This window comes from Gossypium hirsutum, chromosome D10, assembly GCF_007990345.1.
Source record: "Gossypium hirsutum isolate 1008001.06 chromosome D10, Gossypium_hirsutum_v2.1, whole genome shotgun sequence".
In the NCBI taxonomy this organism is placed as follows: domain Eukaryota; kingdom Viridiplantae; phylum Streptophyta; class Magnoliopsida; order Malvales; family Malvaceae; genus Gossypium; species Gossypium hirsutum.
Genome location: NC_053446.1, coordinates 38,233,186 through 38,305,274, shown reverse-complemented (window position 1 = coordinate 38,305,274; position 72,089 = coordinate 38,233,186). Strand labels below are relative to the sequence as shown.

At 34.3% G+C, this 72,089-nt stretch overlaps 2 protein-coding genes across 10 annotated transcripts in view; one reads left to right on the top strand and one right to left on the bottom strand.

Moving 5' to 3' along the window:
- Positions 1–9,106, bottom strand: part of LOC121222251 (sugar transporter ERD6-like 16) — a 16,634-nt gene extending 7,528 nt beyond the window's left edge. The window contains exons 1-4 of one of the 7 annotated variants that reach the window (XM_041102467.1): positions 8,125–9,079; positions 7,933–8,035; positions 7,803–7,844; positions 7,684–7,717 (exon numbers count right to left, since the gene is read on the bottom strand). In XM_041102467.1, the coding sequence (XP_040958401.1) occupies positions 7,684–7,717; positions 7,803–7,844; positions 7,933–8,035; positions 8,125–8,191 (246 nt within the window). In that variant the 5' untranslated portion in view covers positions 8,192–9,079. Of the gene's footprint in view, positions 1–5,414; positions 5,567–5,834 lie in introns of those variants that run through there. The other 6 variants (XM_041102468.1, XR_005919489.1, XR_005919488.1 and 3 more) reach the window with 6 other exon arrangements.
- A 25,781-nt stretch (positions 9,107–34,887) lies between these two features.
- Positions 34,888–44,174, top strand: LOC107915022 (DUF21 domain-containing protein At4g14240). 3 transcript variants are annotated; one of them, XR_005919484.1, is made up of 14 exons: positions 34,900–35,237; positions 35,350–35,426; positions 36,268–36,351; positions 36,437–36,550; positions 39,978–40,061; positions 40,213–40,284; positions 40,543–40,610; positions 41,018–41,105; positions 41,234–41,307; positions 41,399–41,759; positions 42,261–42,339; positions 42,499–42,545; positions 42,637–42,718; positions 43,670–43,765. XR_005919484.1 is itself a non-coding variant. In XM_041102465.1 (13 exons), the coding sequence occupies exons 1-13, from the start codon at positions 34,991–34,993 to the stop codon at positions 43,709–43,711; spliced, it is 1,440 nt and encodes a 479-aa protein (XP_040958399.1). In that variant the 5' UTR covers positions 34,888–34,990; the 3' UTR covers positions 43,712–44,174. The 3 variants fall into 3 exon arrangements, 2 of the variants coding, with proteins under 2 accessions (XP_040958399.1, XP_040958400.1); XM_041102465.1 differs by lacking the exon at positions 42,261–42,339 and having other exon boundaries at positions 34,888–35,237; positions 43,670–44,174; XM_041102466.1 differs by lacking the exons at positions 36,437–36,550; positions 42,261–42,339 and having other exon boundaries at positions 43,670–44,174.
- The last annotated feature ends 27,915 nt before the right edge of the window (positions 44,175–72,089 follow it).

Genomic DNA, 72,089 nt, shown 5'->3' with positions numbered 1-72,089 from the left:
ACCATTCGACTGGATAAATTCCTTTCACATTGCTGGAAGCTCTTTCACATGCCATGGCTGTTCGGTTTAGAGTGTTCACACACAATGAGCTGCTCCTATTCTCATTTTCACACCACAAGGCCATTGAGCTATCCTAAGCAGCTTAATTACTCTTATGTATATTTAGCTGAACCATGCAACACATTTAAAACACATTCAAGCTAGTTGTTGTCCAATTAATTACATCTCAATTTCAACATGGTCCACTCATGTTTCCAGCTTAATTAAGCCATCTACAAGCAGCCATTGACGTTCTCCATGCATGGGAAGCTTCAAGGAACCTTCCTCCAAAATTCTGGAATTTTCAAGTTATTTTTTTAGCTTTTAAGATGCCTATTCGGATGCACATGTAATGCCTATAAATTCAGGTTGAAATCACATTGTAAAGGACTTTTGAAACCTTAATGAATTACTGTCAATTTGGTGAGAAAATTCTTCTCTCAAAATTCGTCCAAAGACTTTGTTGTCTTATCTAACTAGTTAGTAGCGTCAACCCGTGTTTTTGTTCGACCGAACTTATCACGATATCATGTGGCATTAGAAACAAATTATTCCGAGGTTTCTATTGACTTTAGATAGTGGGTCGAGGTTTCCTATTCTTCTTTCAAAAACAACTTAAGGACCTATAACATTCGGGTCAACCTTCAAACGAAGTGTTGGTTCAATCTTGTTCTTAAGTACCCGTTTAAAACCCAATCACCAAGCATCCATTTTCCTTCATAACCGAGCCATCTAAATTCGATTAGCCTTCTTCTTTAAAAACTTATCCTTGTCACCCTAAAACTTCACTTAGCCTAATTCCAACACCTTTCCAAACCTGAACGATACTTCCTTATATCAACGATCGGGCAATCATACAACTCGAGCTAACCTACGGTGTCGAGATCGTATCGGAGGAGGACTCAACTGAGCATAACACTTTGGTCTCTTCTATTAAAAATGCAAGCTCCCTTGCTACTGATGGTGACGTAGCCCTTGCTGCTGGTAATGACGATGTGGGTCAGGGAGCTGAAAGGGAAATTGATGTACTTTAGCTTTCTAATGTTCTGTACATCCTTTATTGATTGAAATGAAAATTTATTTCTATTACTATAATGTTGTTATCTTTCGTCTATTTTTTATATCCTTTACACCACTTTATTGTTATCGTAAAAACCTTAGATAACTTTGCAAAAATCTTTAGCTGGGAATGTTAATCCGCGAGCTATTTTATACTTCAGAAAAATCTTGCATAGATAATAAATTGAGGATGTGAATTCGCAAGCTGTTTCATACTTAAGAAAATTTTGAAATATAACACAGCTAGGGATGTTACTCCGTGAGTTGTTTTATATTGAAGAAAATTTTGAAAGATAACATAGTTGGGGATGTTACTTCGCGAGCTATTTTATACTTAAGGAATTTTTAAAAGATAACACAACTAGTAATGTTACTCCGGGAGCTATTTTATACTTAAGAAAATTTTGAAAGATAACATAGTTGGGGATGTTACTCCGCGAGCTATTTTATACTTAAGAAAATTTTGAAAGGTAGCATAGCTGGGATTTTTTAATTCTCACTAATTGTGTTAGAGGCTGCGGCTCTTATTCTGTGAACCTTAATACTACAACTAAGAGCTTCACTCTCACTAACTATGTTGGAGGTTGCGGCTCTTCTCCTACGAGCCTAAATATGACAGTTGGGAGCTTTGCTCTTGCTAACTAAGTTGAAGGTTGTGGTTTTTCGCCTGCAAGCCTTCATATAACAGTTGGGAGCTTTACTCTCGTTAACTGTGTTGAAGATTGCGGCTCTTCACTTGTAAGCCTTAATATGACAGCTAGGATTTGCTAACTCTGATGGAGGCTACGATTCTTCGCCTGCTAGCATTAATATGAAACAAATCTTATTTGGAAAATTTTTCATTCATAGGATAAGGAGTTATACATAGTATTTTTTTGAAATGCCAGGTATTCAAAGTTCGCGATACAACTGTGATCTCCATCCTTGCTAGATTATATACTCCATAACCTATTTTCTCTATCACTTTGTATGGCACTTCCTAATTTGGGGCGAGTAGACTAGCCTAGGTATTTCTTAAGACAAGATCGCCCACTTGAAACTATTTGTTTCTGACTTTGGAATTATAATAGCGAGCTACCTGTTGGGCGTGCAATGCATTTTGACTTCAGTTGTTTCCTTGAGTTTGTCAATCAAATCGAGGTTAAGCTTGAGAGCCTCCGATTAACTTCCTCCTCGAAGTGCTGCATTCTGTGTAACCTCAAACCAACTTCTGTAGGGATTACCGCTTCTATACCATAGACAAGAGAGAACGTTGTTTCTCCTGTCGTAGTGTGGGGCGTAGTTTGTAGGGCTCATAAAATTCTAGGCAGTTCTTCCAACCAAGCGCTCTTAGCTTCACCAACTTTTTTCTTGAGGGCTGTTAGAATTTTTTTTGTTCATCGCTTCTACTTGCCCATTGGTCTGTGGCATTTTTACTGAGCTTTGAGCTAGAGCTATTTAGAGGTCAGTATATAATTTTTTGAATTTTCCCTGAAACTATGTGTCGTTCTCCATGATGATCATGCGAGGTATCCCAAACCTATAGGCAAATAATTTCCAAAAGAAAGAATCCATCTACTTTTCTATGATGGTTACCAAAGCTTCAGTTTCAATCCACTTGGTGAAGTAGTCTACAGTCACTACTATGAAATTCTTTTATGCTGTAGCTATAAGGAACGGGCCAAGGATATCAATCCCCCAAGTTGCAAATGGCTAAAAACCTAACATGACTTGAAGGGGCTCCGCTGGTTGTTGCTGGACTTTGGCAGTTCTCAAGCAAGAATCACACGTGCGAACTAATTGGTGGGCATCTTCCAGAACTATAGGCCAGTAGTACCCTTGTCTAAAGATTTTCTATGCGAGCAATCTACCTCCTAAGTGATCACCACAAATTCCTTCGTAGATCTCTCATAATGTACTCTACTTCAGGTGGCGATAAGTACCGCAATAGTGGATACAAAAACCCTTTTCTATATAGTACACCCTCCAAAAGGGTATATCTATTAATCATAGGATAAAACACATTATTTTAATTCATCATGCAATGAGCTCACATTGTTCAAATATTCAATTCATATATTGGGAGTTTAGCAAATATTAACAATTTGTAATATTGGCAGACCTCGTAGCATTACGTCGTAGTTTTAAGAGCTCTTTCCTATCTCGGTTGTCTTGTTTGCCTTAGAGTGTGTGGATTATTGGTGTCATCCAGGTCTCCTCCTGAGTCATGCAGATTACTTGGGGTGCGTCATAGCTCGGAGTTTCCCTATGCTCGAGCAGGATTTTTCCTCTTTGGTCAATGATGGCAGAGGATGCTAATTTTGACAAAGCGTCCGCATGTGTGTTGTCCTTTCTTGGGAGCTATTTAATTTAAGCTTTGTTGAATCCAGCAAGCAGTTGAGTCACCATTGTATGATTTTTTTAGCACTGCTTCATTTATGTTGTATTCACCATTCATCTACTTTTGCCACCAATTGTGAATCTGTATGGATAATTAGATCCTTTGCTCCTAGTTGTCGTGCTAACTGCAATGCTGACACCAATGCTTCATACTCAATGATGTTATTTGATGTTTTGAATCCTAACAACAATCTGTACTGCCACTTGTTGCCACTGGGGTCGATTATGAGTGCTCCTGCCCTTGATCCTGTTTTGGCTGCGAAGCCATCAACGTAAACTAGCCAACTTTTTGGTTTCTTAGTTGCATGTGTACTTTCTGGGGAGGGGTTAGTTATTAAACAGTGTACAACAAATGAAAAACCAATTTTAGTATAAAATGTGGAACACGTGGTGCCTCATCATAAAATATAACTTATTGAATCATTAGCATGTCATGCTTTGTCTTAAATATAGCAGATCAAGTTGTTAACATTCATCAAAGTTCATGTAGCGTAAATTTTTTACAAGATATATATTATCTAGTATTTCAAATCATTGACAATTCTTTCAAAGGAACACTCCATTATGAAATCAGCCAGCACTTGTCCCTTTATTGCAATTTACGGGGCAAAGTCAATCTCATATTCGGTGAGCTTAATACTTCACTTCGTTAGCCTTCCTGAAGTATCTGCTTTGGATAGTACTTCTTTCATAGGTTGATTGGTGACCACAGCAACTAGATGGGCTTGGAAGTATGGTTGTAATTTGTGAGCTACAATAATCAAAGCATAGATGCAGTTTTCTATTTTTGAGTACTTCAATTCACCATTTTGGAGTACCTTGCTGACATAGTATACTAGGAACTAATGAACAACCTCTGACTTAACTAGTACTACTACAACTGTCTCTTCTGAGGTAGCCAAGTATATATAGAGTGTTTCTCCTACCTGAGGCGATTTCAATAGTAAAGGGGAGGTGAGGTATAGCTTTAGATCCTCGAAGCTTGATTGACACTCTTCTATCCATGAGAATGAGGCTTTTAAAGCTTTGAAGAACAGGAGGCACTTGTTTGCCATCCTCTAAATGAATTTGTTCAGTGCTACTACTCTTCCCGTGAGACATTGTATATCTTTTATTGTTCATGGAGGGGAGATTTCCATGATTGCTTGGATTTTCTCTGGGTTTACCTCAATTTCTCTTTCTAAAATCATAAAACCTAAAAACCTGCCGGCTCCTACCCCAAACGCACAATTCTCTGGATTTAGTTTCATGCCGTGAGCTCTTAGGATTACGAATGTCTCTGATAGGCTTCGCACGTGCTCGTCCATTGAGGTACTTTTCACTAACCACTACACCAAAACAGGCCTTTAGAGGCACTTTTTTAGGCCTTTAGCGACACTTTTTAGCGCCGCAAAAAACACCGCTATTGAATGCGTAGCTAACTTTTGCGGCGTTTTTAGAAATAAAAAAATGCCGCTAAAGACCATGATCTTTAGCGGCGTTTTTTCACAAACGCCGCTATAGACCATGACCTTTAGCAGCGCTTCTCCCACAAACGCCGCTATAGGTCATGACTTTTAGCGGTGATTTTCTCACAAATGCCACTATAGAGCAGATATTTAGCGACACTTTTTCGTACAAACGCCGCTATAAAATAGGCCTTTAATGACGCTTTTAACACAAACGCCACTAAAAACATATCTTTTAAAAAAATATTTTTTTTAAATAATATTTATTTTTATGATAAATATTATATTATGTTTTAAGGATAAATAAAAATTATTATTTAAATTAAATTTTCTACTAAAATTTTAACTTTAAAACTAAATATAAATATAAATTTATGAATTTAAATTTAGAATTTAAAATAATAAATTAATAACACAATTAAAATCCAAAAGTTAGAACACTTAAGTAAAAATAAAAATTTAGAATCAAAACTAAAATAAATAATACATATGCAAGGTAATAAAATATACAATGCATTTTCTTAATCAAGTAAATCTTGGTAATAAAAGATATAATACATTTACTTAATCAAGGAAATCTTGTAATGAACTCAAAAAAAATAAGCCTTAGAGAAAATTTTGAGCATGGCTTCGAATTTGAACTGCAATGAAAATAAGAGTAACTTAATCTGTTCAAACCATAGTGAACATGGCAAAGATAAGTAAATCAGTTCAACTTTTTTAGATTGTTTTATAATGTTATAGTAAATTATTAACAAATACATCTAAAAAAGAATAATATCTCAACTTTTTAAGATTGTTTGTGGAATAAAAAATGTACACTACTAATATATCTACTCATTTAAGTTAATATAGGTGGAAAGTATTCATCAATATAAATTTAAAATATTAGAACATATCATGCTTAAATTCCAATTAAACCCTTAAGCCTATATTCTTAAATTCCAATTACCATCAACAATTGCAGAATCTCCTAATTAGCTTCTTTGTAGAATATTTGAACATGATATTCCATAGTCAGAATACATACATCAACAGCTTAAATCAAAGTATTAGAACATATCATGCTTAAAGATAATAATTAGATTTATCTAAAATCAAGCCTGATTTAACTAGTACTAAGTAAACCTATTTCAAGTTTTTTTTTTTCTGGGCAGCCCAACAACATCTAGATTCAATGATCAGATAATCTAAATTTATCTAATCAATAATTTTTTTTTAAAATTAGTTAAAAGTTTAAAATCATGGTTAAAAACCCGATAGATAAACAGGTATGGCAAGAGAAACAAAGCAGGGACTTTTATAGTAATGCACCTATTAGCTGAATCAAAGAAGCAAAAACAGAAGAGAAAGCCGAAGTGAATCCTCAAAAAGTTTGAAAATAATGAAGTCCCTTCAGTGCCAAGCTTCTTAGATTTTCTGATAGCTGCATGGCAGCTTTATAGTCTCTAGCACTTAGCAATTCCTCAATTTGATTCAACATAGAGGAGTAAGATGCAAGTGGCTTGAAAGGCTTGAAAAATAGTGAATGTGATTGCTTTATTTCTAAGTTTGTCAAGGAAAATAGTTACAGAATGCCAATCCATAATCCAGTACTACCTTCCACATTTTAACACAGAATCAAACAGAATATCCAATAATTGAAAAAAAAACATGTAGATAAGAAGTAATAAGATTTCGGTTGACCAAAATCAGGTAAATGTTTAAAAAAGTTACAAAGGGTATTTCTAAGTGAAAACATGAAACACAACATTCTGGTCAACAAATCTATGTTCAAACTTCATGAGGAACAAAACTTAAAAATAGACAATGATCTTATTTTGTAATATAAAATCTTTTCAAGGAATTATGGAAAACAAATTAAGTACCATACTGCATTGAACTAAAACTAGTTTATGAAAAGGATACGTGATTTGCGCAGAAACTAGTTTATGAAAGGTGTCAACAGATAAAGCATGCTCATATCAATGTAATCTAATTGGAATAGAAATAAACAAGGTATGATTGGAAGCAAAGAAGCGGTATCCAAAATTACTAGTAGAGGTATTTAATGTTAAAAAAGGAACAGTTTGATGAGTTCTTTTTTTCACATTTTAAGCTTCTTTCTTTTCTTTTAGAACAATTTCATAATTTATAAAGAAATTTGCCTTCCACAGAATTTTAAGCAGACCAGTAGCGAAGTCTTCAAACTCGTGGGGATATGTAGCCCAAGTGCTGTGCGACAAAGCACCACAAAAGGAAAAAGCAAAAACAACATACAGTGGCAGAAAAACACAAATAACCACACAATGAATGACGACAGACTCTACTAAATTTAACTTGCAAAAATATGAACTTCAATTAAATTCTTTGCTTTTAAGAGATTAGTGTGTCGTTAAGCTAGTTATGAAGCTTGCTAAGGAATATGATTTTGAGGAGATTAAGGTTAACAGTTCAGTAATTATTGATGCTGAGAAAGCTAAAGTCGCCATGTTGACAACAAAAAAGTTTGCAGAAGCTTCAATCATTCTTAGTTCCGTGCCTATAAATTTCGTATTTATTAAGGTGCCTTAAAAATTTTGCATTGATTATATATAATAATATTATAATTTTCCTCAAAATATATACAAATAATATTATTTGTGCATGTTATTTGATGAGCAATGCAAAATAGATTTGTAACAGATGGATTCATAATTTAAAAGGGGGGAAAACAATAATTTAAAAATGAAATCAACAAAACCAAGAATTAATAAAGACATGGAAGAAGCTAGTTCACCTTAAAAACACCTTGGGGTGTTTGAGAAATGCGTCTAATATAAAATAAAAAGAAAGATCAAAGCAGTTTCAACACATAAAAATAAGACAGATAAAAGGCAGAAAAAGAGGAATGTGGACCTGTTCCGCCATGGCTGAGGATTGAAAGGACTACCCGATACTCTGCAAAGACACAGCACAAAAACCCAGCAAGACAGATCAAATTTTAAAGCAAATTGCTGATGGTATTTCAAACTGAAGAATGACTAACTGATGCTTGTATTTCCTCCAGTGTTCGTCCTTTAGTCTCGGCACCATTATTGCTAATAGGATGAAATTTGCACAGCAAAAGGCTGAAAATATAAAGAATGTCCCTGAAACAATGCCAAAAGAAATGCAGTCATTTGTAAGATAAAAGAAGCTTGAGAAATATTATGACAAAATTGAACAAGGCATGAATCACCTGTTGAGCTCCATTCACATAGGAAGTTAAAGTAGTATGCAACAACCCAACCAATGAAACTGCCCATAAAATTACATATGCTTCCTGCTAAACCTTTTACATTTATTGGAAATAACTGTGACGCGAGCAATTATTGTTCAATATGTTGTTGGAATAGATGAACGAAAAATGAAACAAAGGCAAAACAATTTGCGGACCTTTGATAATAACAACAAAGGTATTCATGCGCCAACTATGGTAGATTTCGTGTACACCGATTTATTTTTATTTATAAATATACCGATTATATTTATTTATAAGGCAAACAGAAACGAGCTAAAAGGAAAATTATATTTATTTATACCGATTTAAACTTATAGACTATAATATTTTGATTTGCATACAGATAAGCATCCATAGTGCAGTTCAGATTCGACTAAATTGAGCAAAGTTCAAGAAATTTCAGACCCTAAAAAGTGAAAGTAAGAAGGAAAAAAAAGATAGATGAGTACTTGAAACGATTCTTCTTTATTTTTCAACTTTCGTACTTGAAATATTCAGAGTCACGTAGCAAGCAATCTTCTCATTACGCCTGATTCCAAAAAATCTCACAGTGTACCTAGCTGCAAAATCAGAAGAGGTTTAGCGGCAAAATCAAGCGATCCGGAGAAGGAAAACAAGATGACTCTTTAGCTTCAAAAACAAAAACACCGGAATTGTTTTGATTTTCGAGATTTTGACGAAAAGATAAACATGGAATAATCGTCGGTCGGGAAATCTTTCAAGAAAATTTGGATTTTCCTCAAAAATACACCGACCAGATAAACAAGAGAAAAACAAAGACGGTGGTTGAGAAGAAGAGGAGCTTAAAGTAGCAAAACTAGGGAACGATAATGATGAAGACGTGGTGGCGGATAGAAACACCTAAAGGATGTTTTGAGGATACAAATTTTAGGGGAAAGAATTAGGGGTTTTAGGGGGAAATTTAGGGAAAAAAGGCACAATTTTTTTAAAGTGAAATGATTTTGTGGCGTTTTTCTAAATAAACGTCGTTACTGCTCAACTTTTGCGACGTTTTCTAAAAAATCGTTGTAAAAAATTATTTCATTTTAAATAAAATGATACCGTTTTGCTCTACTAAAAATTTTAACTATTTTTTTTATTTATCAATGTTTTTTTTTAAATCTAATATTTAGATATATAAAATGGTTTAGATTAAATATTTTTAAATATAAAAGCATTAATTGATTATATTAAATTTCATTATTTAACAAATCTCAAGTAAACCTTAAATCCTGAACCATTTAATATATATATATAAAGTTTACTTATTATCTCTTAAATAATTTAAACTATAATCATAATTTTAATATATTAAAATTAAAATTATCTCTTTTACAATTATATAATAAGTTATTTAATATATAAATTAAAAAAACTAATTAATTTAAACCCTAAACCCTTAACCTTTATCCCCTAAACCCTAAATCATAAAACATAAACACCTAACCCCTAAATCCTAAACCCTTAAACCCCTAAACTTTAAACTCCAACCCTTAAACCGTAAACTATAAACAATAATCCCTAAACCCATAATCCCTAAACCCATAATCCCTGAACTATAATGATAATTAATTCAATATTTTAAAATTAATACTATCTCTTTTACGATTATATAAGATATTTTTAATATATAAATATCAAACACGTCATAGACACTTAAAACTTTGAGATAGTTATACTATTTTTTATTTCACTTATAGGAATCTCATATACTCAAGCACTGCAAGTCTTTTGTGAATTAACCAATGCTTATGAAGATCTACTACTTACGGTTATCAATGTCAGCTGGAATCAAAAATATTAACAAGAATCAGACATAGATAGCAAAATTAATCAAGCACTTTCAAGGGACATCATTCTAGTAGTTCTTTAAAGAAATGAATTTCAATCCAAAATTCAGCAGTTCTGTAACTAGCATAGCAGACAGATGGAAAAATAATATTTATTTTAGAGATCAGTCTACCTCTTAAGTGGAATAACTTTCTGTAAACTTTAACCTTGTGAACTTTTTTATTAATATATTTCTTCTAATACTTCTTAGAGATAATCACAGTCAAGAGATTCAACCATTAAGATTCAATGGATGGTTAATATAAGACCAAACAAAGACAATGCATCTAATTTAATAAGCTAAGCAGTGCTCATGAACAAAGCAAAGAAGAATTATATTCACCTCAAAAATTTCCACGTGGAAGTATGAATTAATTTAATTTATCGCTGCTTTTGCAGGGGCTGTCAAAGCTCTTTGAACGACCAAAATAGCATTATAAACATTATCTGCTTGCATACACTTTGCACAGTTTCTTACCATAGGAACACCAACCTTTACTTCTGCAGGAAAGAAAACATAAATCTAGAGACAGAAATACCATCAGTACATCAACATTGAAGTTATAAAATTATTTGTAAAAAAAAAGGAAAGAAAAGGGAGTTGCTCTATATTTCTAATATTAGAGTTAAAAGCAATGACCCGTTCTAACTATGCAATCTTTTACAACAGAAAGTGCAAACTCATGCAGATTGTTTAAAGAATTCTAAACATTTCAAAAATTTCAAATATGGGCTTCTGATTTATAAACTGATGATTCTGAAATAACTGCACAGCTTGCTAATTTGATATGCTTATTACATTGTATAAGAAATTATTTAATATGTAAATTAAAAAACACTCAGTAATGTACCCAAAAACCTTAAAAATTATTTTAAATAATAGTATTTTAAATAATGTACCCAAAAAACTTAAAAATATTTTTTGTAGCACTTTTTCAAAAACGCCACTAAAGGCCTGAGCATTAGCGGAGCTTTTTAAAAAACGCCGCTAAAGACCCGAGCACTAGCGGCGCTTTTCTAAAAACGCCGCTAAAGACCTGAGCATTAGCGGCGCTTTTTCAAAAACGCCGCTAAAGACCCGAGCATTAGCGGCGCTTTTTCAAAAATGCCGCTAAAAGACCCGAGCATTAGCGGCGCTTCTTCAAAAACTCCGCTAAAGACCCGAGCATTAGCGGCGCTTCTTCAAAAATGCCGCTAAAGACCAGAGCATTAGAGGCGCTTCTTCAAAAACGCCGCTAAAGCCCCGAGCATTAGCGGCGCTTCTTTAAAAACGCCGCTAACGCCCCGAAAACTCAAAAACGACATCGTTGTGCTCAGGTTTTTTGCGGCACTTTTTGGAAAACGCCGCTAATGCTCATTTTTAGCGGCGTTTTCCTAAAAACACTGCTAATACTGGATCTTTAGCGGTGTTTTTTCTAAAGCGCCGCTAATGCTTGATTTTTAGCGGCGTTTTTTATCCAAACGCCACTAAAAACGCCGCTAAAAGCCTGTTTTGGTGTAGTGAACATGTCATTAACTTAGACCTCTAGGTCGCGGCCTATCTTGTAACATCCCAAAAATCAGAGGTTAGTAGAATCGAGTTTATGAATCGAGAGAAAGTAGTCATGCCTTAATTTTTTAGATTATCTATGCATTTTTAGGAAATAAAAGAGGTATTGGTTTTTTGGGTAAGTGTTAGTGAAACGTTCCTTGAAACCCAAGTTCAAATCCCTTCTCTCTCACCATTTTTATTATTTTGCTAATTTTGCCTCAAACCCTAGTATGTGACACGCATTGTTTTTAAAATAAATATTACAAAATTATTTGAAAAATAAAGAAATAGCCTAGTGGTTAATTGATAAATGGAAAAACATGAAAATTAAATTGAGGTCCCAAGTTCGAATCATTTCCCTTGTGAAACAATTAAATTTTGCAAAATCCCTTATTTTTTTTAATGTGTATGCCATCCATACCGTTGAACCCTAAGCATAAATATAACTTTTTATTGTATTTTTCAGCCTTTAATTCAATTTTTCCCTACCCTAGTTGTTCATCCTCTTCCTTTTCTCTTCAATTTTCTTTCTTTCTCCCATTATTGTCATCGCCTACACCTCCTATTTTACCATCTCTTTCTTCTTCTTTTTGTTTCAAGATTGTGCACCATCTCCTTTACTCTATTGCTTCCATTTAACCTCATCTAAATCAACCCCAAATCTAAAATCTTAAACCCCAAGATTGATCTCGAACATTGCCAAGAAAGTGCATTGTCGTTTCTCTCAACTAGCTTGGTTAAGATCTCTTTTCTCTTCAATTTCTTGATTAATCTTGTTAATTAAAAACCAAAATTTCTAGATCTAGAATTTGAGGGATTTTAAATGATTTCAAAAGTATTTTGACGATTGGTTGGAACCCATAAATGGGTGTTTAAGGGCTAGTTAAGAGATGAATTGATGGAATTTATAATGGTTTTTTACTTAGGTTTGTTTTAAGGTTTATTAAGGAAAATTGGAAGATTCGCTAGTGTGTTGTGAGAAAGCAAAAAATAAGGTGTCGGCCTCATAAAATTGTTTAAAAATATTAAATATCATGTTATATTTGATAAATTAGCTTACTGATTTGGTTGGCTTAATAGCCAAATTATTGATTTTGTGAGTGGCTGAACCAAGTATGTTTCGAGCCTTAAAAGATTGACATGTTGGCAAAATTGCTAGTTTAATGGTATGAATGTTTGTTTGAGTTTGTAATTGCATATTTGAGTTATGAGATATGAGAATGTTTGACTGAATGATATAATGTGTTGAGATATTAAGATTATGTATGATTTAAATGCATGAGATATTTGTTATATTGTGTACTAAAAAGGGTGTTATTTATGCACAATGAAAATCCATAAAGTATGTGAAATTGAACGATATTGATTGATACCAGCACAATGGTAATTTGAAAGATTGGAACACTATTTCCATTTACTGAAAGTATGTGATTATTGAGGATATAATGAGCATGTCAAATAAACGTGAAAAGTATTGAGATATGATTATGTATGAGATTGTGTGACATATTGCATATGCATTGAGTTGGGGTTCTGTGGTTGACGAAGGAGTTCCATGGAGTACCGACGGCATATTAAGTCTGCATTATTCATAGTCAATGCATTACACCTGGAGTATCGAGGGGAATGGCGATTTATCGTATTTTTACTAGTAGCTTATCTACATTTTTACTGGCAGAATTTTCTGCATATTGTTATCGGTGGTTTTAACCACAACGGGCTTAAGCTCATAATGTTTTGGAGTTGGGATGACGGGTTCCTGGGAACTCTTGGTTTGTAGCGAATGGTATGGGTAGGAACATTTTTGCATTGCATCATGCTTACGACATATTTGAATGTTATTGATTTATGATATGTGTTATATTGTGTTGTATTGAATGGTATCGAAATTAATGATTATTACTCGAATGAATGATGTCCTGTTCTCATACACCTTTTGACATCAATTTGATAGTGATTATGTAATTATATGAAATTCCTATAATGGTTATGTTTCCTTCTGTTAAAGCCAATATGTTTCATTGTATTTGATATTTATGTTTGTTTAAATAATTGTTCGACTCACACTGATCTTTTCATAAGCTCACCCTCAATAGTATTTAACTTTTCAGGTAAACCTCGAAATTAGGACCAGACTCGACATTCGAAGAATCACCTTAGACCTCAAACTATTTTTAATAAGTATTAATCAGTCTCTATTAGTTTTGGTTTGTAACTATCAACAATACTATTAAGCTACTTCAAAGTACAACTACGGTTTTCTCTTAAATAAGTTTATTTAAAGTTTTCAAAAGTAACGTAAGTTAGCTGAGCCGTTTCAGTGGCTAATGTAGCCTTCTCAAGATAGCCATAATGTCTAAGCTGGGTTAGGGAGGTTACATATCTGGTCATTGAATATCTTATTTACCAACCTTTGATAGGTCACGCTCGTGTTCTTAAGATTGAAGGGCATAACTTGGTAGTAAAACAATCCCTCTTCTATGATAAAGGCTACTTTTTCTAGATCATCTCGTTCCAACAGGGTCTAATTGTAATCCGAGAAGGCATCCATAATGTAATAGCCCGTTTTTAGTGAAATCAAAATAATGGTTTTGGGACAATAAATATGATGTGAAAATATTTATTTTATTATTTTAACATCTATGGTGTGTTAGTAGTGTCGTATAAAAATTTCGTTAAGAAATTTTTATGTTTGCATGTTTAATTAAGTAAACAAGACTAAATCGTAAAAGGTGCAAAAGTAGAGTTCTAGTAGTAAAGGTATCAAATAGCTATGAAACTTTAAAATAAGAGGACTTAGATGGTAAATAGACCATTTCTATAGTTAGTGGATATTCATGGATTGGTTTTGTTGAAATTATGAATGTTTTTAAAGGTTAAAAGTGTAAAAAGGTAATTAATGATAAAATTAAATAAGGAAAAGATATCATATTCTCCAAAGTGTTTCTTCTTCAACTGAATTTGCAAAGGGGGAGTAGCTAGGGTTCGCCATTATATTTTGCTTGTATGGTATGTGTTTTGATTCCGATTTTAATGATTTTTATGTTTTTGGGATTGTTATAGCTTAATCTAGCTAGCCCATTTGCAAGACTGTTAAAGGATTAGGGTTTTTCCATGAACATGTTTGCTTGATACTTGAAGTTTAATGAAAGATTATGAGTCCTTGTTGTTAAATAAACAACTTTTGTAAAGTGATTTTTGTTGAAAATATCATTTAGGGACTTTTTTGTAAAAGTGTAAAATTTTATGGTTAAATTATGAAATGATGATTTGTATGAGTTGATATGGGCTCATAATAAATTCAGCTAGCATGAATTAGGGATGAGATTGCTTATATTTCAATTTACAAGTTTAAGGACTAAATTGTAAAAAGGTTAAAATGTTAGGGGTAAAATTATAATTATGCATAAATGTGGATTATGGATTGAATTGAATGTTTGAGATTGATTGAAATACTTAATTGAATATAAATTTTTATTTAGATCAAGATAAATCTTAATCGGATCTAAACCGAGGAAATGCGAAAATCACGAATTAGCTCGATCGTACTTTTACGCGATAGTTGTCGATGTATGTAATTAATTGCTTCCACTTAATTATTTCCCTAAATTTCACATACGTGCCCCTGTTTGTACTTCGGTACCCTTGAATTGCACATGCGTGCCCCTGTTTGTACTTTGGTACCCCTGAATAGCACATACGTGCCCCTGTTTACATTCTGGTAACTTCAAATCAAGTAATTATGAGTTGTACTAAATTTTTGTTAAGTTAAAAGATATACTATATTCTTACTAAGCGCTATAAGCTTATATGTTTTTGTGTATTATTTTGTAGATTGTTATTGTTGACTTTTGGACGGACTATCCATTGATGTTGGTAGTTCTTGTTCTCTTTAGGGTCATGGCATGTATATGTAGCTATATAGGTTGTTATGGTACATTTTGACAAAATACTAAACTATGTTGTTAGGCACTTTACTAAAGTTGTAAATAGGTATCTTTTTGGGTACTATTAGAATGGTATGAAGTATAAACTTGTGGTTTGTTTTAGCTTGTTGATGAATGAATTTGTTATGCTAGAAATGGTCTCAATAGTTGTATGTTTTAATATGATATGGAACTAGATATGTATGTTGGAAGTAAGGTTAATTATGCATATGTTTTGGTAAGTTGGTTTGATTGTGATTGAGGTTCCTTATAAGTCATATTGGTTCAATGGATTTTGGATCTTTTAAATTAGTTAAATTGTAACAGCCCGATATTAGGCCTAGTCAGAACACTGGTTTTGGGACCAAAAATTCGATGAGGAAAAATTATTTTTATTATATTTTTATGGTCTAAAATTTCACAGAATAATTTCGTAAAAATTTCGTTCAAAAATTTCGACGTTTGGGCACTCAATTAAGCCAAAAGACTAAATTGTAAAAAGTGTAAAAGTTGAGTTCTACATGTTAGAAGTGTCCAATTGTTATGAAATTTTAAATTGGAGGTCCTTAAATGGTAATTAGACCATTGGTTAACTTGTTGGATAAAAATGGACAAGAGATAATTGAAATAGGATATTTTTAAGTAGGGGGCATTTTGGTCATTTAGTAATTAAAAGAATTAAAAAGGCCAAAATAGCCAAAAATTTGTCCATCTTCTCCATGATGAATGAAAATAGCAAGGGGGAAGCCATGGTTAGGGTTTTCAAGCTTCCAAGCTCCATAGTAAGTGATTCCAACCCCGTTTTTAATGTTCTTTACGTTTTTGAAGTCCCGGTAGCTTAATTTATCTTATTCTAGCAATAATTTAACCTAGGGTTTATATTTGGAAAAATACCCATAGGTGAAATGTGTTTATTTTGATGTTTTATGGTAGAATATGAAGCTTGAAATTGTGTTAAACAATTTTTGCTAAGCGGTTTTCAGTGAAAAGTGAAACGGCATAATCGGTAAAAATTATTATTGTTTATAAGTGCATGTTAGACCAAGAATTTGATGTTTCTATAGAAGGGAAAAATGTTCAGCATGTTATAAAACATAAGAAAAAGGAATAAATTTTAATTTTCGAGCCTAGGGGCAAAAATGTAATTTTTCCAAAATGTGATTTTTTGGACTGGATTGAATACTGTGGATGTTATATAAGCTAAATATGTTATTATAAATCGAGAAAGACGAGAAATTGACATTGATTGGTAAAAAAAGTGAGAAAAAGTGAAAATTTCGGTTGAACCTTTGGAATGAAAGAGATACGAGTGAAGTTGCTAGGTCACATGTGTAGTACTATGTACAGGCTACTACGTGTAGCAAAATGATAGGTCGCATGTGTAGTACTATGTGCAGGCTACTATGCGTACCAGATAGCTTCGATCACGTGTGTAGTACTATGTGCAGGCTACTACGTGTATCGGATGAAAATCGTCACATGTGTAGTACTATGCGTAGGCTACTATGTGAACCGGGTATCATTTATTATAAGGTGGTTGCTATGTGTTGATTCCACCGTGTATCTATTATTATTCCGAAGTGTTCATCGAGAAATTGACTAAGTGTAATTGAGTGATGAATATATATGTGGAATTGAATTGAAGATTGACTTGAAATTGGAAATGAGAAATTGGATTGCTTTGAATATAGTGATAAATTGAATGAATTGTATATGAATTGAAATGAACTATTGGAATGGGATGTGAAAAATTCAATGGAATTGAGATAGTGAAAAAGTGAAATTATGAAAGAATATATTTTACAACAAAACAATTTAGATAGCAACAGTTGTGTGACTTTGAAAAATCACCAAAAATTGTGAAAATTGAATTAGAGAGTGAATGAGATATGAAATGAAAGCTTAATGAGTCTATTTTTACATAAAAGAAACAGAGCAAGCAAAAGAGTTATATATTTTGATATATTTGAATTTTAGTGAGGTAGGATCAGATTGATTTTGGAATCCCCTATTCTGAATTTGGAAAATAATTAAAAATTGTAAAAAAGTTATGAGTTATAATTTATATTCTTAAAATTCTTAATGATTCTATTTTCAAAGGAAATAAACATAAATATCATCCAAATTCTGTACAATGAGATAATTATTTTTAGTGAAGAGAGGTCAGAGATGTTGAGCAGTGAAACAGGGGTGACTTTAAAGAATAAACTGTACTAATTGGCCAAGTAAAAAATTCTGAAAATTTTATGTTAAGAATATATGTGAGTCTAGTTTTGGGGAAAATTAACGGATCTTAATTTTGAGCTCTGTAGCTCTGGATAAAAATGATTTAGTGACTCTGACTCAAATAGACAGCTTTGAATTTAAATATAAGTGAATAGTGAAATTATGTATAATGCTATTTGAGCATGTTATATACATAAAGGATGTGGGATGGAGAGGAGGAGGAGGACAATAAAGTATATGAATGAATTGTGTATAATTGGTTATTTGCGTGATTATAATCGATAAACGTTGAAATAGGAGTGATGTTTATATTGGTGCATTACTGGTCATGGTAAGCTCATGAGAGAAAATAAAGTTTCATAGCATATGTGTGTGGTATATTTGGCATGAAGCAATGTCATGAGTGACTCATGAATTAACTCATGTTGGTAAGTTGATGCATAATTATAGTATTCAAATATATACATATTTGTAATATTTTGCTATGTGATTCGAAAAAAGGGTAATAAATAGCATAATGAAAATTCAGCCATGGTGCTAGTTTATGTTAAAGGAGTGTTTTATGGAATATCTTAAGTAATGGAATGTTATAAATTTTGAGGTTAATTTGCTAGTCAAATAAATGACAAATGAATTGATTGTGTATTCGTAATTTTGACGTATGCTTGGTATATGAAACGTAATAATATATGCTTGCATAAACTTTAAGTATTCGAATGACATGGATTTGATGGTGATAAGAATCGAATATTGAATTCATGAAGCACAGGTGATGTATTATTGTTGTGTGATAGCTTGGTTCGAGAAATTGATTAGGTAAATGGTAAGTGGAAGCATTTATGGATTTAGAAGAAAATTTGGAATGAACATGAAATTTAGCTGAATTAAATGATTTCATCAATTAAACATTGTGTATACCAGAATGTGTTAGTGAATTACATATTAGTAAATTAACATTCGAAGTTCGGTAAGTGATATATGAAATTAACATGAAAAGATTTATGATTGTTATTAATATTGATTCTGACATAAAGTGGATTCTTCAATATTGGATTGATTTAACGAATATATTGAGCATATGAATGGGTATGTATTGGGCCTTGTATACCCTAATTACTGACTTAAAGATAATAATTTGAAAGTTTTTAATTTAGATGAAATTTTATAACTCGGTTTAATATGTTTATAAGTGTATTTATTCTGGTAATGCCTCGTACCCTATTCCAATGTTGAATACGGGTAAGAGGTGTTACAATGTGACATCACCAAATTCGGCCCTAATGTTTAGGCTGGGTTTGGGGTGTTACATAAACTAAGCATGTTTTGGTAGGTTTTTGGTGCATTGATCATATGTGTTATGGCTTATGGGTATTTGTTTCGAAAGGGTGAAAGAAATAGGTTGATTTGGCCAATTTCTTGTCCACACGACCAAAGACACAGGCGTGTGTCTCAGCCATGTATGACACACGGCCATGTGACACGGCCGTGTGTCCTCTGTAGGGTTTTTAAGGCATTCAAGTCAGGTAGTTATATGGCCTAGAACACAGCCTAGCACATGGGCGTGTAAGGCCATTTCAGAAGTTACACGGCCTAGCACACGGGCATGTGGCTTGGCCATGTGACCCAACTCAAAGAGCTACACGGGCACGGACACAGGCTGGGACATGGTCGTGTGTCTCTACTTTGAATGTTACATGGCCTAAGACACGGGTGTGTGTCTCAGCCGTGAGTCACACGGCCGTGTGACCCTTGCAACTTGAATTTTTCTAACTTTTTCCTTAAGGTTTCATATGTTTCTGATTTAATCCTAAATCGTTTCTAAAGTGTTTCTAAGGCCTCAATGGCTCGAACAAGGGATGATATGCATGTGTTTGAATGGAGTATGCTATGATTTATGAAATGCTTGAAAATGAATGATATTAAGTTACATTTTTATGATAATGCTCCGTAACCCTATTCTGGCAACGGATACAGGTTTGGGGTGTTACACATAAAGCTCATGAACTTGTGGCCCGCTGAAGCATCAAGCAATCGATTGACTGAGGGTAGGGAAAACTGTCTTTGGGACATGGCTTATTGAGGTTGGTGAAGTCGATACACATCCTCCATTTACCGTTCACTTTCTTCACCATTACCACATTTGAGACCCAATCTGGGTATTCTACCTCCCGAATGAATCCTGCCAATAATAGCTTGGCAACCTCTTGTCTCACTACTTCTACCACTAGAGGCACGAACTTTCTTCTCTTTTACTTTACTGGCTTTACCTTTGGGAGAATGTTTAGCTTGTACGCAATCACTTGGGGGTTTATGCCCGGCATGTTTGCTGTGACGAGGCAAAAATATCTACATTTTTCCTCAAACATCTGGCCAGTATGTTCTTCTTTTCCACTTTTAATGCTGAATAAATTTTGACAGTTCTCTTTTCGTTATCGCAAAATAGTTGCAAGGTCTTAGTATGCTCTGCAGCTTCGGGTTTTTTGCTCCTATGCTCATCTCTTATGTCTAGACTATCCAAATCTAGAGCCTAAGTTGCTAAATCTAGCTTTTGTGAACTCTACCCTTCAGCCACAGGTTCTCTCGCTTGCTTGATAGATAACATGTGACATTGCCTCACAGTGCGCTGATTAGACCATAGAAACCCAACCCTAGTCTTTGTCCGAAACTTAATTTTTATATAGAATATTGTGATTACCATCCTTGCCATCCTCATTATCGGTCTTCTGAAAATGGCATTGTATGGCATCAGGTGGTCCACCACATAGAACTGAACGTACTCTGTGGTGTGTGCTCGCCATCCCTCAAGGTGATTGGCAAGGTGATTGAGCCTTTAACCTCGGCTGGGTGGTTTGCAAAACTGTACAACAGACCAGCTTTGGACAATGCTTGTTCTTTTAATCCCATTTTTTGGTATGCTTCCCAAGATAGCACTTCCACTACACTTTTGTTGTTAACAAGTATTCTTTTGACCTCAAAATCGGCGACTGTTACTAAGACCACCATCGGGCCATTCCCCTCTTTGTTGCGCACCAACTCTTCATCGTCGCCACCAAACTTAGTACTCCACTTTTCCTGTCGGCGTAGCCTCTTAAGAGCACTAATGTAAACCCCTAACCCGTCTCCGTTGACAGATTAGGATTACTAAGTATTACTAAACAATCAGGAACATTTGAATATTGTATCATTCAATATTATAATCACATCATAAAATATTCAAACACAAGCATACTGTCCCTAAATCGAGCCCTCAAGGCCCTAAAAATAACCTAGAAACAATTTGGGACCAATTTGAAATAGTTTGGAAAGTTTAGGAAAAAGATGTAAAATTTGCAAAATAGGGGTCACACGGCCGTGTAACAATCGAACTAGGGACACACAGTAGTGTCCTAGACCATGTTCTCACCGGTGTAACTCTTTGAGTAGGTCACACGGTCGTGTCACACGCCCGTGTGCCAGGCCGTGTAACTCACTGACTTGCACCCTAAAGAAATCACCAGATGACACACGACCGTGTGCCTCACACGATCATGTTCCTCACACGGCTGAATCACATGCCTGTGTCTCAGGCTGTGTGGACCCAAAATGAACCTTAAACAATAAGTTTACCATTTCAAGCTTACTTGGACTCTAAGTAACCCATTTACCAGCCAAAAGACCTATTCAAAATGACATTAAACAAGCTAAAAACATGCTAAATCAACTATCCTAAGTGCGTAGCCAATGTATCCGCAATGATACCACAAGTATATTAAATTTCATAACAAAAAGAACTATCATTCAAAGTATGTTAAATCACACTATTAAATCACACCATCTAACATTCAATCAATATGCCTAACATAGGCACCTCAATCACAACATTCTATTAACACATATAATATATTTGCACTAAAACATCTTCCTTAGTTCACCAATCATATTAGGTTAACTACTTGCACTTAAGATCATACTTTAACATTTACAAACCAAACCCATAGTAATGACATGCAATCCTATTACATGCCATATAATCCGAAATGAACATTCCAAAAACTACTGAAAATGAAAAGATAGTGTGACTTGAGTGCCAATCCGATCGTCCAACCTTCAAAGTATCTACAAGAACAGAAAATAACACAAGTAAGCTCATTGAAGCTTAGTAAGTTCGATGTGCTAATACAATAAATCTTACCAAAGTAAGTACAACAAATAACTCAATAATATTACAACCATATGTGTCATCCACAATCTCAACCAGGTAAATTGCAAAATTCAATTGAAAGCTCAAATACATGTCATAACCATCAAAATCACTAATCAAGTTACATTACAGAGATGTACAATCTAATGAATGAATTACGGATATGAGTACATCGATATTCCAATTGAAACACACCAGATACTCACAAGATTTAATCCACCTGATAACATGCCAAATGTTCATAAGAGCCAGTCCACCCGATAACATACCAATGGCTCCGAAGAGCTAGTCCAACCAAAAACACACCAAAACAGGGAGTATAACACGGGAGTTTGAAACAAATGCTGAACCTCGGTCTTGTAACACCCCTTACCTGTATTCCTTAACGGAACAGAGTATGAGGTATTCCTAATTTTATTTTTAAAATTTCGACAGCATTTCTGCTTATTTTTACATACAACCCCCTGCAAGTTTTCAATCACACTTTCAAACAAATCCAATAATCCAACCAAAAACAGTTGTATGATCATACTCAATTTGTCTAATAATAAATATCAACATTTTAAACCGAAACATACTATATATTTGTTTACGCCATAATACATAAAGTCGTCTATACATGCCATGTTTCCAAAATATGAGTTGCAAAATACCCAAGCGTTGATGATAGTGTAGATGATTATCTGACTCCGCCCAAGTTCTGAGTTGATTGATGTCACTATAATCACGGGGAAAATAAAAACAAGTAAGCATACAGCTTAGTAAGTAAACATATGACAGATAAATGAATTTCTCACAAGGTTACACCATAGTATAATTTTAATCACAAATAAATTTCATTGTTTGTTCAATTTCCAGCAAGTTGTTTTTCTGCATCATAGTAACTAATTTATTTTTATCTGGAGCTACAGGACTCCAAATTGAATTCCATGAATTTTCCCCGAAACTAGACTCATGTACCTTTCCACCATAAAATTTTCAGAATTTTTGGTTTAGCCAATTAGTACAGTTTATTCTTTAAATTTTCCCTTGTTTCACTGCCTGACAACTCTAACCTCCCTTTACTAAAATTTACTTAAATCCTTGTAAAAAATTCAAACAATGTTATCATTTATTTATATTAAAAATAGACTCATTAAGGAATCCAGACATATAAATTTCAAGCCATAATTATTTTTATACAATTTTTGGTGATTTTCCAAAGTTGGAACAGGGGATTCCGAAATCAATCCAGCCCTGTCTCAAATAAATCCAAATATCCCCAAATATACAACTCTTTTGCTTCTTTTGTTTCTTTCATATGGAAATAGACTCACTCAGCTTTAATTTCATATATTATTCAACCTCCAATTCATTTTCCACCATTTATGGTAATTTTTCAAAGTTGCCCAACTGCTGTTGTTCGAAACAGGTTTGTATTTAAATTGTTTCTTTTGTACTTTTGATATTTCCTCCCATCTTATACATGGGTTGATTAAGTATCAAACCCAATATTCCTCCCATAACCTTGTCCACCATAAGTATAAATATTCACCTTCCCAATTTACTCGTTGAACACTCGGAATGTTAACTGTTATCGGTGGATTCAACACTTAGCAACTACTAATGAGTCGGGGAATCAGCACTTAGCAACCCCTTTCACATTTAAGATACGGTGGGTTCAGCACTTAGCAACCACCAATAATTCGGGGAATCAGCACTTAGCAACCTCTCGGGGGAATCAGCACTTAGCAACCCCCTTCACATTTAAGATACGGTGGAATCAGCACTTAGCAACCACCAATGAGTCGGGGAATCATCACTTAGCAACCCCTTGGGGGAATCAGCACTTAGCAACTCCCTTCACATTTAAGATACGGTGGAATCAGCACTTAGCAACCACCAATGAATAGGGGAATCAGCACTTAGCAACCCCTCGGGAGAATCAGCACTTAGCAACCCCCTTTTTATTCACTGTAATCCGGCCTATTTCGAGTGTTCAACCGGAAACCGTGTTTTTCAACACTTTACCACCTTTCCCCACTTAGCCACTTTTTTTTTTGAATCTTTGCCAAATATTTATTCTATGTTCAAATAAATCTCAACACATATCAAATAATATCAAAATAATGCATTATTTCACATGTTTACTTACCTCAGTGCAAAATATCGTAATTTTGCAATTTACTCCACTACTTTCTCTTTTCGCCGTTTAAGGTATTCTTCTCGTCTTTCTTGATCTATAATAACAAATTTAACTCATTTAATGTTCACATTTATTAAAATAATCCTCCATCCAACTTTTTGAAAAATTACAATTTTGCCCCCAAACTTTTGCATATTTACATTTTCATCCCTAAGCTCGGAAATTAAACTTCATCTCTTATTCTTATGTTTTATGACATGTTGAACATTTTTCCCTTCTATGACAACATCAAATTCTTACTCTAACACACACTTTTGAACATTAGGTATTTTTACCGATTTTGTCTATTTACCTGTTTTCGTTTAAAATCGCTTAGCAAAAGTTGTTTAACATAATTTCTAGCTTCATATTCCACCATAAAACAGCAAAATAAACACATTTCACCTATGGGTATTTTTCCAAATATGAACCCTAGCACGAATTATTGCTAGAATAAGCTAAATTAAGCTACTAGGACTCCAAAAACGTAAAGAACATTAAAAGCGTGGCTTGGGATCACTTACTATGGAGCTTGGAAGCTTGAAAACCCTAAATATGGCTTCCCCCTTGCTGATTTCGTTCACCATGAAGAAGATGAGCATATTTTGCCATCTTTTTCCCATTTAATTCTATTTAATTACCAAATGACTAAAATGTCCTTACTTAAAAAAATCTATTTCACTAATTCTATGCCCTTTTTGTCCATCAACTAACTAATGGTCTAATTACCACATAAAGACCTCCAATTTATTTCATAACAATTAGATACCTCTAAGATGTAGAACTCAACTTTTACACTTTTTACAATTTAGTCCTTTTGACTAAATTGAGTGCCCAAACGTCGAAATTTTCGAACGAAATTTTTACAAAAATTTTTCGTGAAATTGTAGACCATGAAAATATAATAATAACCATATTTTCCCTCGTCGGATTTGTGGTCCCGAAACCACTGTTCCGACTAGGCCCAGAGTCGGGCTGTTACAATTCTCCCCCCTTAGGGATTTTCGTCCCCAAAAATCTTACCAGAAAAGAGGTTTGGGTACTGTTTCCTCATAACTTCTTCCGGTTCCCACGTAGCCTCTTCCATTCCATGTTTTTGCCACAACTCTTTCACTAAGGCTACACTTTTATTCCTTAACTTTTTGACTTCTCGAGCCAGAATCTTTATTGGTTCCTCCTCATAAGTCATATCCGGTCGAACTTCAATCTCTGTAGGAGAAACTATATGTGAAGGATCCGAACGATAACATCGCAACATCGATACATGAAATACATTAAGTATCCTTTCCAACTCTGCCGGTAAAGCTAACCGATAAGCTACAGGTCCAATTCTTTCAATAACTTCATACGGTCCAATAAATCGTGGACTCAATTTGCCTTTACGCCCAAATCTCAGAATCTTGTTCCATGGAGATACTTTCAAGAACACTTTATCACCCACTTGAAACTCAATTTCTTTCCTCTTTAAATCCGCATATGACTTTTGCCGATCTGAAGCAGCTTTTAAACAGTCACAGATTATTTTCACTTTTTCTTCAGTTTCTTTCACCAAATCAACTCCATGAATTTGGTTTTCACCGAGTTTAGTCCAATATAAAGGAGTTCTACATTTACGCCCATATAATGCTTCATACGGTGCCATTCGTATACTTGACTGATAGCTGTTGTTATAAGCAAATTCAACCAATGGTAGATATTGTTCCCAACTGCCTTCAAATTCTAAAATACAACACCGGAGCATGTCTTCAAGAACTTGAATTACTCTTTTTGATTGCCCGTTAGTTTGCGGATGGAACGCAGTACTAAAGTTCAATTTCGTACCCAAGGCTTCCTGAAATTTTATCCAAAACCTCGATGTAAACCTCGAATCTCTATCCGATATAATAGATTTAGGCACCCCATGTAATCTCACTATTTCAGCAACATATAACTCCGCCAACCTGTCCAGTGAGTAATCAATGCGTACTGGAATGAAATGGGCTGGCTTTGTCAGTCTATCAACAATTACCCAAATAGCATCTTTCTTCTTTGGAGTTAAAGGCAATCCTGTCACAAAATCCATCGTGATACTGTCCCACTTCCACTCAGGGATCATTACCAGCTAAAGTAAACCCGATGGTACTTGATGCTCAGCTTTCACTTGTTGACAAATTAAACACTTTGATACAAATTCCGAGATATCCTTTTTCATGCCCGGCCACCAATACAATTTCTTCAAATCATTATACATTTTCACACTACCTGGGTGAACTGACAAATCACCACTATGTGCCTCACATAAAATGGTCTGAATTAACTCATCATTTCTCGGTATACATACTCTATCCCGGAACATCAGGCAATCATCTGAACCAATTTGAAAATCTGAGTCAACACCTACTTCACATTGAGCTCTCCTGGCTTGCAATTTACTGTCATTCTTTTGAGCTTCCTGAATTTGTTGAAGAAATAACGGTCTAGCTCTCATTTCAGCCAAAATTGAACCATCATCCGATAAAGTTAATCTCGTACTCATAGCTCTCAAAGCAAATAAAGATTTTCTGCTCAAGGCATCAGCAACCACATTAGCTTTCCCGGGGTGATAATCAATCACTAATTCATAGTCTTTAATTAGTTCGAGCCATCTTCGTTGCCGCAAATTCAAGTCTTTTTAGCTCATTAAATACTTCAAGCTCTTATGATCAGTGAAGATTCGACACTTTTCACCATACAAATAATGACGCCAAATTTTTAAAGCAAAAACAATAGCATCCAATTCTAAATCATGCGTTGGATAATTCTTCTCATGCGGTTTCAGCTGTCTTGAAGCATAAGCTATTACTTTGCCCTCTTGCATTAACACACACCCAAGACCATTCAACGATGCATCACTGTAAATTACAAACTCCTTCCCTGACTCAGGTTGCACCAACACTGGCGCCTCAGTCAACAATGCCTTCAATTTCTCGAAACTTTGCTGACATTTATCGGTCCATTCAAACTTGACATTCTTCTGTAGTAACTTAGTCATAGGAGAAGCAATCATCGAGAATCCCTTGACAAAGCATCTATAATACCCGGCTAAGCCCAGAAAGCTTCTAACTTCGGATACATATTTTGGTGGTTCCCAATCAACAATTACTAAAATTTTGCTTGGATCAACCCGAATACCTTCACTTGAAACTATATGTCCCAAGAATCCAACCTCACGAAGCCAAAACTCACTTTTGCTGAATTTAGCATACAATTTCTTTTCTCTTAGAATCTGCAACACAGTCCTCAAATGTTCTGCATGCTCGGATTCATCCCGTGAATAAATTAAAATATCATCTATGAACACGACCACAAATTTATCCAGATACGGCCGAAAAATTCGGTTCATTAAATCCATAAAAATAGCCGGAGCATTAGTCAACCCAAAAGGCATTACCAGAAATTCATAGTGTCCATACCTCGTTCTAAAAGCGGTTTTTTGCACATCGGACTCTTTAACTCTCAACTGATAGTAACCAGACCTCAGATCGATCTTTGAAAACACAGTTGCCCCTTTTAATTGGTCAAACAAATCATCAATTCTCGGCAAAGGATACTTGTTCTTTATAGTCACTTTGTTGAGCTGACGATAGTCAATACAAAGTCTCATAGAGCCGTCATTCTTTTTCACGAATAGCACAGGAGCACCCCAAGGAGAAAAACTTGGCCTCACAAATTCTTTATCTGTCAATTCTTGTAGCTGAGCTTTTAATTCTTTCAATTTAGTCGGAGTCATCCGATACAGAGCAATAGAAATCGGTGTAGTATCCGGTAACAAGTCAATAGCAAACTCAACTTCTCTAATCGGAGGTAACCCAAGCAGCTCCTCTGGAAATACGTCTGGAAATTCACAAACTACCGGCACTGATTCAAGCTTCGACCCAGTTATACCAGTATTCAACACATAAGCAATATAGGCTTCACATCCTTTTCTCAAGTATTTCTGAGCAGACATGTGCGAAATCACCATAGGCAATTTATTCGACTCCTCTGCTTCAACCCGGAGAATTTCACCATTTTCACATTTTAGTTCTAGAATTTTCTATCTACAATTTACCTTGGCATCATGCAATATCAACCAATCCATCCCCAAAATAACATCAAACTCATCAAATGGTAACAACATCAAATTAGCCAGAAAACAGTGACCTCGAATCATCAAAGGACAATTCTTGCAAATCTTATCGACTAAGACATACTTGCCTAAAGGATTTGATACTTTAACTGCAAATTCAGTATTTTCAACGGGCAATTTCTTACTAGATACCAAATTTACACATACATATGAATGAGTAGAACCAGGGTCAATCAAAGCAACAACATCAATATCATGAAGAGAAAATGTACCAGTAATCACGTCGGGAGATGATGCATCCTCACGAGCACGTATGGCATAAGTTCTGGCAGGCGCTCTAGTTTCTGATCTCCCAGCTGTATCTTTTACTACACTTTTACCACTAGCTTTGCTTCCAACATTCCTCGGTGGTCTACCTCTACCAACAATATCACCCGATCCAGCTCTTTGTAATCTTTCTTTCTCTATTCTCTCAGGGCAATCTTTTATATAGTGCTCTTGAGAACCACATCTGAAGCAAGCTCGTTTAAATCCCCAACACTCACCAGCATGTCGCCTGCCACACTGTTGACACTCAGGTCTGGTATTCCCCACACTGCCCGCACTGGCCACTGAGGTAGCTTGAGTTTTAGCTCCACAATATGATTTCCCTCGATCTCTACGTGAATACCCAGATGAACCAGTTGGTCGTGGATCCATCCCTTTAAACTTCTTCGGTTTAGATTGAAAGGTCCTGCTCATTGACCTTTTTCTTACATCTCGAGCTTCCATCTCCGCTCTTCTCTTTTCGTTACTCAGTTCTTCAGCCTTACAGGCTCGATCAACCAATACTACAAATTCTTTTAACTCTAAAACCCCAACATGCAATCTGATATCTTCGTTTTACCCCTCTTCGAATCTTTTACACATAATAGCCTCTGTGGGCACACATTCCTGGGCATATTTGCTGAGCCTAACAAACTCCCGTTCATATTCTGCCACTGACCTTCGGCCCTGTTTCAATTCGAGAAACTCCTTGCGTTTCTGATCAATAAACCGTTGGCTTATATATTTTTTCCTGAATTCCTCCTAGAAGAAGTCCCAAGTAACTCTTTCTTTCGAAACCACCGATATTAATGTTTTCCACCAACGGTATGCTGAATCCTTCAGTAAAGACACAACACATTTCAAACATTCCTTAGGAGTACAGGATAATTCATCAAATACTCGGATAGTATTTTCAAGCCAAAACTCTGCTTTTTCCGGATCATCATCAACATTAGCCCTAAAATCTTCAGCCCCATGCTTTCGAATTCTATCAACTGGTGGTTTACTTGATCTTACCAACCCAACACTTTGTGGAGCTACGGGGACCGGTTGAGGAATAGGAGGGGGTGGAGGAGGTGGAGGAGGTGGAACATTCAGATTTGCACGAACATATTCTGTATACCAATCACTCATCATCCGAAGGAAGGCTTCCCGAGCCTCATCCTGGCTATGTGTCTCATGTCTACTCTCTTCATGCGCGGTCCCTTGTGCGGAAGCCGGCACGTTACTTTCAACATCATCTGCCATACTTCGGTCAGGATCCATTTACTATATAAAACAAAATTTTAAATTGTTAGAAATCATCACACTATCACAATATATTTATGGCATGTATAGGCTAACTTTCACACATATTTTATTTGTCCGAGAACCGACTAAACCGTAGCTCTGATACCACTAAAATGTAACACCCCTTACCCGTATTCCTTAACGAAACAGAGTATGAGGTATTACTAATTTTATTTTTTTTTTAAAAATTTCGACAGCATTTCTGCTTATTTTTACATACAACCCCCTGCAAGTTTTCAATCACACTTTCAAACAAATCCAATAATCCAACCAAAAACAGTTGTATGATCATACTCAATTTGTCTAATAATAACCATCAACATTTTAAACCGAAACACACTATATATTTGTTTACGCCATAATACATAAAGTCGTCTATACATGCCATGTTTCTAAAATATGAGTTGCAAAATACCCAAACGTTGATGATAGTGTAGATGATTATTTGACTCCGCCCAAGTTTCTAGTTGATTGATGTCACTATAATCAAGGGGAAAATAAAAACGAGTAAACATACAGCTTAGTAAGTAAACATATGACAGATAAATGAATTTCTCACAAGGTTACACCATAGTATAATTTTAATCACAAATAAATTTCATTGTTTGTTCAATTTCCAACTAATTGTTTTTCTGCATCATAGTAACTAATTTAAATTTATCTGGAGCTACAGGACTCCAAATTGAATTCCATGAATTTTCCCAGAAACTAGACTCACGTACCTTTCCACCATAAAATTTTCAGAATTTTTGGTTTAGCCAATTAGTACAGTTTATTCTTTAAATTTTCCCTTATTTCACTGCCTGACAACTCTAACCTCCCTTTACTAAAATTTACTTAACTCTCAGTACAAATTTCAAACAATGTTATCATTTATTTATATTAAAAATAGACTCATTAAGGAATCCAGACATATAAATTTCAAGCCATAATTATTTTTATACAATTTTTGGTGATTTTCCAAAGTTGGAACAGGGGATTCCGAAATCAATCCAGCCCTATCTCAAATAAATCCAAATATCCCCAAATATACAACTCTTTTGCTTCTTTTGTTTCTTTCATATGGAAATAGACTTACTCAGATTTAATTTCATATATTATTCAACCTCCAATTCATTTTCCACCATTTATGGTAATTTTTCAAAGTTGCCCAACTGCTGTTGTTCGAAACAGGTTTGTATTTAAATTGTTTCTTTTGTACTTTTGATATTTCCTCCCATCTTATACATGGGTTGATTAAGTATCAAACCCAATATTCCTCCCATAACCTTGTCCACCATAAGTATAAATATTCACCTTCCCAATTTACTCGTTGAACACTCGGAATGTTAACCATTATCGGTGGATTCAACACTTAGCAACTACTAATGAGTCGGGGAATCAGCACTTAGCAACCCCTTTCACATTTAAGATACGGTGGGTTCAGCACTTAGCAACCACCAATAATTCGGGAAATCAGCACTTAGCAACCCCTCGGGGGAATCAGCATTTAGCAACCCCCTTCACATTTAAGATACGGTGGAATCAGCACTTAGCAACCACCAATGAATAGGGGAATCAGCACTTAGCAACCCCTCGGGGGGAATCAACACTTAGCAACCCCCTTTTTATTCAATGTAATCTGGCCTATTCCGAGTGTTCAACCGAAAACCGTGTTTTTCAACACTTTACCACATTTCCCCACTTAGCCACTTTTTTTTTGAATCTTTGCTAAATATTTATTCTATGTTCAAATAAATCTCAACACATATCAAATAATATCAAAATAATGCATTATTTCACATGTTTACTTACCTCAGTGCAAAATATCATAATTTTGCAATTTACTCCACTACTTTCTCTTTTCCTCGTTTAAGGTATTCTTCTCGTCTTTCTTGATCTATAATAACAAATTTAACTCATTTAATATTCACATTTATTAAAATAATCCTCCATCCAAATTTTTGAAAAATTACAATTTTGCCCCCAAACTTTTGCATATTTACATTTTCATCCCTAAGCTCGGAAATTAAACTTCATCTCTTATTCTTATGTTTTATGACATCCTGAACATTTTCCCCTTCTATGACAACATCAAATTCTCACTCTAACACACACTTTTGAACATTAGGTATTTTTACCGATTATGTCTATTTACCTGTTTTCGTTTAAAACCGCTTAGCAAAAGTTGTTTAACATAATTTCTAGCTTCATATTCCATCATAAAACAGCAAAATAAACACATTTCACCTATGAGTATTTTTCCAAATATGAACCCTAGCACGAATTATTGCTAGAATAAGCTAAATTAAGCTACCGGGACTCCAAAAACGTAAAGAACATTAAAAACGTGGCTTGGGATCACTTACTATGGAGCTTGGAAGCTTGAAAACCCTAACTATGGCTTCCCCTTGCTGATTTCGTTCACCATGAAGAAGATGAGCATATTTTGCCATCTTTTTCCCATTTAATTCTATTTAATTACCAAATGATTAAAATGCCCTTACTTAAAAAAATCTATTTCACTAATTCTATGCCCATTTTTGTCCATCAACTAACTAATGGTCTAATTACCACATAAAGACCTCCAATTTAAAATTTCATAACAATTAGATACCTCTAAGATGTAGAACTCAACTTTTGCACTTTTTACAATTTAGTCCTTTTGACTAAATTGAGTGCCCAAACGTCGAAATTTTCGAACGAAATTTTTACAAAAATTTTTCATGAAATTGTAGACCATGAAAATATAATAATAACCATATTTTCCCTCGTTAGATTTGTGGTCCCAAAACCACTGTTCCGACTAGGCCCAGAGTCGGGCTGTTACAGATCTACTCGGGAAGAAATATATATATCACTTCCCAACAATCTCCACTCCAATCCCCCATAACACACCATATCTCGATTGTACTCTATCTTGCGTTCAATCCGATCCAAGTATTGAATTTCAACAACTTCTCTCAAATAACTTTACATCATTTATAATCAAATATATCTATTATATCATATTATATCATCAAACATTTCATATAGATGTTAAATTATAAACTGTACTACAATTTTTTCTTTTCCATAAGTATCAACTGGGTTTGGATCTAAAATGTAAAATTTCTCAATTATTAGCTTATTTTTCACCTTCCAATTAACTTTACATTTTATACCTTTTATTTTTCAAATTTATATAATTACCCCTAACTTTTATAACTTTTACAATTTAGTCCCTTAACCTGAAAATCATCAAATTAACCATTTTTATGAAGTCAACATTTCAACCGAATATATTAGGCCCTTAAAAAATCCCTACTAAACATCAAATTCACTATCAAACCCTAGTTGCTCCATGAACTGTTCCTCTTGAGTAGCCATCTATTCTTTCATGAACTTTACTTGCTCCTAGAGGGCCAGGAACTGCTGGGTGTGCCTCTAGGTTGAGAGGGAATGGTGGCCTCTGGCCGGTAGAGAGGTTCAAATCCAAAGGAATGGAAAATCCCTGGTAAATTGCACTGTCAAAGTTTTTCTGTCTATCAGCAAACCATATGACAAACAAGTCTGTTTCGTCGTTTGGGCAGCAGAACCTAACGCTCCAGCCTATCCTAATAATGAGTTAATAGGGGGATTTTCATTCAAGTGAGCCATTTGTTTCCAGAAATGAAAAAACTTAATCAAACTCGAAAAATCTAATGATCGGAAGTTTGTCCACACTCACTACACCAATTGTTGAGTAATACTGTTTTTGTGTCTTATTGATAGGAATGTTAGGGTATTTATACAGGCGGGGTTACATGTACTATTACAGCTCAAAGCATGGCCCCACTACTTTGTCTTGATTCTATTACCTCTGGTACTAACATTCTTTGCAAACTCTAAGCCTACTAGACACATGTCTATGAAGTACATGGTTCTTTCTGTTTTTGGGACTTATATCCTGAGCGGGCTCTGTACTTGTTGGACACGTGTTTGGGTGACCTGCGGGCACGCGGTCCTTTTTTACACACTCCTTGGGTACTTGCGAACTGAGGCCGTGACCCTCATTGGATTCCTGTGAGCTCGATCTGCGACCCGTGCTCGCATACCACTTTAGTAAGCTGTATCTGCGAGCTCTCCTTACGAGCTATGTCTGTGAACTCGCCTCGTTGTCTTCTTGTGATTATCCTTATGCTTAGTCTTCGAGTTGGATCTATTCAGTGCCTGGGTTGGAAACCCGAATCCTTTCCAGGGCTCAGGGCATGGTTACTGATGTATAATAGACTTGTTCATGGTCCGACCCGCCCAAAAAGTGGGGGGTTTGGACAACAAAAATATAGGCCCAAAAAATAGGCTTTGACAATAAATAAGGCCCTTTTTAAAATGGGCCAAGCCTCGGGTAATTTTTTTGGCCTGAGCCTGGTCCGGCTTGGCTCGAATTTACAAAAAAAACTGTTGTTGTTTTTTTACTGTTTTGACATTGTTTTTTTTATTGTTTTGCTATTATTTCGCTATTATATTGTTACTATTTTGTTGTCATTGTTTGGATATTGTATAACTCTTGTTTTATTATTAATTTTGCTACTATTTTAAAGATATTGGTTTGCTAAGTTGCAGTTATCTTAGTAATATTTAAATATGTTTTTTTTCCAATTTGTTAAGAAACATTTATTTTAATGTTTTTAGTGTATTTGATATATTATATTTTTGAAATTTATTTTATATAAAAAATTAACATAAAAATTTTTAATATGGGTGAGCCGAGCCAAACTCAAGTTTTAACATTTTTATTTGGACTGGACTTGGGCAAAATTTTAAACTCATTTTTCGGACCGAACTTAGAAAAGAAACCTAAATTTTTTACTTGGCCCAACCCCACCCATGGACAACTCTACTACTAATGTACCAAATACTTTCCTTTTATTAATGTGTTTTATATTTTTTTATTAAAAATAAATTTTGTTTCTATGCCCTAAATATATATTTTTAACTTCCCAAATAAAAAAAAGAATATATATTTTGTTAAAAATAAAAACATAAAATATTTTAAAAGAAACGAAGTCTTATTTTCTACTTTTGAGCAAAACCATCTGAAGATCACGGCGACAATTTTCTGCCACGTTTAGTTGGCTACCTAAAATCATTATTGTCGTTTCGGTGCACACGTGCTCGCGAGGACACCGTAGCAAAACCTTAAGACCCATCACGTGTCCTCACTCAATTCACGGACTTGCTTGGTCAGTATATTACACAGGCCTCAAAAGGAGCAGAAGAAAGCAACCTTTGTCTCTCATTTCTCTTTCTTGGACTCCTGTAATTTAAAGTTGAAAAAGCAACGATGCATCCGATAAATGCGGTTTTGGCGGCGAGGATGCTATTTAACACGGCGGCCTCGGTCAGTGAATCCGTCGGAGAAGGGATTCCGTTCGGATCTCCATGGTGGTTTATCTACGCCGGGATTTCTTGTTTTTTAGTACTTTTCGCAGGGATGATGTCGGGTCTCACCCTCGGACTGATGTCGCTTGGTCTCGTCGAACTCGAAATTCTTCAACGGAGCGGCACTTCCACCGAGAAAAAACAAGCGGGTAGATTTTTTTTTTGGTTCTGATTTGGAATAGTTGTGAAGGAATGATTGAAATTCGATTACTATTTAGTGTGAAACTTGGTCTGTTTTTTAAAATATCTTTGGGTTTTTAGCTGCTATTTTGCCGGTAGTTCAAAAACAGCATCAGCTTTTGGTGACTTTGCTTCTTTGCAATGCTGCTGCTATGGAGGTAAAAGCTTATTTAACAACTTTTTCGGTTCAATTTGATATGAATTTGAGTGAAACTATCGTGATTGTTTATGTGTTTTTTGATCCCATAGAAAATTGCACAAGGACCGTTCAAAGTTTTTGAATAAGCAATGTTTGATTGGAATTACATTTGCTAGAAAACTGATTTTCCGATGAATTTCTGAGATAGCAAACTGAAGTTTTCAGTTGATTAGTGAGGTCCTAGTAATATGGCTTGTTGATAATACTGTTTCTTACATTCAAGTTTGTTGGAACTTTGCATCTGGGAATGACTGCCGAACCCATCACCATGTACTTTTTTGCCTTTATCTTATTATAAGAATGAAGTTTTGATTCTGTTAAGTAGGCAATTCAGCTCTAATTACAAAGAAGTATTTAACCTAGAGTTATTAGCTGATTTCTTCCCTAAGCCTTTTGTATATCATATTGAGTAAGATTTTAGGTAGTTCCCCATTATCAGTTAACTAGCTGTGGAAGTTCAGACGGTGTCATTTAACTGATTCACAGCATGTCCGCAAGTAGTTTGTTAGAAACTTTAAATTGCTTTATCTATGCTTGCTGTGGGGGTTGAGGCTATCTAATGAGCATAACGTAGTTGCTTTGTGACCATTTAATATTACTTGAAATTTTCTATGTATTGCATAATCGGAGGATGTTTTAAAATTGTTGCTTTATTTATGCTTGCTGTGGGGGTTGAGGCTATCTAATGGGCATAATAAAGTTGCTTTGTGACTTGAAATTTTCTTTGCATTACATATTTGGAGAATGTTTGAAAGAAGGTTGGCTTTCTTTGACTTGCATGATATATTTATTACTTGCAGGCCCTCCCTATATACTTGGATAAGCTTTTCAATCAATATGTGGCTATCATACTTTCTGTGACTTTTGTTCTAGCCTTTGGTGAGGTAGGTTGTTCAGCTTTTGTATTATTTAAGCTTGACTTTCAACCTTTGAATCCTTGACCAAAAAGAGTTTCGTTTTACTTTTTAGGTTATTCCACAAGCAATATGCACTAGATATGGACTTGCTGTAGGTGCAAACCTTGCAGGTCTTGTGTGGATTTTAATGATTATTTGCTATCCAATAGCTTATCCCATTGGAAAGGTAAGTTCAAAGGCCATTACATGAGGTGCACTCTTTTAATCCCCATATTGGGAAAAGTCCTGTTGATTCTTGAAACTTTCATAAAAGTCCTAATTTATGCTAGATGCTATGGGCAATGGAGTAGATTTTGTGAACCTTTTAGTAGTTAGTCTTGTCTGTTTACTCAATAAGACGGTTTTATGAGTAGTTGAACTATGTTTGCTAGATTCGAGTATTATGTTGTTGCTAATTGGCCGATGGCCTGTAGAACATATCCGTGGGACTTAGAGCCAGTTTCTCATTGCTTATGAAAAGTTGGATTTAAAGTTTATGTTGTTTAGTATTGCTCTCCAAAAGTGCTTTTGAAAAATAAAATGTTTATTTTAGACATGATGTTGTGAAGTAAAAATATGCATTTAAATAATGTTCAAATTTGTTAATATTGTGATATTTTAGTAAGAATATAAAAAAAAAAATCTATTGTAACTCATTATTAATATTTTAATATATGAAATATAAATTTTAAATATTTGCAAGCAATTAATATTAATTATTCCTAAAATTTAATTTGATATATAATCTACATTTTAAATATTATTAAAATACAAACATTTTAAATCTAAATATATAATGTTATATATTTGGAATAAATTTCAATAGGAAAATAATTATATACACAATACAAATATTAAATAAAATATATTGGATTATAAATAAGGGTTAAAAATGTCATTTGGCTCCAAAAGTACTTTTCCCAAAAGCAAAAGCTAAAATCACTGCACGTGCTTTTGGGTTTAAAAGCACTTTTGGTTTCAAAAGTTGTTTTTTTAACATCGCTTATGGCTCTAAAAGCACTTTTGAAAAGCAATGAGAAACAAAGCCTTTTTAAACTATAGAAAGTTGGTGGAAATCCTCTTTCTTAGCTTCTTGGGGCATTGAAGTCAGGGATTCTTTGGTAATTTGGGGTAAAATGGCTTTACATAATCATGTGTAGATAATTTGACGAATAGTGGTAAAATGGCTTTACACATCTTTTAGGAGTCGTTTTTTAACCAATATCACTCGAGACGCGAATAAGTTGGTGCTATCCGAACAATTCTAGAAGCCTTCATTTCAGCCACTACCGTCACAATTGCATCCTTTTGAATTAAGGGTTATCTATAAAGTTTAATCTTGAACGTCTTGAACTCATCATAAGAGGAATCTTATGATTAGTAAACCTCTTAGGGGGCAAACCTTAGGGGTGTTAAAGAGTATTGAGTATTGTCATAGCAATGTCTTCAAATATGCAGGGAGAGCATCAATCAAGGCCTTATCATTTTGAGAAGGCAACCTTTCGTGACACTCATTAGTCAACAGCATGGGATAAGCGTGCATACTTGCTAGCTGCTTGGCATTAACTAAGTCCACAGTTTCATCGTTGAGGCTATGAAATGTTACCCACTGTCAGCTGCAGAAAACTGCATGATCAGCTTATGGAAATCCCAAATAATAGGTCCTAGATTTCTTAACCGTTGCCCACCATGGACTACATCACATCTATTGAGAGATATCACACCAATATTAGTTAGTTGTACCACTCAAGCCTCCCATTGAACCTCCTTGCATAAGTCTCAAACATGCGTAAACTCTTCATTTGCCATAGACACATCAACCCCATGAATAGGCACAGTTTTAACACCTGTCCTTTTCACAAGTGTCTGGCCTATGAAGTTATGTGTTTTACCAAATCGAGGGTCTTCTCTTATGTATCATAAGATCTTCGAGGGAGATTTTCCAGCAAATGACAAGTGCCCAAGATACGAACTGGTTTGGAAATTTCTGGCTTAAGTCCATTTGCTTGGCACTTGTCCTTCAACAGAAGACCCTGGATTTGAAGCCTGGGATGAACAGGTTCCATTATAATGTCTTGGCTTTGGAATTCAATGATTCCAGAAATTGACATCATGATGTTCCTGAACATGACTAAGGATATTTGGGATGCAATTCATTTGACCTATTCAAAGGCTAGCAATGCTTCAAGAAATTTTTTAGCTGAAGACCAAAATATCAGCGACCAAACAAGGAGCATGTTCCATCATGGAATATGCTCATTTGCTACAAGGACTATGGCAGGAACTGCATCAGCTCCTGCAATGCATCCAGATGAAGTGTGTTGAAGATGCTGCCATTTTGAAAAGATTCATAGAGAAGGAGCACATCTATGAATTCCTGACGGGCTTGAACATTGAATTTGACCTTGTAAGGGTGCAGATTTTAGGAAATGAGGATCTGCTACCCTTAAATGAAGTTATCTCAATTATAAGAGTGGAGGAAGGATGAAGAGGTCTTACGTTGGAGGACTAGGGAAGTGATGGTTCAGCCTTAATCTAGAAGGCCAATGGAAACAAGGAGCTGCAACAATAGACTGGATCCAAGATTATTAACTAGGATTCATTGTTCTGCACTTGCTGGAAGAACTGCCACACCAGAGACAAGTGCTGGAAATTATACAACAAACCACAAAGTTTTAAAGAAGGAAAGCAGGCATGTGTGGCCAATGGTAGTTAGGAGAACCGTGAAAATGCAACCAAAGCAAACTGTTGATTGGCCGTTGACTGATCGTTGACTGGTGTTGATCAACCATTGATTGTTGACTGTTTTAATATATATATTTTTAAATACTAGAATTTCCTTTTTCCTTTTTTTGAATTATCTATATTTTATATAATGTTTTATTTTTTTATTTTATATAATTAATATATTATAATTTTTAAAAAAATTTAATTTCATGAATTTTTATATATTTTTTGAATTTTTATTTTTTTGAGTTTATATATATTTGTGTTTTTTATGTATTGTATAATGTCTTTATAAATTTTTTTATTTTTAAATAATTTATATATTTTAAAAATTGAACTTTTTGAACTTAATAAATTTGTATATTTTTTTTGAATTTTTTTATATATTTTAGATATTATATATATTTTTTGAATTTTGAGTAGTTTTTTAATGGATACCTTGACTTCAAATGCCATGTATAAAGGAATGGCATGGGGCACGTTCTCAATGATTGGTGGTGCCACTTGTTTTTATTTTATTTTTAAATATTGTTAACTTTTTTGACCAAAGGCTATAGTGGAATGATAGTTCGATATTGTTCTATTTCTTAACGGTAAAGGTATAGCATAAAAAAGTAAAAAATAGAAGGAATAAAATAGAACTTCAATCAGGCGGGCTTTTTTGTGCTTATCACCTTACCAAAAAGACTGCCTAGGTGCAATAAGCATGTGCCTGATCAAATGCACCTTGCTGAAAGGGTTTGAGGCACTTTTGTGTGTGACACTAAGGTGCAATGCCTGGGCACATGCCTATACAACACTAGTGCCTATACAGTTTTGTCTTCTCATTTGGTGGTTTAACAGACCATTAGAACGGATAAAGCACTGAAGTTATATATGTTTTCCAGGTTCTGGATTGGGTACTGGGGCATAATGAAGCGCTATTTAGGCGGGCTCAACTAAAAGCCCTTGTCTCCATCCATAGCCAGGAGGTAAATCAATTTGATGTCACTGCACATTACATAGTAACCCCTTAGCAGAAGTTTGCTAATTTTTGAAGAATCTTATAAATAGCAGAAGATAACCATTACATTCATTTCTTTTTCTCACTATGAAGATTTCTTTCTTGATTTAACTTTTTAGGCTGGAAAAGGAGGTGAGCTCACACATGATGAAACAACAATTATTAGTGGAGCACTAGATTTGACTGAAAAGGTATGCATCACAATAAAAGTAACTTTATTGATAGCTTTTAGTCTTCTTCTACAAAGATGATATGGTTGAGGACTGCTACTGTAGTAATGGTCACTTTCTGTGCAGAAGTGGAATATTATAAATTAACATAAGATTTAGATTTTGCATACTCATTTCTTTCTGTCATGTGACTTTACTAGGATCGGTATTGAAACAATTTCTTCATTTTCCTTGGTGTCTTAAACTAATTTTTCCTGTTCTGTTATGATAAATGGACAGACTGCTGAGGAGGCTATGACACCTATAGAATCAACTTTCTCTTTAGATGTCAATTCAAAGTTGGACTGGTAATATTTCTCCTCAATTCATATTGTAGTTTGATATAAGGATTAATACTTTAATCATCTTAAGTGCTAAAGTTTGTACTTTTACAACTAATTCCCTCTTCCAGATCTTTCATAAAAAGAGATAAATATGTTAAAACTTTCTTCTGCTTTTCCTATACTTTCTAAGTGAATGAGCAATTTATAACTATTTATTAACTGATGCCTATTGATTAACGTGTCTATATAATTAGTTTCTATCATAATGCTTTTATATGTGTCAATGAAGTCTAGCAATATAACTGCTGCATCTATTCCTTTTTTGTTGTATCCTTAATCTTAGTTGAAACTTGAAATGCTAAAAGAATTAATGTAATAAGTTTCTCATTTATCTCTCTCTCTGATCTTTAATCTTGAATGAATTACTCCAGGGAGGCAATGGGTAAGATCCTCGCTCGTGGTCATAGCCGAGTCCCTGTCTACTCAGGGAATCCCAAAAATATTATTGGACTTCTGCTGGTATGTGTTTATCTTAAAACTTTAATGAAGTCTCATGGCAGTCGTGCATTCGGGTCTAAAGCTTTGCTGATCTTGTCGGTGATTTTGCTTATTCTGCATTTGAAATCCTTTCTGGAAATTGGAATAAGGTGAAAAGCCTTCTCACTGTACGCCCTGAAACTGAAACACCTGTCAGTGCTGTTTCCATCCGAAGAATTCCAAGGTTTCTGAATTATTGATAAACATGGTTATGATTTCTGTATAAGCTTAAAATATCCTGCTAGTTTAGAGTTCATGCATGGGATGTTTGACAGGGTTCCAGCTGATATGCCTCTCTATGATATTCTGAATGAGTTTCAAAAGGGCAGCAGTCATATGGCAGCTGTTGTGAAGGCTAAAGGAAAAAATAAGAACCTTCCTCCGACTGTTGACGGACTGAAGTCTGAAGAAAACAAAGTGTCCAGTGCAGATACCCAGCTGACTACTCCTCTGCTATCCAAGCTGGATGAGAAGCCAGAGAGCATTGTAGTTGACGTTGGTAAGTTGTCAAGGCCTACCAATACAAGCAGGCTAGATGCTGTAACATATGGATTGTCTGTCACATCAGAGGACATTGAAGATGGTGAAGTGATTGGTATTATCACCTTAGAAGATGTTTTCGAAGAATTATTGCAGGTAAATTACAGTAAAACCTCAATAAATGAATGATCAATATATTAGTAATCTTGTTTAATCAATAAAATCCCAGTCTTCAACCAATGTATTAAAATAACTAATTGCTAAATGCATATCATAATAATTTTTAATAATTCTTGAGGCCTAAGAAATAAATTCATAATCCTGAAAAAAAGAGAATACATATATGAGGTTACCATAAAGAAGTTTTTTCTTAACAGCTACTTTTAATTCTTCTTCCTTTTCCCCCTTAAAATATTCATGTAAAGTTTGTATTTTCTTTGTACCTAAACCAAACCAAACCAAACTTCGTCCTTAAGTTTTTGCATTGCACACACAATACTCTATGCATTCTTTTGATTATAACACAATAGTTTTTTAAGGTGACTTGCTTGAAATATTTCTTCTGAAGAAACAGTTAGTAAAAACACTGTTGTCCTTTGGATTTTATTGTTTTCAATGGGCATATTCATGACCTTCTCAATAATTTTTCATTTGTAGGTGATTCCACTACTATATCTAGTGTTGTTTATTCATATGTCGTCTATCTAAAAGAAGATGATAACATAAAGTGTATATGGTAAATTCCTTATCAATTAATAAATATTAATTTACAGTAAATGAATAATTTATTCATTCATCCATAATAAAGTAAATTCTTTGAAATAAATCTTTTCTTAGTCTGAACCGTATCATCTTTAACGGGTTTAGTATTGCTACTGATTTGTTACTAACGCAGGAGGAGATAGTGGATGAAACCGATGAATATGTTGACGTGCATAAAAGGTATTGGACTGTTAGAACTTCAATATTCATTCAATTATCTTCTAAAAGAATATGAAAAATAAGAATGGATTCCATATCATCTATTTTGTAGAATCCGTGTTGCTGCAGCTGCAGCTGCTTCATCAGTGGCACGTGCACCATCAAGTAGGAGGCTAACTGGTCAGAAGGGAGTGGTAAGGAAATGTTACTTTTAGCATTTTCTTCCTTTTTTTTCGTCTGTCACGGATGGATCTGCTTAATCTGTTCAGAGTCACTTGCATCTTCAAAAGATTTGAAACTACTTGTGAAACATCAAAAGCTTTTGAACTTAATAGAAAAAGAAAAAGAAGGTTTCGGATTTATTTATAAAATAACAAAGCATTAATGTTTTCCTTTGCGTGCTCTGACTAAAAAAAAAAAGAAAATATAAATGAAAGACTTTTTTAAATAAAAAAATTAATAGCTTATAAGTACAGAGAAAACACATCGTAAGGTACTACGAAAGTTGTATACTGCTTCATAATCACTAGCTTCTCTAGCTTTAATGGTTAGTATTGAAATATGCACAATTTTTTTAGAGATGGACAAGATTTAGAGCTTAAAATTTTGTCCAAATTCTTTTAGGTTTTGCTTGGTAGAGTAGAAAAAAATTGGAAGGATGAAAAATTAAGGGGTAGAAAACTAAAATGATGGAGAATATAAATTTTCTTTCCATAGGTGTGCTTGGTAGGAAAGATGGAAAAATATAAAGAAGTATTTTCTTCCCCTCCATTGCTTGGTAGAGTTGAAAAATGAAAGAAAATAAAATAAAACATTTGAAAAATGTATAATTTTGATCTAGCATACACATCTGTCCTATTTTCTTTCCTCTCATTTTTCTTCCCTATCAAGCACACTCAAAATGTACTTTCTTCACTTATCTACTTTCTCCACCCTTCATTCCACTTTTTCACTCAATCTAGCACACCCTTAGTGCACTTTTATAAGGTGGTATTAGGTTCAGTGGGAGATGATCATCACACCACAGATAAGGACTAGTACAAAAACTGCATCTCCAAGTAATTTTAATTCTATAAGACTACCTAATGAGTTCTCCAAGTTGGAGTTTGAGTATTGGTGTTTCTTCCGTTTATAATTTCATCCAGGGGGTCCAAAGCAAAGGTCAAGCCACGAAGAAACCTGCCTAGGATGGTTCACTCCTCTACTAGGTTTCAAGGTACACCTGCTGAGAGAAAAAGAGATGAAACAAGTATATAATTGTTTGGATTAATGCCAGCGATGAGGGGTGGGTTCATTGACATGATTCCTTTGTGTCTTGATGATTTTTTGCCCTTGTGCATAATGGCTTTCTCTCTCTATATATAAGGAAAAATGTGATTAAAACTTCCAAACATACTATATTTTTCATTTTGGGTCAAGAAATATGGAATTGAACCATGATTTTGTGGGGATAGATTTGATTCAAGTTTTTGGTGTAACTTTCCTCTTGAAAGAAACGATTAGTTAACTAGCCTACAGCTGGGGAATGGAAACTAGATTAAATCGGGAAAACCCCATTGAAGCAGCTTTGTTATAATCTTTGTATTTCAATTCGTGAACTGCTTCTTCAAGCCATAAAATTATCTATTTGAATTTTCTGCTTTGCCTGAACTTCAAAGATAAGATCAAGTTGATGGCAGTGGTGAAACATATTTAACTGTTTTCAGGACTTGTGTTCTTCGGTGTCAACTATAGTCCTTGGGAAAGATTATTAACTCTACCAATCTCCAATATTCTAAGGGTCAGATCGGAATGGGTTGAGGTCAGGGTTATATGTGGAATTCTTACAACTCTTGTTTGTTTAAGCTCAGTCTGGCTTGAAATATAAATTTCAAATTGATTTAATTTTTTTTTTAAAGACGTTATTTTAATTTAAAATTTAATAACTTGAATTTTATAAATTTATATGTGGAATTCACTTCATCTTATAAATTTAATATTTATATTATATAAATTACATAAAAATAAAAATGAAATAAAATATAAAATTAGCGAACAGGTTGGATTGTATTGAGCCTGGGTATTGAATATTAAAATTAAAGGTTGATTCATATTTTAAATTTACTTAATTTTGTTTATTTAAATGTACTTTTGGGTTTAACGTTATTATATTAAATCCTTATTAATATTAGGTGAGATTTCAAGTTTGAGCAAGTAATTCAGTCTTTGATCATGTCCGTTATCTCTAAGAGTACAGTGCGCATATATATATATATCTATATATATAATGGGTGCTTTGAATTTTATGTACTTTTGAGGGTGATTGTTCGAATCGCTCATGTTAAATCTGAAGAGCTGCACAGTTAAAGAAAGCCTCGGGAGGAATTCTTGAGTCAGGGAAGCAAAATATGATTCAATCACCGTACATTTTTCATGGGATCTGATATATATAACTGCATTATTTGCAAGCGTGATACCAACAATCAGTTGAGGCATATAGAAGAGTTGGAAAATAGCATTCGAGGTTAAAAGCAACACTTTACTCTAAAAATACTAAATTTTATACTAAACGCTCTACCCAAGCATTTTGCCTGATCGCTGGCCCTTAGAAGCAGTCAGTCATATAAGTGCACTACTTTATATCCCCCGAATAACCCAGTAGGCAATAGAAGCAAACAAAACTTTAGGCATATAATCCTAGTTGATTCCATGAAATTAAAATAAAAAAGTAGTTTGAGCTTTGCACTGTGAAGACCTAACCCTAGCTAACAAACCTGCAAATTTACAAGGATTCTAAATATTCCAGCTAAGCTTCTAAACTTTGCTCCTCCCAACGTAAAAGCAGCACTGTACATCTCCATATAATGTAAAATATTGTTCCCTGCTCCTTGACAAGCCTTGAGCATCTCTGCCATGGTCGAAGCTTAGGGATTCGTGCTGGTTTTGGGCAGCCGGCTGCCATGTTCAACTAGAAGCATGACATACAATTACAGCCCAACATGTTTTTTTTGGTATTATAACTTAGAATCTGGTATATTTGCTTTCTATGAAAGAAAGCTCTTCATGGAACATGGAATTATATAGATGTGAAGATCTATGAGAGGCAATGAGTGGTGAGTGGTGAGTGGTGAGTGGTAAGTTGTGGCTGGTAACTTGGTTAACATGGACAAGGCCCCATTGAATCACGAAATGACAAGGCAGACTCCCATCAGCTGGCCAGCCTAACAAACCAACCCTGGAAAAGAATTATCTAATGCCATAACTTATCCTACATCTTGAAGGCCCTCCCTTGTCTGTATAAGATTCCTGTTTGTCCCAATGTTTGTAAGATAACATAACTAGACCTGCCGTCTGCCAGGATTCGAGATATGTTTGGATGGCTTCTCTTAGAAGTTTCTTCAAAAGCTTAGATTAATGGATAGTGGAAAGTCACACGCTCTCTTACCTACTATAGGTGGAATATGTTTACTTGATTAGAGCCATAAATTATGCTTCTTGGAAGCCCAAACTTCATTTCCTGTTTCCATCATCAAAACAAAAGAAAGGAATTCTCTAACTTCAAATTATTATTAACAAGTTGTTTAGGGTTCTTTTGGTAAGGTGAGGAGATATTGCAATCTAGCAAAATGAGATACCATGTAGAGATGGCAGAGAGGAAGATCGGAGCAAATTGTAGGAAACATGTTGGCAAGCAGTGGTGATGGAAGCAATAAGAAGCTGATAAGAACAACAATCGCACTAGTTGTTGTGGTTCTAGAAAAAAGTTGCTGAGAGAATATTTAGAAAGCTAAGTTTGCCCAAATGAGACGCTCAAACTTTTATTTATAAGTCTTGAAAAAAGGGAGTTATGAAGAAAATGTGGGCATGAATATGCTAAAATTATGGGTAGTGGATTGAAAGCGGTTACTTGAACATGGGAAAATGGGAAGTACTTGTATAGATGATGGGTATAATGACAGTTAATTAAAGTTGCACCCACTTGAAGTATTTTAATAATGAAAGGTTTTTATGTAACAACGCAACCTTTGTTCATTAAAGAAATAAGAAGAAAACAGTTGCATTCCCAAGGGAAGGTTAGAAGAAACTCTTAACAATTTTTGTATCTAAGCCTTCAAGTCATACTCTCCAAAACATTCCAAAAGTGGAATAACCTAGGAATTTTGCCAGCCTTCAAAAGTTTTTTTTTTCAAAAAGTTTCGAATGTGGAGTTATTCCCAAAGAAAGTTGTTTTAGAAGGTGGTCATGTAAGAATCAATATTTCTTGAAACTATTATTGATTGGACAGTTAGTAAGAAAAAATAATTATCTACACAAGTCACTTTGAAATTGATGAACCAAACTAATACAACTTGCTAAATCAATGTTTAAAAAGTTGTTGTCAAAGTATCTATGGTCATTTTTCTAATATTTATCTATCAAATAAAATGAAAATTTACTAGAAATTGAGATGCAATATTTTCTGCTTTGTGGTGTGAAAGAAAAAATAAAGAAGAAACGGTAGCAAAATCAAAGCAAAGATATATGCTTGCAATTGCAAAGCATTGCACATTGTCAACCACGCAATCAAAAGGATCGTACCAAACAAACAAGTACTACAATGGAAATAATTGCCCACAAAGAAATTCTTTCATAGGGAGAAATCAAACTAATTGATTTATAATTAAGTTCTAACTTTTCTCCTATTAATTATAAACTCATTTAATCATAAAGTCATTCACTATAGTATCATAATTGAGCTCTTTCCAACGACATACCATTATGAAAGCAACGCGACCAGTGCTCATCTAATGACCTTGTCATAAGTCTATTACTCTTATAGGAAATTGGAAACACTAATATATATAATCTTTTAGCACCTTTTAAGCACTAATTCATGCAGTTTCTAAGTAATTTTTGTCAAATTTTATACTTACTATAAAATAATTAATTTAAGCTTAGTTTATAAAACATTTTGAATTTTAATTATTTTTTATAATAATTTTGCATAAATTAGGTTAATTTTGGCAGTTTTACAAAAGGGTGATTAATCAACCCGACAATCACCTTGGAAGAATTAATTTATGTAATGCCCTGACTAATTTATTTTTGTTTCTGTAAATTTTGTCATAAATATGTATCTGCTTCAGTGGTTAAGTGTTCTAATTATTTGTTTGAGTTTGCTGGTTTGAGTGGTAAGGGGTCATCTTATTTAAGGTCCTGTGTTTGAACCCCTGTGTGAGTGAAGAGTGTAATTTTTGCTCCTATGTGTATCGGTCGTGTGGTGGAATTTGGATGGAGTTGAAATTCTAGTGGGAATGAGGATAGTGTCTGATTTAGGGGGATTTGGTGGGTAGTGGTTGTTAGTGGGGGGAGTTAGGATGGCAATCAAATATATTATATTATATTATATTATTTTTATTTTTATGTTTTTTTTAAATTTTCTCTCTTCCCAAAACTCTTTCTGACGTTAGTTTTGCTTCTCCCCTCTTCCTGTCGATTTCCTTGTTCTCTCTATCAAAATTTCTCCTTCTTCTTTGAATTTCTGCCATAATTTTCTTCCTTTCTAATTGCGGTGTTTCAAATTTCTGGTCTCCTCGTGCGGTTAAGGTAAGTGGAGTCTCACTGGTGGTAGTTTTCGACTTTTGTAAGACTGTTTCTTTCTTTTTGTATTGGTTTAATGGTATATTCAAGGGAAGTGATTTCTGCGATTATTGTTGTGTAGGTGAAGGCGGTGAACAATGACTTTTCACTCTAACAGCCTGATTCGGGGTTACGGTTGTATTTGTTAGCGGTAAGTTTGTATATGTCTGCTTGGTTAAATCATGTTAAATTCGTAATTGGTTGCTAAATCGGTGTTTGGGGTACTATTTTTAGGTTTCAGAGGGCTCGAGATTACTGTAGTATCAAAAATGAACCAGGTGTGCAATGAAAACATAGAAAAATGAGGTTCGACGAAAGCTAAAAAAGTGGCCTATTGACACCACACGGGCATGTGCTTGGCCATATGCGATAGACGGTCGTGTGATGGGCAAGGGTATGGCAGTGTGGGCTACACAGGCTATGCCAATTTGGACATGTGGGCCACACGGGCGTGTGGGCCTTAGGCCAGGCCGTGTGGCCCCATATGGGCAAGGCTGATTTGGGCATGTGGGCCCATACAGACATGTGGGCCCAAAATTTTTAAAATTTTCCCTAGGGTTGTATAAGTCGTTCCGATCGACTGTGAGCCTTCTGTAGGATTGGTAAGGGCAAACAAAGCCTAATGGATGATACCTTCCTAATCTGATAGACTGATTTGAGATTAAGATATTGATTCGTATGATTTGTCTATTTTGTAAAAGCATGTATGATATATGTATGTGAGCATGCGAGACACGTTAAATCTGATTATATGCATCTGTTATCTATACTTGATATCTATATTTGTATATGGGGTGGGATTTGTATATGTGGAGGAAGTGTTCTGTAAGGCGACCTATCACCGATATACTATCTGCATACTATTCTGATAAGTGTCATATAGACACTATGTGGTGTATAGGGATTGGTCGGTGTTTTATAGCCCACATGGTGTGTTGGGATGGACAGAGATGGTGTGTAGAGGATGGGCGTAGGACTTTGTATATGTATGTTCTAAAAATTTGATTCTGATATGATCTATTTCTGTTAAGGACGTATGTCCACTTCTGATCTGAAATACTGAAAATCTGAATTTTATGCATTTATATTTTCGTGAGCTACACACCGAGTTTATAAAATTCACATTTGTTTGTCTGTTTTATTCATGTAATCCTCAGACATAGGGGGGTTGGTGTGACAGAGGCTCAGCGGTAACCATTAGTATATAAACCATCTTTTAATTATCAATTATATTTTTTTAATTTTGGTTTTTCTTGAGAGTTTTGTAAAATTTGCACTCTCCGGACTTTTGGACTGTTTGTTTTAAATTTTTAGATTTTGATGCGGTATGATTTCTAAGCTGTGATGATTGACAAAGACCAGATTTTACGCAAACAAATGTTTTCTAAAAACATGAACTAGGTTTTTCAAAAAAAAAAATGACTTTTAAGATTTTTGCTGTAAATTATGTTTTGGTGAATGAACAAACTAACGATGGTTTCAGTTATGAATATGTAAGTGAATATGTTTTGCAAAACTCAGACTCTTCTTAACAAGTAACTATACAAGATTTTTATCGAAGTAACACTAGTTTCAAAACCCTTCTTCGTAGCACTTCCTGATTCGGCCATAATGTCTAGGTTGGGTTTGGGGTGTTACAATTTACAAGGCACCTTGGGAACATAAGATGATGAATTAATAGCCATGGAGGACTTAAATTTTAGTTTTTGGACTTCCTCGAATCAATTGGTTTGATTTAATTTTTATCGAGAAAAACGGGTAGCTTGAAATAGAAGAAAAGGGCCTGAATTGAGCAAGTAAAGAGGAAGGATGGACAAGCCCAAAAGATCAGTCCAAATCATTCCATATTGCTAACCCAATCAGCTTATTTTGGCTGATTTTAACACTTGCAAATCAGCCCTTGAACTTTTCCTAAATGTCATTCAAACCTTTAATCTTTTAATGCTTTCTATTTTTAGCCACAAGCTTAAAATAACAAATTCAAACTCAACCACTCCTTCCACTTGCATCGTTGGCCATAGGATGAGGGATTGACTTCTATTTTTAGCTAAATTGAGCTACCAATCTCAAATATAAATAACCCCTCTCACTTCCTCATTTTTCATCCATCACTTCACACATCATTTTCCCTTTTCTCTTTTCCATTACTTTTCTTGTTTTCCCATTTTCTTTGTCTTCTTTTCCTTGCCGATTTCCCCTCTTGAAAAAGAGCTAGCACGCCCTTTGGAGTAGTAGCATTCAAGTGTTCGTGAAGGACTTGGATCGATAGAACGAGCAGAGAAGAAGTGGAGCACACTAACTGGGATTTGTTTTCTAGTTCCCTTCTCTTTATTTTTTCCGTTTATGTTGTTATCATGAACATGAATATTTTTTGTGTTGTTGTTCTTGAATTAATTAAAATGACTTAAAATTCTTTCGTGTTAGATTAATTGCATTTTGTCCACTTAGATTGTTAAAAATGTGTTTGTGTTGTTATTAGATATTGGTAACTTGTTCAATTAAATAAAATCATGCTTATGTTATGCTTAGATTTTAATTGTCGTAACAATTGAATTAATTATTAAATGGATTGAAATTGTAATTAATTAACACAATATTTAATTGGTGCATGTTTAATATTTTAAGGTAGTTGAGGGTTAAATTAGCGACGGTTTTAAACAATACATTAGCCTTGCATAACTTGTAAGATTATTGTGATTAAATTGTTTCAATATAGAGATATATTGTTACCTTACTTAATCTTATACTTGCTTATAAAAATTTGATTAATTGTTTGAATTGACATAGAGATATGTTGAAGAGATTAATGGGTTTAGTAAGTAAGTATGTGCATTAGTTAACAAGGTACCAAGTTGGCGTGAATTTATTCGTAATATCACGAACATAGTTTTAATAATTCTAAGTTAAAGAATAAGATTGATCTAACACATTTTTGTCATATTGATTAAACTCATTTTTAGAAATTGTGCATTGGAATTTTTAATTTTTTTTAGTTAATCACTTAGTTAATTTCTACTTTTTATATCACATCTTTTCAATCAAGCATGTATTTCCTCACCAATTTGTTTAATTTTTACATTTCATAAATATTTCTTGCACAGTCCCTGTGGGTATGATAACTCGATATTATTTTCACTTTATTACTTGATACTATTGTGTACACTTGCACATTTACGTTGTTCTATATATCCTTATTCTCTTTGGGATAAATCCATTCTCCCAATATGATTCTATTTTATCTTATGGTAACCATTACATCTTCCTTAATGAAAAGTGAATTACTATTAAATAGTAAAAAATTTATTCATCACAAAGACGAACAACTCGTGGCCATGTTTACGTCAACCATGTAATGCCAATGAGAGGATACCATTTATCTATGTTATGTTTTGGGTTATGAATTCTATTGTTGTGAATGACGCTACATACTGCATAAGTTTTATACCCAGCTCACCAATTTTTTGTTCGTTATCTATTTGAACTCAGGCTTTTACTTACATCAAAGTATATGAGTCACGGATATATAGTCTGTCATCCACTTAGGATTTAGGTATGCGACACTATGAACGTGACAAGTGAATAAATTCATAAACAAATCTAGGGTCTACTCTTCTTGGGTCTAGTTCGATGTACTATCAATCCAGTTAGTCACATCTATGTCTCAATCTTTTGGGGGTCATCTGCTCCGATACCCAAGATAAGGCATGTAACTTGTTTTTTAGTGGTGTAATAAATGGTGGTTTCGGGAACATAATTCCAACTAGTGAGTCAATAAATATTATTTATTTAATATTTACGAGTCTATTAGAGTGTCGTATTAAAGTTTGGTTTAGTGGTTTAGATGTTTAGTTGGTTAATTAGGTAAAAAGGACTAAATCGTAAAAGCTAAGAAAGTTAATCGCTATTAAATTATATGTGCTAAATGGATATAGAATCATAATTGGAGTGTTTTACGTAGAAATTATATAGTTTAAGTGGGCTGTTAGTGGTTTCTAATTAATAAAATTATGTTAAAATATTATTATTATAATTTAGTAAAAACATTAACAAAAAGGAAAAGAATTATCATCTTTTAGTTTTTCTTTCTTCCATCGTCCAACCTAGAGAAATAGAAGAACCACCATTTTTTAGAGCTTAAAAAACAACCAGCTTTGCATGTAATTTGTTTCTAAGCTCATTTTTCGTAAATTTTATATTTTTAAGATCGTTGTAGCATAATCTAGCTAACTTAGAGACCATTTTGTAAAACTTTCAAAGGTTTTAAAACTTGCCATTAATGGTTTTTAGATGTTTATAATATTAAATGATATATTTATGAGTTTGGTTATTAAATAGGAATATTTTGTAAGGTACTTTTTAGTTAGTTTTAAGTTTATGGAGTAAAGTGATAAAATATTAAATTTCCAAGAAATTTTGTGAAATATATTTACTTCAGGGCTGTTAAGGGACTATATTGAATTCGACACTAAGGTCGTTGGTTTAATTGTAAATAATATGTGGGTTTCGATTTTAAGGACTAAATTGAATAAAAGGTAAAAGTTTAGGGTAATAAAGTAAAATGTTACTAAAGGGTTATGTGCATGAAATTAAAAATTATAAGGTATTTTTAATGGTTAATTAAATTAAATTAAATTATATTATAGTATAGATCAAGAAACGGATCAACTAGTAGACAAACAGGAAAAAAGAAAAATTGCTGAGTAGTCCATGGTGTAGTATTTGTTGCTGTTTTGGTTTAGGTAAGTTCATATAACTCTTAATTTGAAATATAATTTACTTCTGATTTTGTATGTATTTATATCTTGTAATCAGTGGTTATATAATGATACTTTGGAATACTAGTTGGATTAAATTGTGAAGTATGGTATAAATAAGGTATATGATTGAAAATGGGAATTTATACATTTGAATTGATGAGTATGTGATAATGTCGAAGAACTAAATGATATGGATATGAATCGAGGCTCGTATAAACTTAGTGAACGGTTAGGGTACAAATGACTTGTCATTAGGGTTATTACTGTTTCAGGTGCTTATCTTGGATGTCCTACCGATGGCTAAGGTCTTGCATTTGTTGCGGATTCTTCACAATTCATTTGAGAAGCATCAGGTAGCATTATTATATTGACCCACATCTTGTGTGAGCAAACCCATTTTCACAACTTGTGTGAGCATTATATTCATAGCTCATGTGAGCATTGTTATCTCACGTATCCAATGTTATTTTGCTATAGTTCATTAGGTGGAAAATGGTTATATGAAATGGAAATTGGATATATGAAATGGGAATTTGATATATGAAATGGAAATTGGTTATCGAAATGGAAATGACATTTGATTTAAGTACAAGAGATTGATTATGAAATAAGAATGTATGTGATGTATTTGGTATGAAAGCATAACTTAAGATTATGTTACAGTTGTGAATATGCTAACCATTACAAGTTGTGATATGCATAGGACAAAGAATGTCATGTTTCCAAATGGTAGATATATGTGTGATCAATGCTTAGGTTATACTAAGATCGGTAAGTTATGTTTAAATTTCATACGAACTTACTAAGTACTAAGTTGCTTACATTTGTTATGTTTGTTTCTTTATAGATCATCAGAAGTATTGTAGTTGGTAGGGAGTCAAGTCAGAGCTCACACTATCTGTTCAACAACTCGGTAGATTTTTTTATCATTTTGTGATAGATTATATGTGGCAAGTAAATAGGTGTCATGGTTACAAGTGTGTAAGTATAATTTTGTGTTTTGAAATGACAAGTAATGTTAAGTTCTAGTTGTTATTATGTTTTGAGATGAAGTGACTAATATGATTTGATCATTTGGTTAACTTTGCTGAAGGTTGTTTTGGCATGTGAAGTTGAATTTGTGAAAATGTGAATGGTATGTGAATGATGCTTAAATGGTATGAATGTTAAATTGTAAATGTTTGAATTGATGTACAAATTGTGGCATATTGGTTAGGCACTTAAGATGAATGAATTAAATGTTGTTTTGGGTATGTTTTGATGATTTTTGAATAGGTTTGAATGATGGTATAATGTACCTTGTGACATAAGTGAACTAGGAATAAGTAACTTGTTGAAAAATCGGTCTTTTAGGTACACACAACTTGATACATGACCTGGCACACGACCGTGTGCCATACACGGGCATATGGCATGGTTGTGTGGTTTGTGTGATTTTGGTGACAATTGGTATACACAGCATTAGTGAGTTACACGGCCCAGCCACACACTCGTGTGAAAGTATGCATAGTTTTACAATTTAGTTCAACACGACCACAATTAGCTACACGGCCTAGCGACACGACCGTGTGACCCTGGATTATAGGGCATCAATTTGTAGCATGGTTTGGGGACACGACCATGTGGTTTAGCTCCACAGGGCCTGGCCATATGGCTTTGTGACCTTTGTTTCGTATTTTTGTCTCATTTTTTTTGAAATGTTTCAAATGAGCCCCTGTTTTGTTTTAAATTATTTTATAGCTTTTGAAAGCTCAATTTAACATCTTCTTGATTATATGTTTGATGATTAACGATTTTTTAGAGAAATATTAAATTGATATAGCATGATTCTATTTTTTGATGTGTGGTAGCATTTCGTAACCCTAATTCGGCGACGGAGACGAGTGAGGGGTGTTACAAGGCATCTTCCTAATTGCACAGAAAAGCAAACAATTTTTATAAAGCAATTTAAAAGTGCGGTTTTAACTGCAAGCGGATAATGCCAATTGATCTTTATAGTTCTGATGGAACACAAAGTTTTCCAAGGGGTCGAACCCAAATGATTGTAAAGTAGGTAAATCTATTTATCAAGTTAAATAATAATTTAAGCAATTACTAACCTAATCGAGTTGGAAATTATAAGTGCAAGTCCAAATAAAATTGTTTACAAACTAAAATTAAGCTATTAATTAAACTAACTATGCTAAACTTTTTCCTTAATTTTTTAGATAATGTAAATGATTAAACGATGGTCGATTGATTAGTTGAGTGCTAATTAAACTAATGAACCTACACCAATTATATTGGTTGCCACTCTTAGATAGGAATCTCCTGTCGGTCTCATCCTAGACTAAAAGATACCACCTAAGATTGCCTTTTGATCTTACCAAGCATATATATATTACCTTTCGGTCTCACTACTCGACACGATTATATCAAACTATTTAAGGATAAACTCTATTCTTGGTCTTGTTTATCTAGGTTTTCCGCTAGAGGCTTCAATTCTAACATATTAAATATTTCAATATAATCGAACAACCAATCAATCAAGAATAAAAATTAACTTAAGCCAACAAACAAACAAACAAACTTACAAACAAACAAACAAACAAACAACTAATCACCAACCATCAAACAATTTATCACATAATAAAGCTTAACATCCAAACAAACATTTCATCGAACAATTAATAAGCACAATAAAGAGATAAGGATAAGAAATTTACATTTAGATGTGGAACCAATGATACCCAAAAGCTTTATCCATCTTCATTAACAAAGTATTTTACAAGAAAGAAGAAAGAAAACTACAAGAATAAAATCTACTCTAAAAAGAAAAGAAAAGAAAAGAACAGAAAACCTAACCCTAAAACTATCTAAAGCTAAAGGAAACTATTAGCCACCAAAATCTAAAATGAAAGGCTGATAAAATTGTATTTATAGTTGTAGCGCTCGGGTTTGTGCAAGTTTATACAGTCGTTATCAAGTAATAAGTAAGTATCGAGTTATCGTCTCCACAGATATTGTATTTGTGCTAAGTCATTTAATTTGTAAAATTATATTAACAATTTGGTAAATAAAAAAAAACATAATATAGTTGAGAAGTGGTGATTAAAATATATTAAACTAAATGCAATGATCCCTAATGCAAATTATCCTAAGTATGCAAAGTATATGAATGAAATAGATTTTAGTAAAATTAAACACAATTTGCAACAATTATAACATAAATAAACTAGGATAATTACTTTAATTAAACACAATTTATTATCAACATGCTTAATAACATTCGAAAAAACATTCCATGGCAACTCGATCTTTCATGAGTTTGGAAACCACATTAGGTCCTTTTGAAATCTTTTACTTAGTAAATAAACATTTTACTGATCCTTATTTACTAAGGGTTTCTTAGCATTCGTGTGAGGTAACAGAGACATGTTAGGTTTGAAACAATTTAATCACACAAATTTAAAAACTATGCAGATAACAGAGCTTGGTTAGAGTTGTTATGCAACCTACAATTTAATCGGGTTAGGATCTAAATTAAGCATGCACATTTCAATTATGGGTCCATTAGCTGTTGTCTGGTTAGGATCGTACTGCTAATTCAGGTGCATTTCAATCACATGTGAATGAAATACAAACTTGATTTTAATTGAAAACAGGATCGATTGAGGCACAAAAATTATAAGCATGAATCAAATAAATATTATTTAATCTAAATAAATCATCCTAGCTTAGATAAAATTAAGCTATCATTGTTGTTAAAAAGAACAAATAACACATAGCAAACATCTTTATATTAAATTAAAGAAAAGAAAGAGTAAACCCAATTTAGAGTGGCTGTCACCCAAGACTCTAACTGAGGAGGCTCCTTCGCTTATTTGCTTTGCTCCTTTGCTGATGGCTCTCTAAGGTGGCCAAACAAGGGTTCTTTAAGAGGCTTAATTGCTAAAATCCTTATGCAAGGATGATGAAGGGGAAAGATAGCTAAAAGAGTTTAGAGAATGATGAATGAGTGAGAGATGATGGGATGGGGGATGATTGAAAAAGTGAGAAATGAGCTTTTATTTATAGGTGAGGCAAGAGATCTAGTTTGCGAAAAATAAGAGTGTCCATCCTTTGAAACTTCCTCCAAGAGTGGCCGGCCATGAATTGAAGAAAGGTGGCAGATTTTTCCTTGATTTTTGGTCAATTTGAGTGCCACAACAACCTAGGACTAAGACTCGGTCATCAGTAAATCTTCGGGAAAATCTCTTATTTCTTTAACTCTTCAAGGTCTTTGTATAATGAAATCAAAAAATGGTTTATGAAATCCATGTGCAGTGAAGAATTGGGTTGACTTGGTCCCCAATTTAGACGATTTTGTAATTAGAAGAAAACTCTCAGACCTGTCCAAAAATAGTAGATACTTTAGATGACAAAATAATCTAATTTAACCACTTTAATTAATCAATTTACTTATTTAATTAAAACCTAATTTTTTTAATGAAATATTAAAAATGAATTATTAAATATAACTTTATATTTTATTATTTAATTTAATCATGCATGGCCCACTTTATAGCTTAAAAATATAACATGCTCAAATTAATATAAAATAAGCCATTTTATGTATGAAAATTATATAATAAAGTATAAAATCACATTTTAATAATTTCTATGTCCTAATTTCATATTTTCGCATATTTTATTAATTAATTAAACATTTACTTGGTTTTAACAACAAATTTAAGTAAAAAGGTGATGAATTATATAGGAAAAATCCTATATATTTTTCAGTTTACATACCCCCAAACTTAAATCATTGCTTGTCCCGAGTAATATTCATGCACAACACAAGGTCTTGCTAAGGCAAATTTTGCTAAGAGTGTAAGTAGCATCAATCTTTGTCTCATAATCATGCATCAATAAATTCATGCTCATAGACCTTCTTTATTAACAAGTAACTCATATACAAACATTTTGAAAGTTTTATTCTAAGTTTCAAGATATATCAACATGAATCATAGTTTGCATGTATGCCACAACCATAGATAATATTCTTTATTCAACACAATTTCTCATCAATCAAGAAAAACAATCATAAGGCTTATTTATCATCTTCATATTTTGAACTTAATACTTCCTCTCCACTAATGTAGGTGACATAATCATCAAATCAATAGGTCTTTTATAAGGTTGTAATGGGGCTCGGTTAAAGGTGGGGATTTTAATAGATGGGACATTTTGGTTTCAAAATCTTAACCTTTAACTTGTCTTGGATTTCTCAAAATTCAACATTTTTCTTCAAGTGAGCCTGTGGAACTCCCCCAAACTTATTTTGAACTCATACTCATACATTTTCTTTTTGGAGACTGTGCAAATTTTTCTTCACTCTTTCTTTGTCTTTGTTGTTGTTGTTTTTTTATAAGCATGAGCACATACAACTTTAGTTAATATAGGTGCACAAAATTAGGATAATTTTAAAAAGCTAGTACTGGTTTATAATGTAGGTTTATTAAAATGAACATGCCTTTAAGCTCAAAATTATAGTTTCAAGGGTCTAATATCATAAGCTGGGCTTGAAAAGGCTCAAACGATCCAAAGAAAAATGGTGCCTATATCATTTTAGATTTTTATGTCCCCTAGGATTTCGCCTCAAGAAAGTTACTAAGTCAATTCTAAAGATATAAACCTTCATGCATGTCTAATCTCAAGAGAAACGAAGTTTTCATGGAAAATATTACCTAAGACAAGATTATAAAAACATTTAACTTTTCATGATAACATACAACCACTCAGATAAAATCATCATTCATGCTTGCATACAAGCTATCTTATTAAAAAGAATTTCTCTAAAAATTCATTTATTAAGACATACTTATGAAAGAATGATTTGAAACATACTTGAAAATTTTTAAAATTTGAGCAATTTGCCTTACCCCTCCTTTAAAAAGAAACAATGTCTTTATTGCAAGAATATAGTATTGAATGAAAACTGAACACCAGGTAGGGTTGTAAAGAAAGAGAGGTGAGTCATTAAGTGTGACAACCCAAAATTGACCCTAGTCGGGAAGTGGTTTCGGGACCGCTAAACCGAGTCACAATAATAATTAGATGTTATATCCTATGTTTATTTCATGTGAAAGTGCATGTGTGAAAATTTCATGCTTTGATTTTGCCAATTGTGAGTGAAATTTTGAAATGTGACTCATGTGAAAATTTTTGCAAATGCTATAGGCTAATTTGTAGTGGCCAAATAACTTATAGTATGAAATAGGTGGATTTGCATGTCAAATTTCCCACCTTAAAACAAGGTGGCCGGCCATGATGGGCATGATGAGCAATTGTGCAATTTTTTTTATGGAAATTATGGCATAAGTATGGCACAAATAAAATATGTTAATTTGTGTCATAAAATGTTGGGATAAAACAAATAAAATAAGAGGCATGGGCATAAAATAATGAAAAGGAGTATGGTGAATACAAAAAAAAATGTGTGTGTAGTTGTTTGTCCCCCCCATTGCCGTGAGCTAAAGAAAAGAAAGGAGAGAATTTTTGTTCATCCTTTTCTCATCTTCATACTTGCCGAAACTAGAAAGAAAAACAAAGAAAAAAAAATTTCTCATCCTTTGGTTCATCCTTGGCCAATAATTTTAAGGAGGAAGGAAGAAGAAAGGTGAAGAGGTTCGGCCATGCATGTAGCTAGGCTAAGGTATGTTTGATGATGTTCCATGAGATGCATGCATGTTTTAGTTGTTAGCTTGAGTTCTACCTAGCCCATGGTCTAAATCTTGCTATGTGATGGAAATGACACTTGACCATGGATGCATCATTCTTGGTTGATGTTTGATGTGGTGGTGATGAGACATGAGGATGAGTTAAGATTCGACCTAGGTAGAGGTTGTGTTAATGCCATTGCATGCTAAATATGAAGCTTGTTAATGATGCATGTGATGATGACTTGATGATTCTTGAACCTCCTTTTTACCATTTTTGTGTGAGCACATATGTGCATTGGTTGCTAAATGGAGAAGAATCGGCTAGCAAGTTGTGTGCTAAGGCCGAATGTAACTTTGCATGTTAATGAGCAATGCATGTGTTAAATTGATGGAAAGGGGGAGGATGCTTTACTAGTGTGTATATGTGTGTATTAAGTGTTGAAATCGACCCCAAAAATAGACATGCATATTCGGCCAAGGGGGAAAAATTAGCTAATATGTTGTGTTGATGCATGATTTCACATGTATGTGACTTTAATGTCTAATGTATAAATATGGACTAAGTGCCTTGTGTTCATCTTTTCGATGCCTAAATGATGAAATCAATTTATTTGTTTAATTAAGCTCAAGAGCAAAGGGGAAATAGATCCGATAAAGGGAAGGAAAAAGTGGTCGAATAGTTAGCGGAATCGTTCGACAACACCCGAGGTAAGTTCTTGAGTAAGAGAGCTTAAATTACGATGTGATTAAATCATGTTTTATGCAAATGAAAATCATGCTCTATGTGTGGCTATTGAGCCGAATGTGCAAGGATGATATGTGCCTTGTGTTTGAGTTTTGCAAATGAAAATGAAATACGAATGTGCCATGAATTATTGTTAGATGTGCATGATTAATTGAATGCTGTCCGGGCTAAGTCCCGAAGGCTTTGTGCTAAGTGACTATATCCGGACTAAGATCCGAAGGCATTTGTGCGAGTTATTAATTCCGGGTTAAGTCCCGAAGGCCTTTGTGCGAGATACTAATTCCGGGTTAAGTCCCGAAGGCATTCGTGCGAGTTTTAAAATCCGGGTTAAGTCCCGAAGGCATTGTATGAGTTACTATAACCGGGCTATGTCCCGAAGGCACTTGAACGAGGAGCTATATCCGGTTAAATTCCGAAGGTACGTGATTTTGGTAATGAATGAGCTTGTTGTAAAATTTCAGCTAATACTCGAAAAACATCCCAATATTGGGATATGTTACGTATGTGTTGAATTTAATCGAGCCCTTACAAATAAATATTCGCTCAGTTGATGAACGAGCTACCGGCCTTCGGCTAAGTTGGTCTTTTGTGTATGTACATAAGGGTTAACGTTGTGAAGTAAGTTTGATGTCAGAAATTGTGTATTATGAAATATTCCGTTTAGCTAAATGTGTGCTATTCTTTCGTTATGCTGGAATTCCTTGCTCAAAACTTACTAAGCATAAATTGCTTACTTCGTTCCATTGCTCCTCTATTTTATAGATTTTTGGTTCTCCAGCTATCGGACTCGGGATCTTGAAGTCGAAGTCGTCCACACTATCAAAGGCTCTTTTGGGTACTCTTTTGGTTGAATTTTGATATGGCATGTTTAAGACGACCCATTGTTGTTTTTCGAGTACTTTATGTGATGTATAAGTTTTGGATAGCCATGTGAAAATGGCTTATATGTGTTTAAGTATAATGTTATAATCATTTAGTGTGGATATGCTTGACAAGGATTGGCCACGGGGATGGTTAATCACTTTCATAAATTGTGCTATGTATGCAAAAAGGGCTAGTTGAACCATGAAATAGGTAAAGCCTACCTTAAAGGTAGATGCTGACAGCATCAGTGACGTAGATTTGGAAAATCACTAAACATAGTAGGAATGGAATTAAATAGTGAATAAATTATGTAAACAAACCTTGAAGAATCTACTTTCATAGGAAAGTAACGAAACAATCATACGGACAGTATGTTAAGAGATATTAAGGTTCTCGTGAGACAGGGTCAGAACGGGTTCTGGGTTCCTTGTTCCGACTTTGGAAATTGATTATAAATTAACCAGAGATAATTAGGAGTCATACCATATATGTATAGATTCCTCTCTGAGTCTAGTTTCTATAGAAACAAACATCATCAGTATTGGATCCCTGTACAAGGAGATATCCAAGTCGTAATCCGCAAAGGTCAGGGTAGTCGATTCCTGTAACATGGGAGATTTTAACTAATAAACTGTACTAATTGGCCCGATCAAAAATTCTAGAAAAAATTATGTAGATGGGCATAGGAGTCTAGTTTCAGGGAAAAATCACGAAACTGATTTTCGAGTTGTGAAGCTCAAGATATGATTTTTAAAGCGACTAGTACACAGATTGGGCAGTGTCTGGAAATTTTTCAAAGTTTGTTAACACCTCGTGTTCGACTCCGGTGTCGGACTCGGGTTCGGGGTGTTACATTAAGACTGCTTAAATACCACGTCTTTCCTAATAACCCAATCCTAGACATGTTCATTCCCATTGCCACATCACTTAATCTTTTTCTTTTTAAATAAGTATTTATTCGTGCCTACTATGTTTTATTTTGCAAAAATTAAATCCTAATTACTAAAGAAATAAATTCCTAAAGACCTAAAAATAATTAAATAAATAACAAGACAAGAATCCCCCATTTTATTTTTCTGACTTATTCCCTTTGTCTTCTTTAGCTCCATCTTCGCTTGCATCATCAGTCTCTTCCGTCCATGTCTCAAAGATAGCATCTGGGAGCTCAGGAACAAAAGTATTAGAGATATTCTTAAAAGTATTTCGAATTGAATCATCTCTAATTTTCACATATTTCTAGTAAGTTTGTTGCTAATTGTGCATGAACTTGTATATCCATCAAAATTGACAACTCTGATTTCCTTGAAGTACTTGCAGAATTTAACACCTCAAAATCGGCCTAGACGTTATGGCCGTATCTGGTGTGTCACATTGAAGTGTCTCTCAAAATTTAGACTTGTTGATAAAACTCGTTTCTTAAGTTTGGGAACCTCTTTAGTAATGTTTAACAGAACACTTAACCAAATGTTTGCCTTATTAACTGCTATTATTATATTAAGTTGATTTAAAACGCGGAAGCATTTGAAAACTCTAACGTTTAAAGTTCGTGTCTTTGAAAATCGTAATTATTTTGAAAATTCATTTTCACCTAGCTAACAGTATAAAATATGTAAGCAAAGCCAAATTAAAGTTAAAAACCAAATTAAAGGCCTTATTACAAAACAAAACCCAACTTATAATTTAAAGTAAAATAAAAGCAAATGTAATAGCAGTAGTAGTATGGCCACCTCCGAGTCCCTCGCAGCACTGAATCGTCTACGGTTGAGGATTACCTGCACAGTTAAGAGGAGAGGGTGAGTTTACGAAACTCAGTGTGTAATCCCTTATCCATCAAACAGTAAACAACATACAGTAGCAGTATGGGCCTTAACCCAATACAGTATTATTACAGTACATAAAATGCAACCCATCCCAATCCAGCCAATACACCACTCCGTACCACCAACACACCATGTGGGGATAAAATCAGCCCACCCAGTCAACACACCAATATCGCAGTAAAATTGCCAGTAATAGAATCACAGCAAAGCTGCTAGTAATAGTATACGTGCAAAGCCACTAGTAGGTCCACAGTCGTCTTGGGCGACCCGTCCGACCTTATCAGTACAATACACTTCCTCCAAATATAACAACCCAACCCCATGCAATATGTCGTGACATAATATCATACGTGTATGCAAAATGCCATGCTCAATCGGTAATTTTACTTTTAAAGGTATTTAAATAATTTTACCCTTCGAGGGTATTTTGGTAATTTTATCCTTCGAGGGTATTTCAGTAATTTTACCCTTTGAGGGTATTGTAGTAATTTTACCCTTCAAGGTGTTTCGGTAATTTTACCCTTCGAGGGTATTTCGGTAATTTTTCCTTTCGAGGGTATTTCGATGATTTAACCCTTCGAGGGTATTTTGGTAATTTTACCCTTCGAGGGTATTTTAGTAATTTTACCCTTTGAGGGTATTTTGATAATTTAACCCTTCGAGGGTATTTTGGTAATTTTACTCTTTGAGGGTATTTTGATAATTTTACCCTTCGAGGGTATTTCGGTCATTTTACCCATCGAGGGTATTTTAGTCATTTGCCCATGAATCGCAGATTGGGCGTACAACTCGAGCGATCGCACGCCCGTGTGGTCTCAAATGCCATGTTTATGGCTTTTCGGCTTTACGCCAATCTAAAGTTGTAGTGGGGTGATTATACACCTGATTATGAGAAACGCGCAAGCCTCCACGCACACCAACCTAGATTTAATCAAGTCACAAGTCAGCCCTTAAAGCAAGACACCCTCTTAATAACACTTAAACCACACACCATCCTTACCTTGCTTGATAGAGGGTGACTTAACTCCTTCAAGACTCCCAACCGAAAATGGTCACCCACTTAACGATTACCTGTACCACAACACAGATCTTTATAAACTAACTAGGCCAAAATAGTGGCCAAGAGAAGTATTCAATTTTAATGAAAAAGAAAGAAAGAGAACAGGTTTTAAACAAAAAGTGAAGAGTATTCAAACTTTACCGATAACAGGAATACTTGCAGCACCTAGACAGTAAAAACAGCGAGGAGAAGATTGGCGCAGAGGAATAGAGCGAAAGGTGATAATCGGCTGAACCACACTCCAAATAGAGAGATCGCTCTCAGTCAAAAATAGAAGAAAATAATAAAAGGTAAAATAAAATCAAAACAAAAAGAAAGAGAGGGATAACCTGGCAAAGAAAAAGAGGAGGAGAGGTCAGAGATTCAGCCAAGGGAGAGATGGAAAGGGAAAAGAGAAAAGGTGGATTTAGCAGCAAGATGAGAGGGGAGAAAAGAGGAATATTCAGTAAGTAGAGAGAAAAGAGAAAAAGAACATGAAATAAAAAAAGTGAACAAAACCCGTGAAGAAACTTGCCACAATTCAACACCAAAAGCCAATAGCTGCCAAACGAAACTGACAAAACCAAGACAAGTAGAAAAAGAATCAACACAAAAGCCGATTACCCAAAAATGCCTAAGCCAAATTCGGCACAACCTAACCCCAGCCGAATTTCCCAAGCTAAAAACTCCCCAAACGGCACAACGCTCTCCCTTCTCAAATTCCTTGATTTTCCCTTAAAAACTCTCCCCTTATCTTTCAATGATTCACTCCACCTATTTCTCCTCTACTCCCTCTATGACCAGTTCAAACTCCACTTAGCAGTGTTCTAGTCCAACTCCACCACCTACCCAGCTCAAGCAGCAAAATAAATACTCTCATGCGCAACCCAAGACTTGACCCACTGACCTCATAATTACACAACACGCCACCTTGCCACTAGACCACAAGCTCTTTTTGTGTCATAAAACCAACACTAATATTTATAAGGCCTATATGCCTATGTCCAGATTCATTTAAGGGAAAAACTAAAAATTCTGCCAAGGCCAAGACTTGAACCCAGGCTCCTTAAACACTCCCAAACACACCCAAATTACTTAACCACTGAAGCAAACAAGTAGTTGTGACAAATCATGCAAAAATTAAAGACATGAATTTTGGGGCGTTACACAGAAGTAGGCATGGGAGTTGTATATTCAGGTTCAACACTTAGCTTGACTAGAACTTCTTCTGGCTCAACCCTAGGTTTAGGGTTTTCAGCTCCTTCAGCTGGTTGAGGACTATTTCGTTCCTTATCAGATTCTTCTTCTTCAGTGTCTATAACTGAATCAGCTTCAGTTTCTATTTTATTTGTTGACTCTTCAGTTTCTGGCTCAGTTGGTTCCTCTTGCTCACCTTGGTTCAACTTATGCACTCATTTTACAACCCTTTCAAGATCATGACTTGTAATACACCCTTGAACATACTGCCCCTTCAGATATGCTTGTGTTTTAACACGGGTCCTTAAGCAAAGTGAAATGATTAATGATGGGAAATAAGCACTTACTGCCTTCTTTTTAGAACAATCATGAATCTCCTTGAGGATAATTTTCCCAACATTAATGGATTTTACTGTCAAGATTGCATATAACAAGAGCATCTGTTCCATCGAGATGGTGGAACTGTGTCAGATAGGCATAAAAATGTAGTGAACAAAATAAAACCATACCTTTACTACTGGTTTTAAGTATTCTTTTCGACAAGAATGACTCCCATACTTTCTTATGATCCATTGGGATCCCGGATTTGTCACAACATCAAGCACTTGTTGAAGAAAATCCCAATTGATTTTGCTCATCATAGGGTAGTACTCATCTTCTTCAACATCAGGTAAATTAAACAAATCATTGATGGACTTAGAAGTAAGAGGTACCTTTTTATTTCGAACAATGACTTCAATAGCATATTGCGTAGTCAAACTAGCATAGAATTCTCGAACTAGTTTATCATTGGAAAGTGAACGAGCATCACAGAACCGTTCCCATTTGAGAGCATTGATTATCTTTCTAATTGGCACAGGAACAACCATCACATCATTGCTCTTCAGGTTAAAATCTTTTTCCGGCATCATAGGTTGATGCTTGAAAATTGAATCAAATTGCTCTTTCACTTCTTCATCAACAGCAATCGGGTTTTCAGGAGAAGTCTTTGACGATCTAGTTCTTTTGTGAGACATGGTATTTCCTCGAAAATTCAGCAGAGTTTCTGCATAATAGAGAAAAGAGAAATTGACAAAGTTGGTATAACTTGCTACGGTAAAAATCTCGCGACAACAAGAATGGTGCGGCAGCGATCTCTTTGCGGCAGCAATAGGGAATTTTGGAAAAAAAAAAGAAAATGACTAGGGTTTCTTTCGGGATTTGAGGTTGGCAGCATAAAGAAGAGATTTAGGGATTTTTAGGGTGGAAGCAAATTGCTTTGAGGGATATAAAAATTAGTAGAATGAAGAGGGGTTTATGTAGGGAAAAATTAGGGCAACATGTAGCAAAAATTTAGCTACATTAAAGTTACTTGGGTGGCAAGTAAATGGTGTGACGGCAATGCTTAATTTTTTTCCTCCTTTTTGCTGTCTTGGGCCTCAAACTCAGACTGTACCTTAAAAAAAATTGATTAGTACTTGGGCCAAATTTGACCCCCTTTATTAACATAAAAAATTAAAATTTAAACTGAACAAAATGAAACTTAAAAATTTTAATTAGAAAATTTCTTCTGAACAAATTACATTAAATTAATTCCCAAGAAAGGTTGGAAGGTTCACAGCGGTCCCGCTTATGTTCCAATCTCCTTAGACAGAATTAATTAAATGTAATAAATTAAGAAAATAAGTTCTAATTATTTATTTATTTACACAATGAGTTCATGAAAAATTGAGGGTCTGCTAAGATGAGCAAGGATTCAATTCGCTCATCTTCACCATCCCAATAGTTTTAGAGACGTTGACCATTAACTTTAAACGTACCTCCATGATTGTCATATAATTCAATAGCTCTGTAAGGATAAACTCGGTAGATGGTATAGGGTCCTTTCCATTGAAATTTTAGCTTCTTAGGAAATAATTTCAGCCTTGAATTAAACAACAAAATCTTCTAACCTTCTTTAAACTCGCGAGGTCGTATATGACTATTATGCCATCTCTTTGATCTTTCTTTACACATTTTGGCATTTTCATAGGAAAACAACCTCAGCTCTTCCAACTCATCCAGTTGTAACATCCTTCTCTCACCGGCTTGCTTAAGATCAAAATTTAACTGCTTCAAAGCCTAGTGAGCTTTATTCTCCAATTCTAAAGGAAAATGACATGCCTTTCCAAATACTAACCGATAAGGAGTCATTCCTAACGGAGTCTTAAATGCTGTTCGATAGGCCCATAAAGCATCATCGAGCCTTCGAGACCAATCTTTTCTGCTAGGGCGTATGTAAACTGAAAAATATATAGGATTTTTCCTATATAATTTATCGCCTTTTTACTTAAATTTGTTGTTAAAACCAGGTAATTGTTTAATAAATTAATGAAATATGCGAAAATATGAAATTAGGACATAGAAATTATTAAAATGTGATTTTATACTTTATTATATCGTTTTCATGCATAAAATGACTTATTTTATATTAATTTGAGCGTATTATATTTTTAAGCTATAAAGTGGGCCATGCATGATTAAATTAAATAATAAAATATAAAGTTATGTTTTATAATTCATTTTTAATATTTCATTAATAAAATTGAGTTTTAATAAATTAAGTAAATTGATTAATTAAAGTGGTTAAATTATATTATTTGGTCCTCTAAACTATCTACTATTTTTGGACAGGTCTTAGAGTTTTCCTCTAATTGCAAAACCGTCCAAATTGGGGACCAAGCCAACCCAATTTTTGGCTGTACATGGATGTCATAAACCATTTTTTGGTTTAATTATACAAAGTCCTTAAAGAGTTAAAGAAATTGGAGATTTTCCTGAAGATTTGCTGATGACCGAGTCTTAGTCGTGAGTTGTTGTGGCACTAAAATTGACCAAAAATCAAGGAAAAATCTGCCACCTTTCCTCAATTCATGGCCGGCCACTGTTGGAGGAAGTTTCAAAGGATGGACACTCCTATTTTTAGCAAACTAGCTCCCTTGCCTCACCTATAAATATGACTCATTTCTCACTTTTTCAATCATCCCTTATCCCTTATCCCTCATCCCATCATCTCTCACTCATTCCTCATTCTCCCAACTCTTTTAGCTATCTTTCCCCTTCATCATCCTTGCATAAGGATTTTAGCAATTAAGACTCTTAAAGAACCCTCGGTTGGCCACCTTGGAGAGCCAGCAGCAAAGGAGCAACGCATAGAAGCGAATGAGCCTGATCAGTCAGAGTCTTGGGTGACAGCCACTCTGAATTGGGTTTAATCTTTCTTTCCTTCAATTTAATTTAAAGATGTTTGCTATGTGTTCTTTGTTCTTTTTTATAACAATGATAGCTTAAATTTATTTAAGCTAGGATGATTATTTTGATTAAGGAATATTTATTTGATTCATCCTTATAATGTTTGTGCCTCAATCAATCATGTTTTTAATTAAAATCAAGTCTGTATTTCGTTCATATGTGTTTGAAATGCACCTGAATTAGTTGAGCGATCCTAACTAGACTATGACTAATGGACACATAATTGAAATGTGCATGCTCAATTTAGATCCTAACCCAATTGAATTGTAGAGTGCATAACAACTCTAACCAAGCTCTGTTATCTGCATAGTTTTTAGATTTGTGTGATTAAATTGTTTCAAACCTAACACTTTCCTACTACCTCACACGAATGCTAAGAAACTCTTAGTAAATATGGATCAGTAAAATGCGTATTTACTAAGTAAAGGATTCTGAAAGGACCTAATGTGGTTTCCAAACTCATGAAAGATCGAGTTGCCATGGAATGTTTTTCCGAATGTTATTAAGCATGTTGTTAATAAATTGAGTTTAATTAAAGTAATTGTCCTAGTTTATTTATGCTATAATTGTTGCAAATTGTGTTTAATTTTACTAAAATCTATTTCTTTCAAATAGTTTGCATACTTAGGATAATTTGCATTAGGGATCATTGCTTTTAGTTTACTATATTTAATCACCACTTCTCAACTATAGTTTTTGATATAAGTCACAAAGGCCCAATCCAAGTTCAAGAACGTGATGGGCTCAAATTACCACAAGGCCAAATAACGAGATCAAAGGCCCGAAAAATGCATTCGAAACTAAATGGGACCATTCAGGAGTTTGTTAGCAAGGCCTTAGATGCGTACACGAAGGAATGAGAAAATCAAGATTCACTTTCTTGTTTTCAAGAAAATCAAGAAACTGAATCTTGGCCCAGTTTTGCTGTTTGGAGTGATTTCAAGAATCAAGAAAATCAAGATTTCAAATCTTGGAAATCTTGGTCCAAGAAACCGAATCTTGCAGCTAAAACGCATTGGACCACCGTTGCGAGCATCAACGACCCAATTTCAGTAGGAGATGGATCACAAGCCCAAATTCTTGAAGGTAAGGCCCAATAAGAAGGTTCCAAACCCAATCAAGAAATCCATACATACTTAGTTGAAAATCAGGCCAAAATGTCAAAGGGCCCAATTTGTAAACATTTTAATTGTTAATTGAATTTTTAGGCTCTAGGAGTAGTACATGTTAAATTCGGCCCAAAGCAGTCCATTTAAGTGCCTGGCCGAAATTCCTTTATTATTTTATTAATTAGGGTTAATTTTTTAAGTTTCCTAATGAGATTAGGATTAGTATGAGGCCTATTTAAATGATAGCCGGCCACCCCTTGTATGCACTTCTCAATTACATCAAAAATTTCAGATTTGTTTAAGTGCAGAATTCTCTTAGAGTTTTTCTCCAAGAATTCTCTCTTGAGTTTTCTTTAGAAGTTGTTTTAACAATCTTTTGATTGTGGGAGCCATCTTCAACCTTCTTCTTGCCCTAGATATTCTTTGGAGGGGATATTAGAGCCGTTTGAAGGGAGTTGTGAAATCTTTTAGGATTTCAAGGCTTCTTACGACTTTTAATTTAATTTCTTGCTGTTCAATTTCTCTTCTTTATATCTACTTGTGCCGAATCTTTATCTAATTTATTTGCTGTTCTTTTTGTGTTTCCAGCCCTCTTCCATCTTAAAAAATAGAATAATACTCCTCTTGTGGCAGCAAAGAATCGGTCAAAATCCCCAATTTCTAGGGTTCTTGCCGATTCATCTTTAATCTTCTTGGGTGCATTCGATTGCTGTAATTTGGGGAAAACTTTCTTGTTGTTCAATTGGGCAGATCACAATCTTCTTTAGGGTTTCAAAGAGCCGTCTTATTCCATCAAGTTCTCTCTTTTCTTCTTATCGCAACAGCCCTTAGAATTCTATTAAAATCTGATCGATTAATTTGCTTGCTGTTTTGGTTGTTTCTTGACAGATTCGGCTTGCTGAGAAGCAATATTGGAGATTGTTTTCGTGTTCTTGGTTTCAATAAACCCCTTTCATAAGTGTTTCAATTCTTGATTATCTCTTGCTGTTCTAGGGTTCTTATTTCAGATCTGGAAATTTTTAAGTTTTAATTTTCTGCCTCTTTTCAGATCTGATTGTCTAAAGCTTTTCGTAGGAGTTCCTCATGACTTGGCAACTCGATCTTGGTCCGCGCGCATCTCATATCATTTGGTATCAGATTTTGGGCGTTTTGGGTGTTCTTGGTTGATTTCTAAATGATCTCTATTTTTTAAACTACAAACAGCAGTTTTGCCCAGAAAAATTTTTGGAAAAAAAATTATTCGAGTGAGTAAACGTTTTCCTATTGATTTAAAATTTTACATACATATTTGTGGCATTGTGATTGAATATAAAAAAATTATTCCCGCAAAAAGTCAGTCGAAAAAGCCAAAAAAATTGAAAAAGATGAAATCCAATAAAAATTTTAAAAAATATTCAGCGGGTTGAGTTTGGTGCCCAAAATTTCCAGATCAAAAATTAAATATTTAATGACGTTCCAGATTTAATTTTGTGATTTTTTGAGATCAGGAACACCTCGAACTAAGTTTCCAAGTTACTCCGCAGTTTTTCAGGTTTTCTATTTTCAGCAATTTTTATTGATTCTTAGTTGTAGGTTTTCATTTGTTTTGCATTTATTCTTCCTTTATACTATCTAACACCTTCTTGTTTCTTGTGTTAGTAGGATTTAAAAGTGTGCACAATTCTTCCTCGATGTAACACAATTCAATTGGTGTCTCGTCAGTTTTTGGCATCCTAGTGCAAATTAGGATTCTTTGGTAGTTCGGTTCATACACTCTTTAATTGGTTGATATAAACTCTAATAAAGACCTCACAAGACCAAATTCTACCTCATTGAGAATTTGATTTTTCTTTTCGAGTGATTAACGGTGAGGTTTGCTAACTTTTATTTTTTGAGTGTTGAGTGTTTAGTTTTTGCAGGTATTTGAAAATGTCTAAAGGTGATAATAATGATGACATAGTTAAAAAATTCCAACAACAGTTGGACGAACAGGCTGCCACACTTCGAGCTTTAACTGCTACCATCAACGAGGTGTGATTGAATCAAGAGTCTCAATATCGAGACCTAATTAAAGAAGATATGGATAACCAGCCTCCTGCTCATAGGCGCGGTCCTCGACGTGTCACTAGGACTGATTTTGATTTTCATGATCCTGGACAACCTTCTTTGGCAAAACCGAAGTTCACAATTCCCCAATTTCGTGGTAAGAATGATCCAGAAGCTTGTTGTTAATGAGAATCTAAGATTGAACTTATGTTTCGATATTATAAATGTCCGGATGATGAAAAGGTAGCGTTAGCAACGCTGGCATTTTCAGATTATGCTTTAAGTTGGTGGACTCAACTTGGGGTGAATCGTCAGCGGAACTATGAAGGTGAGATTTTGACATGGGAGGAGTTGAAACAGATTATGCGTAAAATGTTTATTCCACCTCACTACTATAGAGAAATTAAAACAAAGCTTAGAAGACTTATTTAAGGTAGTAGAACGGTGGATGAATATTT

Coding starts and splice junctions, on each gene's coding strand:
- LOC107915022 (XM_041102465.1), top strand. CDS start 34,991: ATGCATCCGATAAATGCGGTTTTGGCGGCGAGGATGCTATTTAACACG. Junction 36,352..36,436: donor TTGTTCTAGCCTTTGGTGAG/GTAGGTTGTTCA, acceptor TTTACTTTTTAG/GTTATTCCACAAGCAATATG. Junction 41,106..41,233: donor ATATTATTGGACTTCTGCTG/GTATGTGTTTAT, acceptor AATTGGAATAAG/GTGAAAAGCCTTCTCACTGT.